Below are 72089 nucleotides of genomic sequence, written 5' to 3'. Positions count from 1 at the left end.
AAGCAGGGGATCAGGGACGTTTGGAGTGGCACAGAAGCTTCACCTGGATCCATGTCCTACTGCTAGGAGAGGGGCAGGCTGCTGTACATTGGAGGGGTGTGCTCACCTAGCAACTCCTTCTTTACTGTGACCCCCAGTTATCCGCATACGTCCCTCCCACTAAGGATTCTACACTGCTGCCTCTCATCCCTTTTCACTGTAGGCTTCCTGGTGTTCTTTAAAAGGCACCACTTTGGGAGAATGTGCTCAGGAAGATCGGCTCCCTCACTTTATTACCCTGTGCTTACATGTCACCTCTTCAAGGACTTCCCTGGCGGCTACCCCCCTTAAATATCATTCCCTCACCTCCCCGCTCTCTCACCCTTTTCCTAGGTTCTGCTGCTGCTTAAAATTTTATCAGTACCCTGTTATTTCCGGTCTCTCCCTACGACTTAAGTCAGGACCTCAAAAGTACGGATCTACAAAGCCAAGATGAGTGATTTAAAGACCCAGTGCTTTTAAATCTTCTCTGAACTCTGATTCTTCCTCACGTGTGTTTCTTCTGTGAACTGTGTTTCTTCCTCAAATTTGTTTCTAGGACTATTCCTCCACTACATCCTTGTAGCAGATGTCTTGCTGTAAATGGGGTCAGAGGGGGCTTAGCAGGAGACTGCTTTTGTTTCTATGTCAAGCTCCATAGCTGCTCCTCGGGTTTAATGTGTCTGCACCTCTGCTAAAGAGCTGCTTTCTCCAGTTACATAATGTTTAGAGGCACATGTCTTCTAAATCCAGTTCTACAGCTACCGACAGAAAAGGGTGGGCAAGGGTTGGCCCGGGAGCTGGCTGCTTGCCTCAACTGAGATTGTCCAAATGGCACTTTCTGATGAGTCATGGAGAGTCTACGGCAGGGTGTTCCCATGACCTCGCTGCGGTTACTGAAGCACCCTGCCCTCTGACCGGGTTTCAGCAGGGCTGGGTCTGTAAAGGCACCGACGAGGCAGCTACTTTGTTTAATCTGAGAGCCCTCAAAAGGCCCATGTGAGCGCAAATTTGATTCATATTTACTTGATCTGAAATTCCTGCATTAGTCGCCTTCTGGAGATACACATCTTCTAAATAAATATTTTTTTCCCCCTCCAGACACCAGAGGTACAAATGAGCTAGCGGACACATCGGCAGGGGTTAGTCACCTGGTCAATATTTCATCACCTCTCTCTAGTCAGGCGGGGCTCAGGTGTCTGACGTGTGAATGAAGAGTGGCAGTTTATTATGAGAATTAAATAAGACCTTGTATGTAGAGCACGTGGCACTTAGACCGTGCTAAAAAAAAATTAGTAGTTTTTATTAAAGAAGAAAAAACAGATGGAATAAATGGCCATTAGATATCTGAGGCAGGCTGAAAACCTCTTTCTGATATTGATCCTCAAATGCTGTGCAGTTGTTATGAGAACCAGAAACATTACTGCCACACACATGCTCCTGCAGTCCCAGAAACCCTTAAAAAGAAGCCCCAGGTCATTTTCTCTTTATCATTTCTGAATCTAAAGCTATTCATACTGAGGTGTCAATGATTAATATCAGATTAGTCCTTGCGATTGAGAGGAGAACAAAAGCACCAGGAGCCCTGCAGGAGGCAGGTGTGCAGCAGTGAAAACGATGCTGGTTTCCTCTCACTTCAGCCTAACACATCTTCCTTTCCCTTTTGACTTAGCCTCAGGCTCTTCACTCACCGAGGGCCTGGTAGATTCTGGATTTCTGATTGCTAACATTTCCTCAGATGCTTTGCCAAATGAAGACTCCAATTTACTTCTTCTTTCAGGAGGCTTTTCAATTTCCTCAGTTCCATTATTGTTTCCCCCCATGCTATTTTCTTAAGTGAAGGCACAGGTAAAATGAGTAAAACCAAATGCTTCAGCAACTTTCAGAGGATTTGCTGGGAAATCAATGGGGGGTCGATTTTTTTCCCTTTGGCCTTTGGACACTTAGGGCAACAACCGTGGTCCATAGGTTCTAACCTTTCTGGAATTGACATCCATGCCCAGTTTGCTCCCCTTACGTAAACTCTGTGACATAAAGAGTTACCAAATGCATGCCTTCCATAAGACTGATTAGAGAAGGAAAAATATATAGGGCACTGAATGGGGTCTCACTTCCTATGATAGACAAGATCCAGCTCCCACTGCAAGGTCACCAGAGCAAACTTGCTTCGTCAAACTTATTGATGCCATAATCTTTAGAATTGTGGTCAGGACAGAAGAGCCTAGGTTTCTTTGACATCAAAGTCTTGTCCCTGGGCAATCAGTCAACCTCTAAGACTTGGTTTCCTCCCTTATAAAATGAATATAATATCTACATTAGCTATTTTACCAATTGTTATTAAAATCAACTAAGATAACATATGGCATTTTATTGAAGAGATGTTATGGACCAAAGTGTGTAGTCTTTGGGTAGGTAATCTCCTACCCAGGTGATTTCCAGACCAGTTAATCTCCTGGGGGCAGTAAGGCATCACAATGAATAAGGCTCAGCTAGAGAGTCAGACACATAAATAATGGCTGCTTATCACAATAAGTACATAATAGAGATACAACAAAAATCCATTTACCCATTAGACTCAGACTGATAAAAGGTTGGTTATCAAAATATAAAAATATACATTTCTTGGTCAATCTTTCAATATTTTGTGTAATTCCTTTGAATATGGCTCCACTGATTAAAGTTCTGACTTCCCCTTTTTCCATAAACCTAAGCCATTCTGTATAACTCCTAGAAATTACAATTTTCTTAAAGTAGAATGAAATTTCAAAGATACTTGGAAAACAGACAAACTCACAGAGACACTTATGGAAGGCTGTCATTTTTTTAATGATTCTTTTCCTTAATCTTTTATTATTGTCTAATTGACATCTCACTCAATAGAGGTTTTTATGATTTGGTTTTCATTTCATTCATATTTTACTGACTTACATGCTATATAAATAAAGTATTAAATGGCATAAAGAAGTATGGGAACAAGTCAACTGCTTCTTGGTAGGATACACCTCCTAGCAGAGGCAGAAGGATGTAGGCACATTGGAGAGAGATTGCTCATCAAGATCTTTGATTAGGCAGTGGACAACTGTCCAGAGGCTGCAGAGGGAGTGGAGAGGATATTGATGAATTCAGCCCGCTGCAAAAGGTTAAGTATGGTTAAGAGACCTTCACCATATGCACAAAATGCTTTGAGAACACAGGGAGCTACTGAATATTTCTACTTGGTTTGAGATAGACGCCACAGAAAACATGTCATTTGTGGTCAGATCTTAAAGGAGCTCCACAAGTTACAGAAAACACGCAAATGAAGGGTTGGAGAAGGGCAGGAGGACTCTCACAGCACAGAAGTAGTATGTGGAAACCAGAGAGGGATGCGCCATGGAAAATATATTTCAGTCACCCTTTCCTGATGCCCACTTGGGAAATGTGGCCAAAAAATAGAGTGCCTGAGAAGTGAGCAGATAGGTGTGATTTTAATCACTAGGTTCAATTTTTCTTTCTCTCATTTTCTTTTTCTTTTTTTCTTTCTTTCTTTCTTTCTTTCTTTCTTTCTTTCTTTCTTTCTTTCTTTCTTTCTTCTTTTCTTCTTTCTTTCTCTAATTCATTTATTTGAAAGAGAGAGAGAGCGAGCGAGTAGGAGTTGCAGAGGGAAAGAATCTTCAAGCAGACTTCCAGCTGAGCACAGAGCCCAATTCAGGGCTTGATCTCATGACCCATGGTATCATGACCTGAGCTGAACCCAAGAGTCAGATGCTCAACTGACTGAGCCACTCAGGTGCCCCTCAGTTTTTCAACGACTGAACTATTCACACTGAATCACCTAACATCTCTGAACATTCAGCTCATTTTCATGTCATCTTGTTAAAAATTTCCTAACAGGTTCATCTACCAAACCTCCTTGCATTGATGAGAAAGGAGGAGGGATATCAAGAAAAACAAGAAAGGTGTATTCCTTGCTTGTAGGACCCAGGGAGCCCCACGCACAGACTGAGGTCAAAAGCCCGTTTGTCCTCAGGCAAGGTACACATGAAAGCTTCCCGCAGTCATCCTGCTGAGAAAGACTGGTTGCAGGAAAGGTGTCATATAACACTTGGACTGTTAGAAGGCTGACCTTTACCCACCAGCCTTCCTTTAGGGATCACTCGTTACCCAAGAGAAATCTTATTCCTTTCTAACACAGGCTCAGATGCCACCTGTCCATAGGCTGCTTCCTCTGTCCCTTAGTCCAATGTCAGTGCTCATGTCTTTGCCCACCACTGGCATATTTCTTGACCCTCCATTAGAGCAGTTATTTCATTCTGTCTTGAGTCAAGAGCTATGTGGTATGTATCTATATCTGCCAAGAGATTGGGAACTTCCTGGACACTGGATTTTTACTTGCAGGACTCTTTATTTCCCCCACAGCTTCTTCTACAATTAATCAGTGGTTTCACAGCAAGTACTTATGTGCTCAACTGCAGAAATCGAGCTATGAAAAGAGGTCTTGTTGCCCAGAGGAGAAAAACCATTGCATTTATGAAACATGCTCCTAGAAATGATTGTAAGAGTTGGAAAGAAGAAAGAATTTGGAGGAGTTCTAGTGTTCGGATACAAGGAGATTAGAGATCTGGAAAATGAAGACTTAGATCAGGGGAACTGGGATAATTTAGCATGAAAACGAAAGGATTTAGGGAAGTTTATGAAAGGCTTTAGTTACGTACATCAAGGGATTAAGCAAAGGAAGATTCCCAGCTCTTTTCTGGTTCTACTGAGGATGAAATTAAGGAGAATATAATATAGTTTGTCCAATATTCCTTCACTTAGTTTTCAACATCAGGATCTTTTCTTTGTCCACAACATTTCTGTGTAACTTTGTAGAAACAAAGGGAGTGATGATACTTTATAGGCCATTAGGATTTCATTAAGCTGATATGTGAGAATACAGAGTGACCAGCACCTGGGCCACTGTCCTCGTGTCTGAAATTGATTTAAACATTAGTCGATGTTGACATTGCTTTTCAGGGATCTCCGAGAGTATTGTTCTCTGGTCTGTGGCAGGGGCCCCTCCCAAACGTGTGCTCTTTGGGTAAACGTAGCTAATGATCATGATTAGACTGGGCCAGGGGTGGTGGTACTCTCTCCGGGTGACACTTTATGGCAGTGCTGGTCTAGATGAGGACAAGAGAAATCCAGCAATGTATTGCACAATTATCCAGGATATGACAAAGAGGGCCTCAGAACCTGCTCCACCGGTCAGAATGAGAAGCCTGGCCAAGCTCTTAGAGATCTAAGAGAATGGAGAAGAAGGTGGGGTCACCATGTATTCACTATTCGGTGGGCCTGCTCTGGTACCCATTGAAATAGATGTTACTTGAAAAATCACTACAACCGTAACGTGAAAGTGATTTTTCACAGGAGCATTAATTCTATCTTAAGGAGCCATAACTGGTAACAAATAGTTTTGCTATTGCAATGGGACTGGTGCTGGGGGGTGCGGGGGACCCAGACTTATTTGTGTGGTTGTTGTCCGCAGGTGTGTGAATTGCATATTTATTTGTTGTCCGAAGACAAAGCCTCCTGGATGCAAAAGGGATAGACCGTCCCCAGAGTTGGCTGAGTGCAGAGAGAAATCCTTGACGTAAGTCCTCCTCCCTCCCCAGGGCAGCTTTGCACCCCATCACTGAGGTGCTGTAGTGGGGGGCGAGGAGAGAGGATTATTTCTTTCACTTCCGCAGTAGCTTGCCCTCACTTTTTCCTTGAATAAGTGACTCTGTGGTGGTGCCAGCATTCATGGTTTTCCACAACCTGAGTTGTGCAGGGAACCACAGCTATTTCCAGTACAATCAGACCCCAGCTGAGTAGCATCCTGCCCTTTTCCTTTTTTCCCAGAACTGCAGGAATGCCAACCGGCCTGGCACCAGGCACGAAGGATGCACCCACGTCTCCTCTTCCCTGGTCCTCCCAGAAGCAAGGTAAGCATGACAGCAGAGGCAGCACGTTGTTGCTCCCCTCCCTGAGGACTCGTCGGAGCACACCAGGTACCACCTGAGTGCTTCACGGATCATTCTGGTTCCTCAGACGGCGATTAAGGTCAACATTATGGCAATTACTCCCGTCTACTGGAAGTAGCCGTATCTTTTTAGAGCTCAATAACTGGAAAACAAATCAAAACAAAACACAACAAGACAATCCTCCCAAACACCCTAGAACTAATTAAAGCAAAGGAAAATTAGCAGTGAGGCCTTCTTGATTCCATTTGCATTTTCAAATTGATGGACGGTGTTCATGAATGTTTTAGGGCTCACTTTAATGCATATTTTATCAACTTTGAATGCATCACATATTTCTCTTTTAGCCATTTAAAAATAGTAAAACTGAAACCGTCTCGCCCATATTTAAAGGGACATTAGCTCTCCCCTCACATCTCCCGTCTAGTCTTGTGAGAGGGGCCATTGTGCAGCGGACAACGGTTCCTTTGCAGAGCGGGGCCTTCGGCACTAAAGACAGCCTCTCTTCAATGGGGTCACTACAGGGGAAAGAGGAAAATGTCAGTGCATCATAGAAGGGACAATCTAATCCTCTTTGCTAGTACATCTGCTCTGGCAGTTTTGCTCTGCGAATCAAAAGACATCCCATTAATTAAAGTTCCTTTTCCTTTCATTTTTATTCAGCTTGTGAAATGTGACCAGTATTCACAAAAAAAAAAAAAAAAAAAAGAAAGAAAGAAAGAAAAAAGTTTCAGGCCACTTTAGTCACAAATATCTACCCAAAGGGTGAGCACTTTGATTTGTTGTCTGGTTTCCGCTTACTGTTCTTCTTCATTTTTTTTTCTTTTTTTCTTTCTTTCTTTTTTTTTTTTTTTTTTTAAGAAGGAGTCCTTCTTTGGCAGAGTGCAATACATTCAGAGGGCTTGACAAAACAAAGCTTTCAGCTCTGAGTCAGCAACAAACTCATCTTTGTTCATGTGGCTCTATTAAGGAAAGAAGGCCAATTTTCTGCAGGTTTCTATGGCGGGCCTCACAAAGGCATCTCTCTGTATGCAAGCTCTCTGGCAGGAACCACCGACTCTGAGATCATCGCTTGCAGTAATGACCAGCTGCGATGGTCGGAGAAAGAAAATCATAAACTAGTTTATATAGTGATTTTATTAAAGAGGCTGAAATATAGATTCATTCACGGGGAGGCACTTAATAAAGGCAGCCCAGTGGCTGTGTTCACATGTACAGCCCAAGGCTTCCTCGCTTTCCTGTATGGCCCAGCACACTTTGGGCACGCACGTCATTTGTCTTGAGGAGGAAGTGAAGCTTATTTGCATTTCCTTGGGTTTCCCAGGAAATTCCCAGAAATTCTTGTCCTTCATTCCATGGTGTTTTCCTGTGTTTGGGATCACATTGAATTATAATCTCACGCTGTGTCTCCAGGTACTGAACGTTTGTTGAACAATAGAGCTAGGACACTGTTAAGCTTTCCAGTTAGCCCACACAGAAGTGGATTAAGACTTCTAGGACATGGGGAAAACATTTAGAATCAACAAAATAGTCTCGTACTCCTGATGCAAGTGTTTAAAAAGACACCAACATATTTGTCATGAAGTTTAGCAAGATGAAGTTGGGGGATACAGAACTGCATAAAGCAACCTGTGCTAGCGCTGCATCCGTAAGAGTGTTCTATGACAGGTGCGTACAAGAAAATTACCAGATTAAACAAATTTGGGTTGGAAATGCTGGTCTTAACAAAAGGAAAATTCTCCTGACTGCAGGACTTTTCAGAATCTTAATATGCTAATGTTCCTCATCATTTTTTTTAAACTTTTTTAAAATTTTTATTTATTTATGACAGTCACACAGATAGAGAGAGAGAGGCAGAGACATAAGCAGAGGGAGAAGCAGGCTCCATGCACCGGGAGCCCGATGTGGGATTCGATCCCGGGTCTCCAGGATCGCGCCCTGGGCCAAAGGTGGGCGCCAAACCGCTGCGCCACCCAGGGATCCCCTCCTCATCATTTTTTTGAGAAAGATTCCTTCTTCCTCCCCTACCCCATGGGAGCATCTGCTTGGATTGGTAACCCAAAGATCTCGCTTCTGGGGAAATGCTGCCCCAAACCAGTGGGATGATTGACAACCAAACACTTCAAAAGCTTAGGCTATGCTGGATAAAGTTTGCAAGAGAAACTTCAGACATTTGTGTTAATACGATACATCAACTATGTATAGTCCGACGTTCCCTGAAACTAGCTGTTCAGAAATCAATCACGGTGTGAGATAAGAGAGCACGATACCCTTTTTCCCCAAGATGCTGACTCTCTTTTTTACAAGTAGAGCCTTAGGAGATCCTTATTGGTTTATAGATGTACTACTGGTTGTATGACTCTCATTTCTGAGGCTTTATGGCATCGAAAAAGAGCCACGATGGAATACCGATGGGACGTGGGGTCTGCTTAAGTACATGGAAACCTGGCAGGTACCATGTTGCTCCTTCTCAACTCGTGGCTACCAATTAGAGATGCCAGAAAACACATTTTTTTCTCACATTTAAGTATGATTTAAATATCTCTGTTGTTATTATAAGAGAACTGCTAGCAAAGACTTTTGCCCATTAATCCTTTTAATTATTTTTAACAAGACACATTTATCTAGTGCTCGCTTTATGCCAGATACATCGTAAGTAAGACATGGTCCCTGCGGTCCTAGAACTCACTGGCTAGAGGAGAGAAAGGAGAAATGCCATGTTTTGTAACTTCTAATCATGCCGTGACTTGTTCATTTTCCCAAAGGGATTTCCATGCATTTTGAACTGAACGGGTGAGTAGAGATTACTGATATTTTGAAAAATTAATGCATTGGAACCTGAAGCTTGCCTGACCCAGGAGGGGTCGTTCTTGTAGCATCAGGCCTGTACTTTGTTGTTGTGAACACCTCCTGTTTACTTGGACTGTACTTTGGGGCAGAAATTGATGATGGATAATGATGGGTCTTTTTTGAATAATCTGCCAGAAGTCCTGGGCAACTGTTTCTGGTTTTTAGTCACGGATGAGTCACTGTTCAGGGGAGATACAATCAGTGTGCCAATTGATGTAAAAAAAAATGAGGATGATTTCTACCTTGGAATCCCTGATACAAGTCTAAACTTATCTCAGGTTGGAAGATAAATCCTCGAGGCACATGCCTCGGTACTTGATAAACTACAGCATAAAGGATCTTTCCGCACTCTCGAAGCAAGTTGGGGCTTGGCTTAAGAGTGTTTTTCTTATGAAAGAGGGAAAGATAATGACTAAACTCTGGAGTAAGACAGTGATAGGGAAGCTGTGGTAAAATGGTTCTAAGTTATAATACTTGCAAACGTTTGACTCTACAGGGTAGATGGTGGCCACCTCAGGAGGAACCTGTACAACCTAACTAAGCAGGGCAAACTTAAAAAGTCAAGGAAATATGTTGGTGTTAATTCAGAACACAATTTAGAAAAAAACTATATAAATATAATTGAGGCCTCTAGTTCCTGACTATGGGTTTTAATGTGTGTTTCTTCACCCTTTTCTATTGTTGTAACAAATAAAGCAGTCATTTGTGTGTTTCCTCCTGTAATTTTCAGTGTCTTTCTGTTACTGTACATTTGTCTCTCTTTTTTGAATCCAGATCTAGTCAATTCAAGTTCATTTATTTATTTATTTATTTAAGAAATATTTATGAAGAAGTCCCTGCTGGCAGCTAAGCACTAAGTATAAATGTTAAAAAAGAAAAGGATGTGTGTGTGTGTGTGTGTGTGTGTGTGTGTGTGATACTTGAAAAACCAGAAACAGCTTCACATCATCCGTCATAGATTATCAGAGGGACCTGGAAAGCAATTTGATATTTCTTTATGTTCAATATTAGTTCAGTTGCCCTATGTTCCTTGGGTTTTAATTTTTTTTAAAATTTATTTATTATAGTCACAGAGAGAGAGAGAGAGGCAGAGACACAGGCAGAGGGAGAAGCAGGCTCCATGCACCGGGAGCCCGATGTGGGATTCGATCCCGGGTCTCCAGGATCGCGCCCTGGGCCAAAGGCAGGCGCCAAACCGCTGAGCCACCTAGGGATCCCTGTTCCTTGGGTTTTAAAGTCCTGTACCAAATATCTAAATTATCTCAACTGTTTATGTGCATGTTCTGGATATTATGCGTATTGGAAATGTCACAAATACTGTAAGTAGTGTCATGAATATAATAAATAGCATTATGACCTCAAATTTTAAATATTATATTTCAAAGTTTGATCTCATATAAAATGTACCCTTTTTAAAATAAAAGATTTATTTATTTTGAGGAGGAGGAGGAGCAGAGGGAGAGTGAGAGAGAGAGTCTCATGGTGGAGCCTGACATGGTGCTTGATCTCAAGACCCTTGAGACCAGGACCTGAGCCAAAACCAAGAGTCAGATGCTTAACCGACTGCCCTACCAGGTGCCTCATAAAATGTATCTTGTGTTAAATTCATAATATAGGAATTACAGCTCCATCAGTTACTGTGGTTTTCAGTGTCTTTCTGAAAATTAAAGACAACAGCCTCTGATTTTTTCTGTTTTTATTTTACATGTATGTATATGTTATGATATATATTTTATATGATGCATCAGGTAGAGACTGTTTTTCCTCTTTAGCTTTTATGGCTTCGGGTCTACCCACACACTACATATTCAGTGATAACAAGAAGTCCATGCAAATGCTCCTTCTCCCTCACTCATCCATCTCTGTATGTCTCTGAGAAACCATCTCTGTTGGTTGTTTGAAAGATTTTAAATGGATCAAAAATAAATATCACTGAGGTTCCTGGGTGGCTCAGTTGGTTAAGATCTGACTCTTGATTTTGGCTCAGGTCATGATCTCAGGATCCTGGGACCCCATCTTGGGTCAGGTTCCCTGTTCAGTGGGGAGTCTGCTGATCTCCTTCTCTTTCTGGCCCTTCCCCAGGTAGCACACACACACACTCTGTCTAAGTAAAAATGAATAAATCTTAAAAAAATAAACATCACTATAAAAATGTGAAATTCTTTGTATTATTGCCAATGAATACACTTAGAAACCAACCATAGTTCACCTCTTAATTGCTGAAAGAGAAAACACTTTTAAAAAGTTAAAGACCATGGCAACTCATTCTTTCTGCTTCGCTAAAATTGGTGTCTTGAGCAAGTCACAGTTCGCTTGTATTTTGTGTGAGTGTGTGTGTGCGCGTGTGGTGGAAAGCCGAGTACTTGTCATGAAGAGTATGAGCAGCTGGGTTTACGGCAGTAAATAAAAAGATAAACTCCCTGGCTTTAGGGAACTTAATTCTAGTGGAGGGAAGACCAACAACAAATAGTTATCTGATAAAAGGCCAGGCAGTGTTATGTTAAAAAAAAAAATGCTGTGAAGAGAGTTAAAGTAGTGTAAGGGCGTAGAGGACAATGGGGAAGAGGTATTTGATGTGGTGAAGGAGGATGGCCTCTCGAAGGAGGCTGTATTTCTGGAGAGATTTAAATAAGGTCTGAGACCAATGTTTTTAGTTTTTAGGGAAGAGCGTTTCAGACACAAGCACCTATGAGTGCAAAGACTCCGTTGATTGAGTAACAGGAGGGCCGCTCACAGGAGCAGGGTGAGGAGGAAGAGAGTAGGCGGAGGAGGGGCACTAACTACGTGCAGCTCTCACTTAACATATGTGGGACCAAGGGCCAAAGCACATGGAGGCCCATGTATGACATGCCTGAATATTTAAAGGTTATAAATCAAGCCATCCTCATAAATAAAACATGTTCTAACTTCCTTTTTTTTTTTTTAACCTTTATAACACCCAGGAGGCCAGGTTTAAATAAAAAGTTCTTGGATTCATTATTCCAGGTTGATGAATAAGGAATTGGCCCCGGTCCTCGGTCTGCCCCTTTCTCTCTCCCTTGTCAGCTCTATTCTGTATCTTGAGACGTTGTACATATACACGGACATCCCAGACCATTGCTTCTAAGGTCCACTCTCACTCCTGCAAACAGCTGCCTCTCAACTCCCTCTTAGGTCTGCATCTTGGATCACAGGCAAGAATAGATTGAGGACTTGGAAGCAGGCTTATAGATGCCTGGGCAGGGAATTCTGGGCCTCTGGGAAGCCACAGCATATTCTATAAGTGGGCCATGGAATCCAGTTGTGCACATTCCACTGACTTTTAGACTCCTCATCTGGTGGTGGGTGGGTGGAGGCAATGGGTGGTACAGTTAGAGAGAAGCCAGGATGGCCCTCCTAAAGCACACACTCCAGGCTGGTTCTAAGGATGGTCCAGTAGGCTTTGTTGGCCTTGGTAAGGATTTGGCTTTTAACAGAGATGGGAAAACACTGAAGCGTTTTACTTTGCATATTCAAAGTCTCACTCTGGCTGCTGTGGGGAGAGTACCCTGGAGTAGGACGAGAATGGAGGAGGGATGAAGATGCTATTGCAGAGTTTTTAATTTTTTTAATAATAAATTTATTTTTTATTGGTGTTCAATTTACCAACATACAGAATAACACCCAGTGCTCATCCCGTCAAGTGCCGCCCTCAGTGCCCGCCACCCAGTCACCCCCACCCCCTGCCCTCCTCCCCTTCCACCACCCCCAGTTCGTTTCCCAGAGTTATGAGTCTTTATGTTCTGTCTCCCTTTCTGATATTTCCTACCCATTTCTTCTCCCTTCCCTTCTATTTCCTTTCACTATTATTTATATTCCACAAATGAATGAGATTTTAGACAAGAGATGGCGATCTCTCTAGGTTCCTGTGAACACCCATTAGTAACTGATAAACAAAGTGCCCTCCAGGTCTTCAAAGCTCTTGGAGGCGAGAGAAAAAAATCCTTCTGTGGGAGGAGAATTAAAGTGAGAAATGAAAACTTCTAAACTATACAGTTTACCATTACATTAGTGTGTCTTATTATTCAGCTGTCCTCACTAACATTTTACTGTTTCACAGTTTTTATCAACATGACTTTATTATTTCAGGAAACTCTTGCCCAAGAAATATAAATTGCAAATAGCTTTATTCTTTGTTCCAAAAGCTACCAAAGACCCCAAATTAAATGAATATCAGGTTGCTCAACTTTTCATTGATAGCATCAAATAATTCTTACTTGTCAAGACTCTTTGCAACTCTCCTCTAGAAAACCTCACCTTTTGCATGTTCACCAATTCTAACCAATTATATCATGATCCTTCCACAATGTCAATGAAGTTCTTTGTATTGAAAGACTGTCTTAAACTAGTCTCAAAGTCTTGTGTATCTCCCAACCATGAAAACACTGCCAAAGTAGGGTTCTCCTTTATCTCGTGGGGAATAAATTCAGCTTTGTCTCATCAAGAGATTATTTTGGTGATGTTAATAACAAGCCACTCTTTGACAGTTTTGGAGACCCACTGAGATCTGATCAAGACACTTCTGCAACCCAACTCTCAATCTGGAAATAGAGCAATCCTCTGGGACCTCCTGAGCGTTCACCTTGGGGTATTGCATTGGGCCCAGCTTCCTGTTTCTCTTTTTCTTTTCTTTTTTTCCCCCTTTAGCTCCTCAAATGGTAGCTTGACTTTGTCTTTTAGGAATAAGACAAATACCTTCCCACTCCTGATAAGCCTTTAAAGGAACTCTCTGATCATCTAATCAGACTTGTAGACCTCCTATTCTTTCTGGAACTCTGCCTTATTACTACAACATTGTAATATATAAGAAATATGGGTGTGGTCATTTCTCTATATTTGATCATTTGTTATATATATTTGGTCTTCACCCACACTTCCTGGCTCACAAAAACGCAAACTCTTGGAATTTCCTGAGATATAAGAGCAATGGGAGCATCTTTTGTTATATTTGGTCTCTTGCTCTCAGTTCCTGAAAATATTTCAGGGCCATAAAGGTGAAATGGGTACCTTGTTATTCATAACAAGACCTTTTCCACTGCAACTGGTTTATGCTTGTGAGGTGACTTTCTAAAGCACCTATGGATGGAGGTTGATTGCTCTGGGGACCAACCATGAATAAAGATGTGGCTAACGTACATATAGAACCAACCAAGTTGACGGAAGCCTCCATTAGTTTGTGGCTGTTGCCCTTAAACATCATAGGTAGGTGTTTGCCACTGAATCAAGAGGGACTATATGGTGAGCTATTGATTCTGATGATTTTAAGTTGAATCAGAACACCAGGCCAACTCTAGCCCCTCTCCCCTTCCAGGAATCAGGGGTAGGACTGAAAGTTCTAAGCATCTCTTCGTGGTTGAGGTATAATTGACATAGATAGAACTGTACATATTTAATGTATACAGTTTGATGAGTTTTGAGAAAGTATAAAGCAGTGAAACATCACCATAATCTATGCCATAAACCTATCTCTTCCAGAAGTTTCTTGCTCCATTTATTTTTGTGATGGGAATACTATACGAGGTCTACTTTCTTAGCAAATTTTTAAGAATATATACATCACTGTTACCTGTAGGCATGATGCTGTACAGAAAATCTCTAGGTCTTATTCATCTCACATAACCGAAACTTTGTGCCTTTAAACAACATTCCCTCCACCCAGCCCCTAGTAGCTACCATTCTATGAGTTTGACTATATTAGATTCCTATTATCAGTGGGATCTTGTAGTATTAGTGTCAGAACTGAACTGAAATGTAGAATATCCAGATGGTGTCAGAAAATTTCCTGGTGTGGGGAAAGAAGGCCAACACATCAGAATTCGTGATGAGAATCAGATTCCTTGTCTCAGTCAGTTTAAGCTTCTATAACAAAAATAACATAGACTGGGTGGTTTAACAACAGAAGTTTATTTCTCACATTTTGGGGAGCTAGAAAGTCTGAGACTGGGGTGCAAGCATCGCCCGTTCCAGGGAGGGCTCTCCTCATGGTCGCATACCGCTGCTTCTATTCTTATCCTCACATAGTGGAAAGCAGAGAGCCTTTCCTAACACTGTTCATTGAAGACTCTATTCTTTCCCTATTGTGTATTCTTGACACTCTTATTGGAGATCGGTTGACTGTATATGCATGAGTTTATTTCTGCTCTCTGTTTTACCGTATGGCCCAGTAGATTTTTAATATGTTCTGGTCATTGCTTATTCTCAGGATTTTTGAAGCATTTTCTAACTGGAGAGCTAGAAACAGTATAAAAATATTACCTAATTTTGTGTTCCTGACCGAGGAATTTCTTATCTCTCTCTCTCTCTAGTGACAAAAGTACCTATTTTACTGTAACTGCTGTTAAAAAGCTTTGCAAAATCCCACCACTTAGAAACTTTACTGCTCATATTGCCCACAAGCTCTAGAAAGGAAGAAAGAACATGTAAAACTCAATTGGAAAAATTCTCAGAGATTCTCAAACTTCTAAGGCTTAAGATATTGCCATTGAAATCAACTCCCTCTGGGATTCATTGGCTCTCCCATATCAATTAATAATGGTTCACTTACACATCTAGAAACATCACTTGCAATTCTGGGCTCCATTTACTAAAAATAGACATCGTTCGATATTGCAGGGGACTCAGCAAATACATGCAGTATTTTTATCAAGAGGTTTGAGCAGCCTTTCTTATATTCCTTCTAGACAATCATTGAAGGATCTAAAAACCTGAGACCAGTTCTTTTAGAAAGAGCCCATTAGGTACTGTTCACAACTAGAAAAACAATAAACTTCTAAGTGATTGATCCTTGGATTCATGTCTCTCGAATAAAGAGGTGAAAACTATCTCTAAATCACTAGAAATGGCCCTTAGCAGAGATCTCAAGATGAAGATTTTTTGATATCTCCAGAGGCAGACAATCATCAGAAGGAGATAATTTCAACTCAAGATCTTTAGGCCAAGTAAATGACTAAATGATACGTAGGCAGCTTTTGCCCAAGAGTCACAGAATAAATAGATTAAAATGTTTTAATGTGCATTATTTTGTTCTTTATTTTTCTGGACATTTTATTTCCCTTGTTGCTTATATAAGGCTAGCTTCAAGTTATTATAAGAACCTTATTCCTAATTTTATTTATTTATTTATTTTTTTATTCCTAATTGTAATGCCTGCCACCTTGTCACTCCATTGTATGAGTCCCATGCATGGTTATAATTTGCTAATAAACTTATGCATATGACTAAAGCAAAGAAAACACACTTTTCCATTTGGAGCCACACAGCTCCCTTTGGTACCAGTTCCTTGTAATAGATCCATTGGTTTCCAGGGTCACTGTACTTGACTGTTAGCTAACATTGTAGATAGAAAACCCCACAACAGATCAGACAGTGAGAAATCTGAAACTCCACATCACATTGTACTTAGAAAAGAAAGTTCCTGTCTCCACTGAAACATTCAGTGATCTTTTGTGGAGCCTCGGTTTTGAAATTGAACTTACACAAAAATAGAACTGAGACACGGGCTAGAGTACAAATGGTATATACATGGGAAGGCCAACTAACTTTCAAAAAACTTTCAAAGAAAGACATACTATTTTTCTTTTGCTTTAGGTCTACTTAAGGATCTCAATGCCACGAACTCATTGCTTAGTACTCAACTATGCTTGACAAGTAGTGCCAAATTTTACAACACTGACAATCCATTGGGGTCGATCTAAAAACAGATCATTGATTGGCTCTCAATCACTGGTACTGGATTTGTGCACAAAGGACTACTCATTTCTAACTGCCACTGGACAGAAACTTGCTATATTGGTAATCCAGTTCCTTTCTTTAGGGTAGCCTCTGCATCACTCAGGGACCGTTTTGGCCCATCAGTTTTCCCTTTCACCATGAAAAATGTCACCATGTGCTTTAAAATGGGCCTAGGAATAGGAAGATTCCAACACGCCATACAAACCAGCTAAATTGGAGAATGCCACCAAGAGAAGTGCCACTTAGGATGTTAGTTAAATTGGACAGATGCTGGTTCAGAATAGAGCCTCTATAGATAGAATACTGGCTTCTTGAGAGGGAATATGTGATGTTTTAGGGGAAGTATGTTGTATTTATATTCTTAAAGGACTCTTTGGTATCTTTAATATCATTAAAAAGATTTGGGAAGGAACAAACCACAGAATTGTCAGTTTAGCTAATAAACCTCTATCTGTTATGTGGGTTTTTTGGTTCAGAGATGAGATCTATCCTCTGTCTGATTTGGGCATCTTGTCTCCTGGCTAACAAGTGAATTATAAACTCTAATCATAATTATTCCCCTGACACATAATGTTCAGATGTGTGATCACTAGATGTTTGAATATTACTGAGCAGCCACTGTGCCATCGAATAACCCAACAATTGATCTTCCAATAAAAAGAAAACTGACACCTGTGCAGGCTGAAACAACCATCCTTGGAAACATGATACTGGATACCTTGGAGTATCATGGTAACTCAAATATTGATGAGAATTTGGACTGAACATATCCCGAGATGTTATTGAACCCTCTCATAGTCCAGGCTGAAGAACAATCACAGTGGGACGGTGAGAACTGAAACCATGTATATGCATATTGAATATAGTCTACATAAACATGACTTTATTGTTCTTCATCAACATGAATTTACTATTCCACTGTCTAGGAAAATAAAAGACGCAGATAATTTTATTTATTTTATTATTTTATTTATTTTTTAGATGCAGATAATTTTATAGTTTGTTCAGGAAGCTTTTTTTTTAATAAATTTTATTTTTATTTATTTATTTATTTACGATAGTCATACAGAGAGAGAGAGAGGCAGAGACACAGGCAGAGGGAGAAGCAGGCTCCATGCACCGGGAGCCCGACGTGGGACTCGATCCCGGGTCTCCAGGATCGCGCCCTGGGCCAAAGGCAGGCGCTAAACTGCTGCGCCACCCAGGGATCCCCTGTTCAGGGAGCTTTTGAAAAAAATATTTAAATAAACATCAAATTGTTCAACTGTTTAATAGATAGCACCAAACAACTGTGAAATTCCCTAAACTCCTTGCTTCAAAATTCTCAAAATCCTGCTGCATCCACCAGTACTAAATTCTAATGATCCACACCAATCCTAGTCAAGCCTTTGCCTTGAATATCCATCTTAAGCCAAGCTCCTGATCCTCACAAACACCCTGATTTTTCTGTTCTCCTTTCTGAGATACTATTAAAACTCTCTCAGGATTGTCCTCTCCCTAATGAATAAGAAGCCCTCAGCTTTATGGCATCCACACGAGATTATATAGATATAAATATAGATATTCTTTTTATTTTTAGCCATATTAGTAGGCTTGATGTTATCTGATTTTTATTTTTATTTTTTTGTTTTTTAAAACTATTTATTTGAGAGAGAGAGAATGAGCAGGGAGAGAGGTAGATGGAGAAGGAGAGGTAGACTTCCCTGCTGAGCAGGGAGCCCGACGTGGGACTCCATCCCAGGACCCCAGGATCATGACCGGAGCAGAAGGCAGACGTTTGACTGACTGACCACCCAGGTACCCCTCCGATTTTTTTTTTAATTTGCACTTCTCTGATGACTATTGAAGTTGAGACCCTTTTCATATGCTTATGAAAATCTGCATCGGTACTAACTAAAGGAGAGAAAATAAAAAAAATTGATAATAAAGTAAAATGAATAATGATATGGGTATTAAAAACAAAGAATAGCAACAAGTGAATGCTGTGATTAACTAAAAGCTACATTGACGATACACTAATAATAGTGTGAAATTCTACTGGAGAAATTTAGGAAGCTTAACAATATGAGGGGATGTGCCCAGTAGGACTTTACAACATTGTCAAGCATAGCACAGCAGCCAGGCTTCTTAACAGAATGCTGCATTGTAGCCTTTAGAAAAATTTTCTAAGAAAGTAATGGTTTGTGAATGGAACGTATTAACAAACTTTAATAGCTCACTTAATAAGTTTCTAAATAGTGAGGAGGCCCTTCATATCAGTCCTTGGGTCATACCTGGAGGATCAGTGATCTAAGGCTTCATTCCCAAAAGGACAACTACTGGGATATTTTCTCAAAGGGCAGATTTATTAATGTGCTTTCCATATCTGTGTATTAATAAAGTAGAATCTCAAAATGCTCACCTTGGAAAAAATGTTCTAGGTTATCTGATAGCAATATTTGTTTACAAGGTGTTAGCTATTTGTATCCTATATATCCTAGTGGGAATGACACAGTTTTATATTTAGGGAACTTATGTAAAAAGTGGTACAAAGAAAATAGAAATAGCAAGCACATTTTAAGTTATGGGTAAATTTCTACTATTAACAGACACTGATAAGGGATTGATCGACTCTAAAACATACTGGAAAGTACCTGGCAAGGTGAGCATTATTCTCTTGGGAGGCTAGTTTTTCCAGCAAATTTAGCTGCTAAACGATTAGCAATATAGTTATATAAGAGAAAATTTTCTTCTACCCAAACAGTTTCCATAACAGTGCTGGAGGCTCTACAGCTTGGCCTCCAAGAGAGACAGCTTGATATTATTTTGAATTTTCTTTAGAATTGTTAAAATTGAGGCAAACCAACTTTTTTTCTTAAAAATAAAGAGCAGCTCAACAATCTTTACATAAACCATAAAAAAATGTCCAGTAGTTTCTTAATGAGCTTCAATAGAATTGTCTAACATGAACTGCCAAAGACACTTTTATTCAGAAACTAGAAATAGACCCATGGGGCCAAATTCCAGTCTGAGGCTCTGCCCCAGCTAGTGTTCCTAAAAGCCTGATCTGAAATATCAAAGCAAAATTTATTTTCATTATCCTTATGAGATAATCCCCAGTGGCAACCTAGTGTTACTATTTGTAGCTCCCTGAGGACTCAAGATCTCCCAGTGAATAGTGTGCTTAAGTATGCTAGTTAAAGCCAGAAAATATACTTTTAGTATAAGCCATTTTGTAAATGTATAGATCTACGAGAAAGGCAATATAGAATTTTTTGTGAAACTGGAGTATTTTATAAAAGGCACCGTGATCCTCTAGAGTATGCGGGGAAGTTTTGCTTTAGTATCTGAAATATCTTTAGGAAAGATATTTCCCTTCGGCTTCAGCAAATGTCTTGGCTCAGCTGCTGTACTACAGGTGCTCCTGGAAGCTGGAAAACCTAAGAACTTAGTGTCCTCCACTCGCCTAGTCCTGAGTCTATGTGGCCCTGAATACCATGCTGGTGGTGGACAAGGAGAAGTTCAAGAAAACAAACAAGGCAAAAAAAAAAAAAGTTGAAATGCTTGGATGTTAGTCTGGAACATGCAGACTGAATCTGGGGGAGCAACACCAAAGGCTGCATCGTTGTCATGCCGACCTCCTCTGCACAGTCGGGGAGAAGAGGGAATGGTGACAGCCTTGTAGGGACATGAATCGTCCCTGGATACCATGTTCTGCAGCATAAAAATTGGCTTGTTTAATAAAAATGATGGTCCCATTAAAGGAAACTCAGAAAAGGCCAGAAGCTTAGTAAAGGCCAAAGCTAGGATAGAAAAAGCCGTCTGGAAGAGTATTAAGGTTCTGTCTGTTCATTTGTTTGTTTCAAATGTGCAGAAGTAAATTTCCCATATGCAGCTTATGAACTAAAGCTTCAGCGAGCCTCGTCCGGGGGGCTGAGTGTTTCTGAGCGTTACTGTGAGTTTCAGGTCAAGGGAAGAAGCCAGGTTGCCAACAAGGAGCATTTCTCTTTTGGTATCTGGTAAATGGCCCAAGAGATCTCCAAAGAAAAGGACACGGATCTACATTAATTTTTGGTCATTTATTTTCTTATTCTACCTAAGTGTCCACCTTTTTTTCCTTATTAATACAATATGTCTTTGTCTTCCCTCAGTCAAACCTTGAGCCAACCACACTCCCCAGACTGCCTGGGGAGGTATAGGTAAAGGAACATATGGGGCAGATGAGAAGGAAAGAAAGACCTGTGGGAGGTGGAGAGGACTCCGTCACATGGTGAAGAGGATGAGAAAGGCCACCATCAAGCAAAAGGGTCCCATAGCCTCTGGGAGGGCAAGACCTAGAATGGAGTAGGAGAAGAGCTATTGCTTCAGAGAGGGTTCCTGGAATACCCAACAATCAGGCTATCAGGCTCCTAGATGCAGTCCCAGTTCCAGCCCCAGAGCCAGCCACCCCAGAGTGGCAGCCCCAGTCCCAGTGAACGTGGCTGCTGGGTCAACGTCCCTAGAAGTGGCGCTGGTTCGGAAGCTGCGGCTAGGAGTGAGGTCAGGGGTGTGGGGCTGCCAAGCTGCTGAGGCTCTGATCCGTCAGTGTCTCCGGTGGTTTTAGCACCACTGCAGACGGTGACCTGGCTGGGCAGCTGGGAGGGGATCCTGACCAAGAAGGGGTGGAGACAAGCTTTGCACAGGTGCACATTTTCAGGGGATGAGAATGGCAGGAGAGCTGTTCCCATTGCGGAGAAGACAGAGCTAAATGTCCACTTTTGTACTTCATACTCTCTTTGCATTCAGCATTTTTTTTAAAAAAGATTGATTTATTTGTTTTAGAAAGAGAATAGGAGCAGGAGGGGCAGAGGAAAAGGGAGAAAGAATCTCAAGCAGACCCCGCACTTCGCGTGGAGCCCAACATGTGGCTCCATTTCATGACCCCAAGTTCATAACCCCGAGATCATAACCTCAATTGAAACCAAGAGTCAGCTGCCTAACCGACTGAGCCACCCGGGCGGCCCTGCATTTCTGTACTTCTCTGTGGAGGGTCTCCCAGTATCGTACAAGCTTCAGACCCAACAAAATCTGGATTGGCCCTTATTTTGTAGTTTGTTCACAATTTCAAATAGGCAGCTGGACTCTCTTGACACTTTAGAAATACATATCCTGCAAACAGATGGTCAGAACAACGATAGTGTTTTGCTGTTTGTGTCAGAATGATTGCCTTGGAAAGACCCACCTCAGAGACAAGGTCAGGAGCAGAGCAGAGGTTTTCCGTCCTGAGACTGCCTTCTAACAGCGCTGATCGTACAAATACTGTTACTCGCTTTCCTAACACAAAACTGTTAAGGGGTGAAAAAGCCTGTTCATCATATATATTATGTAAGAGAAATGAGAAACTGCACTCACAGGCAGCTGCGCACGTCCAGGTCATTGACACTTGCATGTTTGGCTGAAGCTTTGGGGTCAACGTGGAGCCCATAGGTTTATTGCTGCTAGAGAACTGCATGGTAAAACTTAAAAAGGGAGGGACATAAGGGCAACCAACAGATCTGTACCAAGAAACTATAAAGAAGAGAGTCTAGAAACTTAACAGGGTAATTAAAATGTAACAAAATCACAGAGGAATTGTGATAATTTTACTTTAAGAACACTTGTAGTACCCGAAGGATTTCCTTCCATGAAAATTAGTTGGAATCTTAATTAGTTTAATTATGTAAACAGTTCAACTGTAAAAAATAAATATGGCATTCTTGCTTTCAGCTTAAAATATCTTTTTGTTTCAGAAGTTAAAATTACTCTTATCGGTTTCTAGAGAATTTTATAATATGGAAATGGAAAGTGGATAAGGCTTTGGTTTGCCTTTGAAGATAGACATTTGTTATTCAGATCACTGATATTATTGTAAGGATTTTGTTGGGATTTTCATTTAGCACAATATTATTAAGTATGGAGAGTAATTTTTAATGTTCCTAAAAGCAAGAATTTCATGTCCTCATATATTTTGTCAACATTTTTTTGAAAGCTTAAAATGTATTTCTTCTGACAGAGGATACAATAAAATAACAGACAAAAAACTCCCTTCCTTAAGGAGCTCACTCATTCATGTATTCTGCACCTAGTAAGTACTCAATGAATATTTGTTGAATTAGGAATTATTTTAACTCATAAATAATGCCTTCTAGAAATAAAAGGCATATATTTAAATGACCAAATGATAACTAAACTTCAAAAATGACTAGTGCCTGCTGGTGAATGGGAAAATAACTTTTAAGAGGAGCTTTTCAAATTATTGAGCATATTTTTATAGGAGGAGGGTTTTTAAAAATATGTCTTTTTATTCCTAGCTGCTGGCATAGTCACTGCCATATAGCAGATACTAAATAAATGTTTGTTGATCTCACGAATAAAGGAAGCATTTTAAGCATTAGTCCACTCATCTGAAATTACGCATAGTTTGTTTACATTTAGGTTGACAACTTATTTGAATAATGATATGGGATTGTCAGCAACATATAGACTGCTAGACATGAGACCCTCAGGGAAAATAAAAATAGGCTAGATGAGAAGTAGAGGAAATGTTATAGTCTCAGGAATGACAATGCTATGGTAATTATATGGCCAAAGATAGTAAGTATGGCTAGTAATAAGCATGGGCCAGTAAAAAGGACAAAGGAGGGAATTTGAGGTTGTGAGAAAAATACAAGGGGGATGATTAAGATATATGGGGGAGTGAGTATTTACTTGATGAAGCTAAAGCAATAGTATGTTGAAGAGTAATGAGGTATTTGTCTAGAAAACATGGGGATTGTGGACTCCATTGATGCAGGGCCTTAGAGGCCATACTCAAGAATTTAAATGAGATCTCATAGGTAAGAGGAAGAGAGTCTAAGAGACTGGCACGATAACAGAAGTGATAAAAGAGATAATGCTGGCAGCTGTGTGCAGCCCGAATGGCAAGCTCAGGAGCAGAGACTTAGCACATAATTGGGGACCTCACAGCAATTCCAGTGATGAGATGAAGGTCTGCTCTGGGGAAAGGACATGCAGAAAGGGTGGGGCCAGGACAACATTTGATTGACTGGGGGCAGATCAGGGTGCTAGTAAATGGGTAGGGGCATTCGGCCGGGTTTCATGCTTACTGACATTTCAGATGTCACAGGTTCCCTAAGACATGCTCTCTGACACAGAAGATGGGAAAGGACGAAATGCGAAGACATAAGTTGTACATTTTGGGAATCACCAACATAAGTGTGATAGCGGAAAACTGCTAGAATTGGTAAGATAGAGAATCTACAGAAAGAGAAGAACAAAATATTAAACTAAGCTTTGCCCTTGCAGAATGGGTTAACAAGAGAGGAGGAGATGGGAGAGAGTGAAACTGTAGCTGGGGAAATAGGAGTATCACATTTTCAAAGGCGAAGGAAGATTTCAGGGAAATAGGGACCCAGTGGGTCAACTATAGTCAAGGAAACCAAAAGCAAAGTTGGAAATGTGAAAGCTCAGGGGAAAATCCATTCATCTGGAGGCAGAGGAGGGGGAAGAAATTTTTTTCTTTTTTTTTTTAAATAAGCTTTTTGATATTTCACTGAAATATAGGAGAATGGACATTGTCTTATTCATGCTTTCAAAGAGATTAATACAAATCTTAACATGGGGGATTATAGACGAGATCAGGCACGTTCAGGGTGGTATGGCCGTAGACAATGTGGGGGATTATAGAGTGATGAACAGACTTGGTTCTTAGAATACTGCTGCTGAAAACTGTATTTCAAAATAAATCAGATGATTATGATCTTTGGATGCTGGAGATAAGCCATTCAACCCAACTTCCATCTGGAAGAATTAACTATACTCTTACCTTTAGGGGGATGAGTCATTGTGAAAGAGTTGGACTCTTCTTAGTGACTTGAAACAGAGGCTGGTGGATATGTTTTCTGTTGCCTTGCTTAGTTTTCAAAGGGCTGGAAGTGAAAAAGAATAAAGAATTTAATCTTGTGGAAAACACAAAAATAGCTCATTTTTACGCTCACTCAAAATACATAGGAGAGGGATGTGAAAACAAGTCAAAAGTTGAAGTTGACACTTACACTCTTGGCTCTGTGACTTTGACATTCACAGAGGAGGTAAACCAGAAATAAACTTCAGATTGGCTTTTTTTTTTAAATAGGCGTCTATATGCATTTGATGACAAACAGTAAATTATGTTTAAATACATTTTTGTAATGCTTAGCAAAACATGAGTACTACACTGAAGATTTATGGCCAATTTTCTTACCCAAGCTTATTGGTAATGTAAATCTAACAAGGCTGAAAGTTATTTGCGGTTAACTCTTCATGGTACTATTGTCAAATATATATTTGATGGTGCTCAGTGTTTATGTAGGTAACTGGTTTATTAAATATTTCAACCTAGTGAAATATAAGCGTAAAATGATTTTATTTTTTCTCCAAAGGCTATTTTCAACCATGCCCTGTCAAATCACTCTTTCTAGTCCTCTTAAAATTAACTTAGATTGTTTCCGTAACTTTTCATCCATTCCAAGATATTAAAAAATCTTTTCTATTCTGAAATGACATAAGTTCAACTTCATGGCAAATTAACACAGTTCCTTTCTGTATGTCTTGCGGTTAGAAGTCTAAGGAAACTGCACTGCAGAGGGTGTGTAAGTCCTGTTCTTTTATTTCTTCTCCCTTCCTAATTCTTCCCATCCCTTTCTGGGTTTACTTTTCTCCTCCTACACTGGAAACTGGAAAGGGAAATATGAGAAAGGCCAAATGTTTACGCCTTCATTCCAAGACTGGCTCTCTTACCTGAAATGCAAATATGAGCTTTTTAAGAGTTCTACCCAGGTAGAACTTTTTCTAGAACTTTTTTCTTAACCAAGTAGGCCCTGAAGGCAGATTCCCCAAACCTGATGCAGTCTCCACTTTTTCCTTTTCACTTGGCTTATGGTAGCTGATGGAATGGAATCACCACCTATTCCCTTTGCCCTTCAGGCAAGAGATGGCAATAGCTCGCCACTCACTGTGGCTAGCTTTCCGTCACCTGTTGGCTTCTCTTCGTCCTGTCACACCCCTTGTACGTCGTCCTTCTATTAAACTCTAACTTATTAGAGTGTGCCATGTGTGTTCCATCATGGCTCTGACTGAAGCAAATAATAGACACAATTTCAACAACTCTGTACTATAAGTATTTTAAGGCAAAAATATGATTTACCCACATCATCTTAGGAAATTTGCATATCTGAATATTACTAGAGAGAAGGAGAACTTGAATAGGATAACCTGAATATTTTAGTTATTTATCTACTTTAGAGAGAGAGAGCGCAAGCAGGGGGAGGAGGCAAAGGGGGGAAGGAGAGGGAGGGGTAAAGAAACTCCAGCAGATTCCGCACTTAGCACGGAGCCCGACATGGGACTGGATCTCATGACCCTGAGATTATGACCTGAGCCCAAACCAAGAGTTGGACACTTAACCTTTGAACCACCCAGCAGCCCCTTGAATTGGATAACTTGGATTAAAATCCCAGCTCTAACATATATTACATATAACATATAACATATATAAGCTCATTTGTAAAGTGAGCACATACATGCCAACTTCACGAAACTGGCATGAAGATTCAGTGGGATAAAGGAATCTCCCACATAGATTATATTCAATAAATATTCGTGCAACGTCTCCATGATGCCGGCACTAAATTACTAAATTCTTTTTTTTTTATTTATATTCTACTAAATTCTGTCTAAGCCATAAAGTGCTCTATAAGTCAAGTTAATTTAATTCTTAATCGGATACAGAACCAATGACTTGTAGCCATGAAAACACTCCTCTTGGTATAGGCTGAGCAGACCCTATGAGGAAGCCCGGAGCGGAGGAGGGGCAGCTAGCTCTTCTTAGTGTCCTTCATTTGATCCCTTACTGTAAAACATCACATCATTATAGATACCTGGTATATACTCTTTTGTGATGAAATTTAGTAGCAGAATATGTTTTTAAAAATTAAAATTACTGGGAACTTATTTTTATATACGAGAGCAAAAGAAGTAAAGAAAAAGTATCAACACAATCCAATATAGACTATTTTTAATAAGTGAAAATATAGCAATTATATTAGTCCCCGTAACTTAACATTCTTTAAAGTAAATTTAAAGTGGTAATTTTTTTTTAAGATTTTATTCATTTACTCATGAGAGACACAGAGAGAGAGAGAGAGAGAGAGAGGCAAAGACCCAGGCAGATGGAGAAGCAGGCTCCCTACGGGGAGCCTGATGTGGGACTGGATCCTTGACACTGGGGTCACACCCTGAGCCAAAGGCAGATACTCCACCGCTGAGCCACCCAGATGCCCCCTCAAATGGTAAATTTATAATTAACATTTGAATAAATATTCAAGAAACTTTGGTTAAGGAAAGAATATTGTACTGCACGTCAGAAGGCTTGAGATTTAGATCTGTTTCTGCCATTAACTGGCTGTTGGCCTTTAGTAATTTAATTCTCTGAGGTCTTATTTCTACTTCTTTGGTTCAGTTAACATATTTTTATGACATATTAACTTATAAACAATATGTTAATGCTCCCAAATTTGTTAATTCAATACAAGTGAAAAAATATGCTAAATTCAGTGCTACTGTTGGGGAGAGAATGGGATAAAGAAGAGCTAGTCCTGTCCTCAATGAGTTGGAAGGAGTAAAATGTCAGTGCCAGTAAGAATTAAATCACTTCTGTAACTGAGATTAATAAAGTACTTAATGAAACTGCCAGAAGGAGCATTTTTTTTCCCTACTTGAGGAAGGAAATGACATTGTAGAGTAGATAGCTTTTATAGATCAGTAATTCTAGCTAAAAATTGTCTTTCAGAAAAACTTTGCATTAAAAAAAAATGTTTCCTCAAAACTATTTCCACTCTTCTTTTTGTGGGGATGAAAAGAACATATTAACTTGAAAAATTTTGATGTGTGGTAAAAGTATTTGTTTTTCTTTTAATAGATTTTGATCTAATGTTTGGGAAGTCCATTAGTTCATTAAAATAATGCTTTAGAGTTAACACCAAAGTGGAGGCTTCTGCTTTTCCAATTCAATATTACATCAAGGATCCTGGCTCTGCGCTTCAAACGGGGGAAAACACAGTTTGTGCGTAGCTGCCTGAGGTCCCCTACTTGATGAGCTTCCTGATACACTTGGACCTGCAATAATAATAATTTTTTTTAATGCTCAAATGTTACTGTGCCACTATGATACGTCTCTAAATATAAATTATAACTATTGGTATCAGGAGTCTTATATTTAAATATATGGTGAAAAGTCAATATTTGGAAAATTTTAGATTCCGAAGGGAAGATGATCCCTTTTTTAATTGAAGTATAATTAAAATACAATATTCTGTTATCAATCAATATGTGTACAACATATTGATTTGACAATTCTGTACATTACTCAGGGCTCGCCATAAGTGTAGTCGCCATCTGTCACCATACAACATTATTACAGTATTATTGACTATATTCCCTATACTGCACTTTTCATCTCTGTGAACTTAATTTATTTTATCACTGGAAGTTTGTATCTCTTAATTCTCTTTGTTTTTCCCATCCCCTCACCCAGATTATTCTTTAACTATAGAATTCTTTAGGTCCCCACTTACAGGGTCAAGTATATGATGTGATTGCATGATACATGTATTTTATAAATTAATCTCTTGCAGTTGCAGTTCAACTTTGTTATGTTAATACCAGTGTTTTTTTTTTAAATCATGGATATATTTATTCTATATTTAGAATTATATTATAATTGTACCAGAATAGCTACTTACTTAAAGAAACATGTGAAGTACCCCTGTATAAAGTGAGAAATAATATCTAATTTAATTTTGAATCAGTGCATACTTTATGCATTACTTTTTGCTTAAAACAAAGGCACACTGACATGGTCATTAAATTTTAGGGTCTTGAAAAGGCCTGATAAGAGTTTTCTCCTTTGGTATATATGACAGCTGGGCCAACGTGGTGGTGGTGGTGGTAGTGGTGTGGTGTGTATTTTGGAGGTGAACTACTAGTTCAGGGCATTCCCTCTCCCTCCCTCTGGGAAAGAACAAGCAGGTACAGCCAGTTTATCTTGTCGCCCCCTCCTGCCCTCCGAAATAAGAGGAGTGCAATTCTCTTGAGTGGAGCTGTCATTGAGAAAGACTAACTGCATTCTCGCTGGGAGTGTGGCATGGGAGAAAGCCTGGTCAAGAGGAAAGAAATGATCCAGGGAACTAGATCGTAGAAAAGAGTGAGTCCTTTTGCACTAAGAATGTGAAAGTTACCTGAGCATTTCAAAGTGTTAAAGATGGGATTATAATTAGCATAATTGCGAATCACATACTGGATTCCTTAATGTTTTCAAAATAAGCCGCTCATGATTAGGGTTTGTGCTTAGGCCATGCTGTCCTAACTCACATGGATCATGGCAATGAATTATAAATATACATGGAAGGTGTAGTCCCTTATAATAAAGGAAGAAAAGTCCTTCAAGATGCATGACATACAGTAGGCACTCAATACGTGTTAGCAATTATTATGCAGGGCCACCTCAGGAGCCACTGGGTCCAGGGCCACCTCAGGAGCCACTGGGTCCAGGGCCACCTCCGGAGGGACTGGATGATGTTCACCTACATTGGTGAGAGTGATCTTCTTTACTCAGTCTTTGGATTCTAGTGCTAATTTCTTTGGAAACACCCTCTCAGACACACCCAAAAATACTGTTTCTCAACTATTCGGCCATCCTTTAGCCTAGTCAAGGAGACACATAAATTAACAATCACAACAGCACATTCCCATTTTCCGTTTAATGAAAGTGCATTTGTACCTCTGGTAGTTTTTCTTACGAATCTGTCTTGAAACCTTGTCAGAGTTCTTCACAGGGAGAGTTCTGTGATGTTGCAGGTATATTTTGATAAGCATCTTGGGGTGTTGATAGGAGACCTGTCAGGGGCAGTTTTGAGAATGGTCTTTTCCCAGAGTTCTGCCCCAACGTCAGTAACCCTCTTCTGTTAGTTTCTCTAGTCACGTCAGCTACATCTTCTTCCTTTTGTGAGCCTCCCTCCACACCTCTCTTGGCATCTGACTCTACTTATGAAGTGAAATTTGGCTTTCTTTCAGTGTCTTTAAATTTTACTTTCATTACCAAACTTGATGAAGGTTTGTTCTTGGATCCTGTTCCCTTTAGAAAACCTGGAAGTATTCTAAAGTTTAAATAATTCTCCTGATACATGTGGATATAATATATTCATCTTGATGTGAACATCTACATATACAGATGGTTCCTAACTTACAATGTCTCCATGATTTTTTGACTTTATGATGGCGCAAAAGTAATATGCATTCAGTAGAAGCCATACTTCAGGTTTTGAATTTTGATCTTTTCCCTAGCTAGCAATGCGCAGTAGAATATTTTCTCATGATGCCGGTCAGTGGCAGCCGGTCAGTCACACGACCACGAGGACCACGGGGGTAAATTGTGATCCACTTATATAATTTATGAATTCTGTGCCCACGCAACTGTTCTGGTTTTCACTTTTAATAGAGTATCCAATAGATTACAGGAAATACTCCACACTCTGTTATACAATAGGTTTTGTGTTAGATGGTTTGGCCCAAGTACAGGCTAATGTAGGCTTGTCTAACTGTAACCCCATCATAAATCAAGGAAGATTTGTGTATAAAATCATATACAGCCACACACGATTCATATATACTCGCTTGGCCTTATAGGCATGGATAAGATAAGTAAATTTAAGAATACTCTGTAAGATTAAGACATCACTCTGAACACTCCTGAGAGAACCCCTTGATGAAAGGCACTGGGACTTGGCAACCCATGGGGAGAATGACATGTCATCAAAATAACAATACCCGTCTAAAAAACATGCTTTTTGTTCCAGTTCTCTTTCCTTACCACACTTTTTTGTATAAAGGTTAGTAGCTGGGCAGCCCCCAGTGGCCCAGTGGTTTAGCGTCGCCTTCAGCCCAGGGTGTGGTCCTGGAGTCCCACATCGGGCTCCCTGCATGGAGCCTGCTTCTCCCTCTGCCTGTGTCTCTGCCTCTCAATCTCTCTCTCTCTCTCTCTCTCTCTCTCTCTCTGTCATGAATAAACAAATAAAATCTTTAAAAAAAAAGGTTAGTAGCTTACATTAAAGTTGATTCTATTGATTAACTGTGAGAGAGTGAAACAGATCAATCAAGATTTTCTTCCCCACTGAGAGTGACATGAGATGGCATCACAGGGGACACTTCAAAGACGCATGTGGTTGATGAATTAATGAAGAAACAGTAATTACTACTTCAATCAAAATACGGCTGTTTATTGTCCAGCCCATTCATGCAAATCCTGACACTGTGACTACCAATTACCATCAACTGCAAAGGAATAACAAAGTTTTGTTAGTATTAGCATCTTTCAATCAGCGGGATGTATTACAAATAATAACATTAAAAACATCACTTCAGGAATTCAAAATTCCCCTTTCCTCTGGTCCTCTGCAGCCTCCAGAGGGACCATTCTGGGGAGGACAGGAGGCACGAAGTGTAGAGGAGACGTGAATGTGGAAGTAAGAAGTTGACAAAACACTTCATTCTTCCTGTGCGCAGACTTACCCAAGAATGTGCAAAAACCATTACTCTTGGGAGGAATTAGGCGCTCTCAGGGCTTCTGTCAAGAAAGTATATCCCCAGCTCAATTTTCAAGGCTTCACCCCCCATAGCAGGATCGTAAAGAGCTATGGGGCACCCCAATAGGAGATTACAGCCTCGATACCAAGGTCTTTCCTGCTGGTGTTCCTCTGATCATTCCTCTTCCTGTAACACGGTGTCTACTAAATGGCACACTCATGGTCTCTTCAGGTGTGCACTGAGCTTACTAAAAACCAGAGAGTTTAGGTTACTAATCAGACTGATTTATGACATTAATTGCTCATTGTCTAGTCATGTGTGTCTCAAGAGTGCTCCCGTTGCATCCGATGGCCCCTGGAAATATTTCTGGGTACTTCCACTCAGTCCTGCTCATTATGACTTGCCTGTTCTTCATTTCAGTCCTTTGCTATGCATACACTTGTCATGGCCCTGCAAATCCTGGGACAGGGATTTGGACTTCAGTGCCTCTTTACTTAAGAGCAGACGTCAACAGAATCCAATGCATACTCTACAGACTCCAGTCTGGGCAAGACTCTGGGTTCTACTCACACGGTTAGTCTAACTAACCCAGATTCTCATTATATTTTCTTTATTTGGCTCAGATACATTACTATGGACAGGAATTGCCTTCTTTTTTTTAATTTAAATTCAATTTGCCAACATATAGTCTAACACCCAGTGCTCACCACATCCCATGCCCTCCTCAGTCCCCGTCACCCAGTTACCCCCATCCCCCCTCCCCCCTCCCCTTCTGCAACCCTTTGTGTGTTTCCCAGAGTTTGGAGTCTCTGATGGTTCGTCTCCCTCTCTGATTTTCCCCACTCAGTTCCCCTCCTTTCCTAAAACCCCTTTCACTATTTCTTATATTCTTATATTTCGCTATTTCTTCCCCGTATGAGTGAGACCATGTGATGATTGTCCTTCTCTGATTGACTTACTTCACTCCATAATACCCTGCAGAGGAACCTCCTTCCATACTCAACTTTTTAAATTCTCTTTTCTGTTCCCAGAGATCATTGCACATTCACATTCATTTCTAGATTAACCTTTCTTTCTTTTCTGACCTCAGATCCTGGAGAAGCAGGATCTTATATAGAGTTCAATTATATTGAGTTACGGATTCAAATACCATTTTCCTACTACTAGGGCTCATATGATAGTAAGTTTTATCATAAAGCCTTAAGATGAGGAATGATGCAGGAGATGAAGCTGAAAACTTTCTACTTGTAGGACCCTGTCTTGCCTCTAGATGACCTAATTTGACCTTGGCTACTATCCCTTTTCTTCCATCTATTCTTGGCTCTGACACTCAGGCAACCTCTTGAGGTCCTGGTTTCTAGGCCACAAATAATAGCTTGCTTTGTATTGGTCCTTTTACCCCACAGCTAAAATATTTGGTAAGATTCAGAATAATTTGGGTTCAGATCTACTTTGTGCTTTTTACTAGCTCAGGCAATATGGGTAACCTAACTCTTATGAACTTTAATTCTCTCATATGTAAAATAAGGGTGGCAAGGGGTAAGTTTCAGGGTTTTAAGGGCATTAGCAGAAACTCAATAAACAGTAGACGTTGATGTAATTATAATCATATTTATTATAATACTCTGCATCTCCATTTACTACCTCCAATTTTTAAGCAGGCTCCATACCCAGCATGGAGCCCAGCTCAGGGCTTGAACTCAGAAGCCTGAGATCAAGACCTGAAATGAGATCAAGTCAGTTGCTAAACCAATTGGGTCACTCAGGTGCCCCCTTCTCCCAATTATTACCTCCAGAAACCGCGTTCAATTCTTTCTGGCTCTCTACACTTTCCTCCACTCACCATTTGTTCCTTACTAATCTCCAGCAGCGTTAAGTCATAACGAATAGTTTTGGGTTCCCATTTCAGAAATTCTGTCCTCAAATACCCTGACTATTCTGTGAGAGCAGATCACTCACAGTAATCTTCTAGTTTGGAGTGACTTTGTGTCCCATTTCCTGGTACAGTCCTCGCAAATACCTTTTGTCTTCGCATATCATTAGCACACCTCTTTTGAGTTCCTGTACTCAATTTTCAAAGTGTGGACTGGGGGCTTCCAGATATATTCAAGCAATGCTTTGACACCAGTTGTATGTTCTATAATTCAACTCAGTTATGATACTACCTGTCCAGAGGTAGCGTCAGATTCCACAGGCTGAAGGCTTAGTCCTTTAAGACTGTCCCACCCCTTAGACATCAGTCACAAATGCAGGTTGTCACTTGTGCTTCTGACCCACTGGCTATAAATCAGAGGTTCTCACAATCCCCTCCTCAGATTCAATTAATTTGCCAGAGCAGCCCACAGAATTCAGAGAAACATTTTACTTAGTAGATCACCAGTTTATTAGAAAAGCATGCAATTCAGGAGCAGCCAGATAGAAGAGATGCACAGTGTAAGGCATGTGGGAAAGTGCCCAAGCTTCCATACCCTCTCTGAGTACACCACTTGCCCCACATGTCTACACCTTCACCAACCCAGAAGCTCTTTAGACTCCATCTTTTTGGGTTTTTATGGAAGCTTTATATTACACAGGCATGATTGATTTACTCATTGGCCATTGGTGATTGATTCAATGCCCAGCCTCCCTCTCCTCTTTCCAGAAGTTGAGAAGTGGGAGAGAAAGTTCCAACATTCTAATTACATGGTTGGCACCACTGGCAACTGGCCATCATCCTTAGGTGCTTTCCCAAAGTCACCTCATTAACACAACAAAGGACATTTGACCCCTCCTCATCAAAGGAAATTCTAGGCCGTGGTTCTAAGCTCTATATAGGTCTTAATTTTTCCCTGACTTAAACCTGCTATTTTGATAAACACATCCTGTTCTCTCTTTAGTTTCTGCTTATTTGTGTGACTTATATAACCGTCCTTGAATCTTGCCTTGTAAGATGTGGGTTCTAGTCCTATGTCTTCACATTCCCTATCCATGAGACCTAAGGAGACAATACCTTAAGCTTCAATTTCTGCATCTCTTTAAAATAGAGTGATGGTAACGTTACTTTGTTTCTCATAGGGTGGTTATGAAGCTAAAGCTACATATGTGTGAAAGAATTGGGTAACTGATAAAACACAGTACAAATATAAAGAATATCCTGGTGGACCAGTTCTTGGACTCCTACTACACGAGGCAGTGCTACACGCAAGGGGAACACTTAATGTTTGTTGCTACGTGATTCTATTACTAAGATGTGCAATAAGAAGTGAAAGTGAAGCCTAGGTATACACTCCTAGTTGTTATATTTTAGGAAAATTCAGCCTCTTCCATTCTAGAAAAAATATCTCCTTTCATATATTTCATATATTTTTTAATTCTCTTTAAATTCAGTTAATTAACATACAATGTATTGTTGGCTTCAGAGGTAGAGGTCAGTGACATTAGTCTTACGTAACACCCAGTGCTCACTGCATCACATGCCCTCTGTAAGGAACTATTTTTGTTGGTGGAATCATGAGCAATGAAGAAAAAAGACTGGAATTTGTTAAAAGGGAAAAGCTGAGAATGAAAGAGGATCTGGACTTGGTGATGCTCTGATCCTCTCTGGTTGCCTTGTTTAACTGCATGTTGCTGGATGATGACAGGCTGATGGGGTTTCACACTTGATGAGAATCAGGTCAAGGATCACAATCTCATGCGAGTGTGTGTAGTTCTATCTCCTCACTTCTCTCCTGGGGCTTAAATATTAAGTTATGACGAGGCCATGGTATTTCCGGACCGCATTAAACCTCTATCTCTTCATTCCAGTTCCCTTGGCTGACAACCCAGGGCACAACTCCTGCTTCCGTGAGTGCCTAATACAAGAGTTGAAGCTCCCGGAGCCTTCTTTGAAAAATGCCATGCCTAATGTTCTACTACAGATGTTTGCCTTGAGTCAAATATGGAACTTATGTAAAATTATATGTGGGTTGGTGGTGAGTATTGCTTTTATGAGATAAGGAATCATTTCACATTATTCTCATTTTGCTTTAATGCTTGGGGTCATTTAAACTGAGCAATAACACTTGACTCTGAAGAAACAGTGGTAGAAATGCAAATAAATGCCCCCAAAATAGAATATTTTGACCTCCAGGAAATTCATCTAAGAGTAGAAAATTATATTCAGAATCAAACATTTCCTCAAGCAATTGTATTATCATAATGTCTTATATAACTTCAAACTTACTTTTACTTTGAAATGGACTGCACAGTAGTATTTCTTAAATATACATTTAGTGTAGCACATGATTTAGAAATTTTTTAATTTTTTAAACAGCAAGAGTCTGTTGAACAATTGGCAATGGAAACCAATGGTAAGTTTTTTTAACCACAGTAACACCAATTACTTTAAGAAATTCAGTGAAAAGAGGTGCCTGGGTAGGTCAGCCAGTTAAGCATCTGACTCTTGATTTTAGCTCAGGTCGTGATCGTAGGGTTGTGGGATCAAGCTCCAGTTAGGCTCTGTACTCAGTGTAGTCTGCTTGTCCCTCTACCTCAGCTCCTCTCCCACCACTCGCTATGTCCCTCTCTCTTTTTCTAAAATAAATAAATAAATAATTTTAAAAAAAGAAAATTCAGTGAAAAAAATCGATAAAATATGATGTGATTTTTCTGCATCTATATTATTCTCTTTTCCCTTGGATCCTTGTGTTGTTCCTTACTATTTGTAGGACATTGGGAAAATTATTAGTTTCTCACATCTTAGTTTCCTCATCTGTTGAATGGGCTGGTTTTAAAGATCAAATAATTTAATTCATGTGCACAGCACATAATCATTTCATGTGTCAGCCATTATGACTATTTAAGATAAGCACATAAGTGTCATTCTTTGATATGATACTTGTATTTTTTAAGACTTAAATGTCAGTGCAAATGATTCTTTTTTTATAATCATTTGAATGTTTTACGTTTGCCAAATAAAATCTACTTTTTTATTGGAAAATGTATTTCCTATTGCCTTTAAACTACTTGGGTGTTAAAAGTGTAACTAATCCATGTTTTCTGAATGCCCCCTAGGAGTCAAGTACTTTCTAAGGCTCTCAAAGATTTAAACATAAAAAAACACCATCACTTCCCTTAAATTACTTAGGATTTATTGGCAAGGAGAATAATATTAATAAGCAAGTTTAATCTAAAGCAGAGTGGGAAAAATGCTTTCAGAGAAACATAGATCAAACCGCTCAAGGAGGCAGACAAGGTATGAATTATAGTATTAGAACAAGGAAGAGCTTCAGATATTAGTAGAATTTTGGTTCAGGAGAACATCTTAGGCAGAGGAATAATGAAAGCAAAAGCATTGATTGACACCTGAATGTACGGAGCACGTGCAGGGAAAAACATCAGGCACTGACACTGAAGGATGGCAAGGAACGGGGTGTCAACGTTGGGAGGCTGGAGCATTTCTCAAGCCTGGTCACGTCCAGATCCAAAAGGATGAGGGCAGGAGTAATATGCTCATGGCAGCGGTGGGGGTGGAGCGGTGGGGGCAGTAAGGGAAGCTTTGTAGAGAGGGAAGCTTCCTGCTTCATGGCTAAGGGAATATGAAGGCAGAGGAGAGAGATGAAGATGACCCTGATTCTCCAGCCCTATTTCCCTGGAGTAATGATGAAGCCATCACAAAGAAAGGTCAGTGCAGGTTGGTGCAGCAGATGATACCACGTCAGCTTTAGCACGTTAAGTTTAAAAGGCACCGGTAGGATTTTCTGGTGAAGGCATCTGAGGGTTGGAAACCTGATGTTTGGAGGAATGGTCAGGCGTCAGTGATTTGGGAGTAATCCACGTAGTAGTGATCGTGACGCTGCAAGAAAAGTGAATGAAAGTCCATCGATAATTCCAACAACCTATATGGTAGCTAAAGTCAATTTAAAAAATTGATTTAATTCATAAAGTAACTCATATGATTATTTTAGTTCCTGCTTAATAATTCATGAGCTCTTATTTTAGTTATATTTTATTTGTAGTCTGTGACTTTTAATTTTTTATTTCTCTTCCCCTGTTTCTTCTCTTCCTCCTTCCATTCCTTCACTCTAAGTTTCTTTCTTTCTTTCTTTCTTTCTTTCTTTCTTTCTTTCTTTCTTTCTTTCTTTCTTTCTTTCTTTCTTTTTTTCTTTCTTTCTTTCTTTCTTCTTTCCTTTTTAAAGATTGTATTTATTTATTTGAGACACAGAGAGTGAGAGAGAACACAAGAGGAGGGGAGGGGCAGAGGGAGAAGCAGACTCTCCTGCTGAGCAGGGAGCCTGATAAGAGGCTCCATCCCAGGACCCTGAGAGCATGATCTGAGCTGAAGGCAGATGCTTAACTGACTGAGATGCTCAGGTACCTCTGTTTGTTCTTTTTGACTCCTTTTGTCCTTCTTCTAATGCAATAAGAAATAAATTCCTTCTTTTTTAAAGATTTTATTTATTTATTCATGAGAGACTCAGAGAGAGGCAGAGACACAGGCAGAGGGAGAAGCAGGATCCCTGCTGGGAACCCAATGCGGGACTTGATTCCAGGACCCCGGGGTCACGCCCTGAGCCAAAGGCAGACGCTCAACCCCTGAGCCACCGAGGCGTCCCACGAAATAAATTTTTAATTTGAGGCCACAAGTCCATGACATCCTGTATAATTCACTATAATGTTTCAAACATCTGATGTCAAAATATGGAAATGTGTTAGTATATTTTTGAAGGTTGCTTCCAAAAGCCTACAATCCAGAACCTCAGTCAAATACAGACGTAGGAGACTTTTCTATTTCTGAATAACCCAAACCTAGCTTTCCTCCTTAGAGATAACAGACAGTCAGCAGACATTAACTGTGTACTATGTTCCGGGTAGTAAGGATATCAGTTGAATAGTACGTGACCCCTTCTCTGAGCAGCTCACAGGGTAATAGGTTTTCTTCCCCGGAGCCCTCCTTACAGGCACGAGGGTTTACCAATCCATTATATGCAAGTGCACTTAATTCCAAGAGTTAAAATAGTCTTTATGACCTGTGGTTTGTTGTCTCTTCATTCTTTCTTTGCCAGATTATTCTTGAAATGGATGGCTACACTTTCTTTATGTTTTAAGCGACCCAGCAAGTATGACCCGATACCACTGAGAGAATCACGAAAACAACCAATAGCTAAACATTTAAAACTCTTGAAAATTTCCTCTTTTGTACCTTTTCATCTTAACCACAGTATTGCTGGAGATTATTCTTTGTGCTTAATATTAGATATTTAGCCCCTCTTTGTTTGATAACCTAAATCTTCTTTTAAAAATCATTTTACTGGTATTTGAGAAAGAAGGAAAATTTTGGATTCTCTGCATTTTGAGATCTTTCCTAGAACTACAGTAAGTGTGCAGGAAATCAGGTTTTAATTTATTCACAAAGGCCAGTGTGACACAGTCAGACTAGACTTTTCCCTCTTTAGCTCTCATGGGTCCTGGAGGCGATGCTGTAGGGCACTGACTGTGACAGCCGGGGACACTGGGTCATGTGCACCCTGAGATTGTTTTCTGTCTGAGTTCCTCCCTTGCAGCTCCCAGGTGAAGAGAGTGCTGCTTCTGGCATTTCCCCTTTACTTGATGTAAAGAAGTATGGGGTCTAAAATGCTGCATTTCATGTAAAACTGTTTGATTAAAAATCTTGGTTGTTTCCTTTCTTTTATTTCCCTTTTAAATCCTTTTGACTTGCGGATAACCATAAAGGAAATGAGCAGAATAAAAGATGATGTGACACTATCATAGTTTGTAACTTTCATTAAAATACATTCAATTTAAGGGTCATAAACTATGCTACAAAATGATATTTGGGAGGAAAATAGCGTTTTTTCACAGCCTGGTGCTGACCTCTGTGGCTGACGGTCATTTTAGCAGAGTCACTGTATTGTCTGTCTACCTATCTCACCTGGAAAGATTTCAGTCTTTCTGGTCCCCTCCAACAGAACCAGATTTGGTTGGTTATGAAATTTGAGAATGGACCCATGGATGCTGGCTAGATTATAATGGACTTTTCATTTTTTTCTAGCTTGCTGCATGCCTCTCTCCAGGACTAACTGGTAAAATATTATTCTCTGGTCATTTTGAGCTTGAATTTAATTGTACATTGATGTGATCCATATTAAGAACTAATTTTAAGTTGAAAATCAAGGTGGTATGTATGAAAGAGAGTAGAATTTAAACCCAGGAGACCTAGTTTCTAATTCCATCTACCCTGTTTGCTGTCTGTATAACCATGGACACATCTTTTAAACTTCTTGAATATCAATTATCTTTTGAAAATAAGGATTCAATTGGTCTCCTACTTTCCACATAAAATTTTTGGATGGATCAAAAGATAATGTATGTAAATATGTTTAGTATAGAAATTATTATTAATAATTAGGAGATTATTGGAAATAATTGTTATTAATAATTAGTTAAAAGAATCCTTTAGACTATATGTAGAATGGAGCTTATATTTCATTGTACTTTAAAGAAAATGGTAAGAAGGAAGAAAATTATTTTATTTATTTATTTATTTTTTTAAAAAGATTTTTATTTATTTATTCATGAGAGACACAGAGAGAGAGAGAGAGGCAGAGACACAGGCAGAGGGAGAAGCAGGCTCCATGCAGGGAGCCCAATGTGGGACTTGATCCCTGGTCTCCAGGATCATGCCCTGGGCTGAAGGCAGCACTAAACCACTGAGCCACCCAGGCTGCCTGAAGAAAATTAAATACGATGACAAAATTATGGAAGAAAGATTTGGTGATAAAAATAACATTTTGGAGAACTTTGCTATATTATTTATTTATTTATATATAACACCACTAAATCACTAAATCTAAATAAGTTTCTGAACATAAATAAGCCTGCTTGCGCATATTCCTATTTATCACTTTTTAGTACAAGAATTGAAACAAGAGTAGAAGAAAGTTGGATTCAGAACATTAAAAACTTGTTCATTTACTTTGTTGTTTGTGGTTTAACTTATGCTGTTGTCCATTATGTTCATTGTGCCCTAAGTTATTACCAGAAAGATTCAAGAGAGCAAACTAAAGCTAATTTTAAAAATGCTTTGATTTGGGCTGAAAAATAACAGTGAATCAAAGGTAAATAATGTAAAAAAATATTCTAAAGATCTCTCTTTCATTGTTTGTAAAAATGATTAGCTCTTCTAAACACTCCATTAACTCGGGACGTCATGACTTTGGTGCCTGGAATACTGTTTGAGAATGGTGTAGAGTATTTATTTAGTTGTACTGTGCTCAGAATTATTTAATCAGCATCCCTGGACGTGGTGGTAAGAATACCAGTATTTTTTGCAAATGTCAGGATTTCCTTCTTTTCCAAGGCTGAATAATATTCCATTGTATGTACAACCCACTCTTAAAAACCCATTCATCTGGGGTTTCCCGGGTGGCTCAGTGGTTTAGCGCCTGCCTTCAGCCCAGGGTGTGATCCTGGGTTGCCAGGATCAAGTCCCACATCAGGCTCCCTGCATGGAGCCTGCTTCTCCCACGGCCTCTACCTCTCTCCCTGTATGTGTCTCTCAAGAATTCATAAATAAAATAAATAAAATCTTTAAAAAAAACCATTCATCTGAAGATGGGCACATATGGTGTGGCTGCACAACATAGTGTCTGTAGTTAACAATATTTTGTTAGATGCTTAAAAATTTTTTAAGAGGGTAAATCTTGTATTAAACATTCTTACCACAAACAAATAAAATCTAGAACTAGGAAACTTTTGGAAGTGACTGATATGTCTATTATTGTGCCTATGATTGATGGTGGTGGTAGTTTCAGGGATGTATACCTATGTCCAAGCTCATCAAATTACATACATTAAATATGTCCATTGTGTCCATTATACTCCCAACAAAGCTCCCCCCCCCCCAAGAATGCTAACATATGAAAATTAAACAAATATGCTGGGGACTCCTGGGTGGCTCAGTGGTTGAACATCTAACCTTCCACTCAAGTCGTGATCCCGGGGTCCTAGGATCAAGTCCTGCATCAGGCTCCCTCTGGGGAGCCTGCCTCTTCCTCTACTTGTGTCTCCGTCTCTCTCTGTCTGTGTCTCTCATGAATGGATGAATAAAAGCTTAAAAGAAAAAATAAACAAATATGCTGAATGGAGTCTTTGGCATATTAAAATTTGTTCTGCATTGACACAATCATCGCTTTGGTCTAAAACCTATGTAAGTGGGATCCCTGGGTGGCTCAGCGGTTTAGCACCTGCCTCTGGCCCAGGGTGTGATCCTAGAGTCCCGGGATCAAGTCCCACATCAGGTTCCCTACATGGAGCTTGCTTCTCCCTCTGCCTGTGTCTCTGCCTCTCTCTCTCTCTCTGTCTCTCATGAATCAATAAATAAATTCTTTAAAATAAATAAATAAATAAATAAATAAATAAATAAATAAATAAATAAAACCTATGTAAGTATGTGTACATGTGCTTCATTTTTATTCCCAGGTTCATGCAGCCTAGAAAGGCACTAAAGAGTAGTGTGGGGACTATTTATAAATAATTTAATGTCTCTAAGATACGTATTGCATTTAAAGCTTCATCATTTAAAGAAAAAGTTCATCATTTTAACTTGAATTTAAAATCAAGTGAATTAGCAGTAACATAAAAGGTGTGTTATAAATTAATTTTTATTATGTTAACTATTAAATATGTTAATGCTTAAATATGTTAACTATTTGGATTTGAGCGTACCTGATAATGGGGCAAGTTCACATAGATCACAATTTATCTTTAACAGAAGTGTAGAAAAATCTTGTACTTGGTCATATTCCGTTAAGAATATCCCAGGATAAAGAGTCTTCATGCTTCCAGGTAGGCTGCTCTCATTCCCTAAGGTAAATGTGTTACATCTTTGAAGCTTGACGTGGCCCTCTGACTGATGTCACTCCCCTCTCTTGCATTCATAGTTTTGTTCCCCGGGGCCCTGGTCAGTAGCAGCCTGCACATTGTGCTTCATGTCGGTCTGCTTGCAGGAGAACCCAGCCTGTACCTGTGTCCTGCTAGCATTCCTTGGGCCACCCCAGAGGCCTTTTTTTAGGCAGCTCCTGACCATCTGGGTGTGTCTCTGCCTGAAGGTGCTCTCTGGCTGTGGAAGCATGGTCAGCTCTTTTAGGTTCAGATAGAAAACCTGGGAGTTAATAGCCAGGAGCAGCTCCCAACCTAACGAGGATGGAAATGGAAGGAAACTGGTGGTCAAATATTCCAGCCTTCTCACATCTTGGAGAGAAAATTGTGTGGTAGGCACCCCCGTCTCTCCGGGGGGGGGGGGGGGTGTCCTCAAGGACATTTACCTACAGTTACCTACAACAGTAACATGTTCATATGACCAGTTATGAGCACTCTCTCTTTCATATCTTAACCTCCTAACTCGTTCACTGACTGCCTGGGCTTCTTACTCCCATTGTGAATTCCAGGCTCTGCTTTGGGGAATCCAAACTAAGACAAGATCTGAGACTTTGTAGTTCATTTTTCACGCCACTTGGTTTGTACACATTTATTTTGGTTTTGGTTATTTTCTCTCTCTCTCACCTTCCTTTTTTTGTTGTTGAAAGTTTAAATAATTTAAGTCATAAATAATATAAAACCCTGAAAAAATAATAGCATAGGACTCCACATACAGACTATGAAAATAGCACTCTGGGGCTGTAGGAGGACTGTTTTAATAATCCTCTCGCATCTGGTCCCAGTTCATATGTAGAGAATGTTTTGAAATTAGTTGCACTTCAAGAAAATCCACTGTGTCAACTATACTCAAATTTTAAAGACATTGTTTTTAAGATTTATTTATTTTAGACAGAGAGAAAGAGAGTGCGAGCAAGAGGAGAGGCAGTGGGCAAAGGAGAGAGTCTTAAGCAGACTCCTTGCTGAGTGGGGAGCCCAATGTGACTTGATGTCACGGCCCTGAGACCAGGACCTGAGCTAAAACCAAGAATTGGAGGCTTAACAGACTGCACCACCTAGGCTCCCCTAAAAAAAAGTTTTTGAAGAAAACCCATTGTAGAAGGGTCCATTTAGAACTGTCTAATCAAGAGGTGTGAGGGTGGCTCAGTTAGTTAAGCCTCTGACTCTTGATTTTGGCTCAGGTCATGATCTCAGGGTCGTGGGATCAAGCCCTGCCTCGGGCTCCACACTGGGCATGGGGCCTGCTTAGGATTCTCTCTCTCCCTTTCCCTCTGCCCCTCCCTGCCCCACTTATACACACACACTCTCTCTAAACATAAACTAATTTAAAAAATGAAAATAAAACTGTCTAATCAGGATACCAAAAACCAAGCACCCACTTCCTTTGCTGATTGCAATGAAATGTGTTCTTATTGTGAATATTTTTATAACTTTTGTTAGAAAGGGAGCTAAGATGTATAAAGGTAATAAGTTTTCATTTTATGTGCTATTACCCGTTTTCCTTGAATCATTTTTTAAAAGATTTTATTCATTTATTTATAAAGATTTGATTTGTTTGTTCATGAGAGACACAGAGAGAGAGAGAGGCAGAGACACAGGCAGAGGGAGAAGCAGGCTCCCTGGGGTGGTACCCAGGTGTCCCTCCCTCTATCATCGTAATTTAAATGACATCAAAAAAGTCTTGATTGTGTGAGTTAAAAGCAATATAATTTGGGAGTACTTGGGTGGCTCAGTTGGTTAGCAGATGACTCTTGGTTTTGGCTCAGGTCATGATCTTGGGGTCTTGGGATCAAGTCCCACATTGGGCTCTGTGCTCAGCAGGGAATCTGCTTGAGGATTCTCTCTCTCCCTCTCCCTCTACCCTCTCTCCTTCTCTAAAATAAATAAATAAATTTTGAAAAATAAAAAAAGAAATACAATTTGGCAACAAGCCATTGAATTTAATAAGAAAAGGCATAACTATTCAATTAAAATATTTAAATTTTTTAAATCATGCATTTATTTCAAGGTGATGGAAATGCATTAAAAATTTTACTATCATATAAGGTATCATAACTGAGTTATTGATTCTAAAGGGGGTTTAGGAAAGAAGGGAGAAGCTGTTGGTTATCTTCCTGGTCTTCTACAACCTCTGGTTTTGTTGATTTTAAATTTAAGTTAAGTTCACATAACATAAAATTAGCCATTTTAAATGTACATCCAGTGGCATTTAGTACACTTACAATGGTGTGCACATCATCACCTATGTCTAGGTCCGAAATGTTCCCATCTCCTCCTAAGAAAGCCATACCATTAAGCAGTCACTCCCTGTGGCCCCCTTTCCCAGACCCTGGTAACTGCCAGGCTGCTTTCTGTCTAGGCGTTTACCAATTCTGGATATTTCATATGAGTAGAATCACACAATACGTGATCTTGCGTGTCTGGCTTCTTTCACGTAGCAAAATGTTTTTGAGGTTCCACTATGTTGTAGCAGGTATCAACACTTCATTCTTGCAATTTTGCTATTGGACGTGTACGCCACAATTCACGCATTCATTCGTCTGTTGGTGGCATTTAGGTTGTTCCTACCTTCACGCTATTGCGATGAGGGCTGCAATGAACATAGGTGTGTAAGTATTTGCGTATGGTTTCAATTCCGTGGGGATAGGTCTAGAAGGGCAATGTCTGGGTCACAGACATTGGGGTAATTGGGGTAATTTTATGTTTAGCCTTTTGAGGAACTGCCAGCTTTCCACAGCAGCAGTATCATTTTATGTTCCTACTAGAAATGTATGAAGGTGCTAAGTTCTCCATATGCTCCCCACCCCTGTTCTTTTCTTTTTTCTTTTTGTTAATTTATAGCATCTTAGTGCATATAAAGTAGTATCTCATCGTGGTTTTGGTTTGCATTTCCCTAATGACTAATGATGTTGAAGATCTTTCTATGTGCTTTGTTGGTCACTATATACATTTGGAGAGATTCTCAATTCTCCTGCCTATTTTTAAATTGGGTTATTTATCTTTTTGTTGTTTCATTGTAAGAGTTCTTTATATTTCTGGACACTAGATATATAAAGAGCTTTATATATTCTGGACATTATCAGATATATGGTCTGAAAATGTTTTCTCCCGTTTGATATGTTGTCTTTTCACTTTTTTGATTATGTCCTTTGATGCACAAAAGTCTTTAATTTTGGTCAAGTTCAGTTTATTATTTTTTTCTTTTGTTGCTTGTGCTTTTGGTTTCATATATAAGAATCTAGTGTCAAATCCTAAAGATTTGGGTCCTAAAGATTTACCTCTATGTTTTCCTCTAAGAGTTTCCTATTAGTAGTTCTTGTGTTTAGGTTACTAATGCATTTTGAGTTAATGTTTATGTTTTTCAGCTTTATTGAGGTTTAACTAACAAAAATTGTATACATTTAAGATGTTCAACTTAATGTTCTGATAACACATACACACTGTGAAATGATTGCCACAACCCGGGTAACAAACATATCCATCAGTTCACATAGGCACTATTTTCTTCCTTTTTAAAAGGTTTAAAAGACCTATTTTTTAAGAGCATTTTTAAGTTTTAAATAAAGCAAAATTAAGATGAAGATATAGGGATTTCCTATGTATGCCCTATTCCCACACATGCATAATCTCCTCATTATCAACAATTTCTTTTTTTCTTTTTTTTAATTTTTATTTATTTATGAGAGAGAGAGAGAGAGAGAGAGAGAGAGAGAGGCAGAGACATAGGCAAAGGGAGAAGCAGGCTCCATGCAGGGAGCCCGACGTGGGATTCGATCCCGGGTCTCCAGGATCGCACCCTGGGCCAAAGGCAGGCGCTAAACCGCTGCGCCACCCAGGGATCCCCTATCAACAATTTCTACATCAAAGCAGTGCATTTGTTGTAATTGATGAACCTACACTGACACATAATAGTTACCCGAAGCCTGTGGCTTACATTAGGGTTCACTCTTGGTGTTGTATGCTCTATGGGTTTGAACAAATGTATAATGACATGTATCTCTCATTATAGTATCATACAGAGTTTTTTCAGTGCCCTAAAAAAAAAAAATCTATGCTCTACTTACATGTTTCTACCTCCCCTCAAAACCCTGACATCTACTGATTTTTTACTCTCTCTATAGTTTTGCCTTTTCCAGAATGCTGTATAGTTGGAATCATACAGTGTATAGCCTTTTTGGATTGGCTTCTTTCACTTAATAACATGCATTTAAGGTTCTTCTCTGTCTTTTCCTGGCTTAATAGTTCATGATATATGTACATTGATATATGTATACATTGTGAAATAATCACTACAATCAGGCTAATTAACATATTCATTACCTCACACAGTTACTATTTCCTTCCTTTCTTCCTGCCTTTCTGCCTTCCTGCCTTCCTTCCTTTCTGTTGTGAGAATGCTTTGGATCTACCCTCTTAGCAAGTTTCAAGTATATAATACTGTATCATTAACTATAATCACCATGTTGTACATTAAATCTCATAACTTACTCACTTTGCATAACTGAAATGTCCAACTTCATTCCTTTGCATATGGCTATTCAATTGTCTCAGCACCATTTATTGAAGAGATTATTCATTCCCCATTGAATGATCTTGCGCCCTTCTCAAAAATCAGTTGGCCGTAAATGTACAGGTTTGTCATGCCAAGAAGCATGGGCTGACTCTTGCTCTTGGAATTGCAGGCTATAGAGGAAGGGTATCACATCTGACTAGCTCAGGGACTTCTGGATACTTTCTAGCTTAGTAGAGGCCAAAGTGGTGGCCTCATCAAAAAGGAAGGGTGTTCCTTCTCCGTCAGCTTCAGAGGCAGGATCAAGGCCTTGTACTGGCCTAATTCTGTATGCTGATCGGAATTTTCTCAAAGCTGTCTCAGAAACAGAGATTTTGATGGATGGTGTTTTTCCAAAGCTCCAGGGCCATCCATAAAGGAAGAAATGTTGTCAAGTGAGACTGTAGGTCTCACTGGAATTTTTTCAGTTGATTCCATCTCTTTACTCTTTATAGGTCTATTCAGATTTTCTGTTTCTTCTTATGTCAGTTTTGGTAATTTATCTATTTCTAGGAACTCTTCTATTTCATCTAGGTTATCTATTTTGTTGGTGAGCTGTTGTTCATAGCATTCTCTTATAATCCTTTTTATTTTTGTAGGATTGTAGTAATGTCTTCACTTTCACTTCTGATTTTGGTTATTTGCATGTTCTCTCTTTTCTCTTAGTCTAGCTAAGGATGGGTCAGTTTTGTTAATCTTTTCAAAGAGCCAACTTTTGATTTTGTCAATTCTGTCTATTGTTCTGTTTGCTATTTCATTTATCTCTGTACAAATCTTTGTTTTTTCCTTTCTTCTGCTAGTTTGGGGTTTAATTAACTCTTCTTTTTCTAGTTCCTTATTGTGTAAGGTTATGTTGTTGGTGTGAGATATTTCTTCCTTTTTTCCCCCAAAGATTTATTTATTTATTTGAGAGAGAGAGAGAGGGAGAGAGAGAGACAGCAGGGGGAGGGACAGAGAGAGAGGGAGAGAGAAATTTTAGCAGATACCTTGCTCAGAGCAGACATGGGGTTGGATTTCATGACTCTGAGATCAGGACCTGATGCGAAACCAAGAGTCAGATGCTCGATTGATTGTGCCACAGTGGGGTCCCTGTTTCTCCTTTTTAAATGTTCAGCTAATGTTTTCCTCTGAGCACTGCTTTTACTGCCACCATAAGTTTCAGAATGCTACATTTTCAATTGTGGGGGAAGGCAGGAAGAAAGAGTATGAATTCATCTTGGGATATTTTAAGTTGAGGTACCTGGGAGACATTAAAGTAGAGGTGCTGAATAGGGAAATGTATTCATACCTAGAATTCAGGAAAAGCGAGGTATGGACTCCAGATACAAATTTGAGACTAATTTGCATATAGTTAGAGGTCATATAGGCTCAGAATTATTAAACCTATATGCATAGCTGAGAGGTAGAAAGTATATACAAGAAGAGAAAAGTCCCTTAATGCCAACATTTGAAAATTGGTTTGGGTAGAAATCAGCAAAAGAAGTTGGAAAAGAGATATCAGAGAACTGAGAGTGATGTTGGGAGCAAAAAAAAAAAAAGTGCATTTCAGGTAAGAAGTAGAACGATGTAACAACAGGTGCACTGGGTTTGGTGATCTGGGGTAAACAGCAATCTCAGAGGTGAGTTAGGTGGAACGATGGGAAATGTGACCAGATTGAATGATTGGAGATTCTGAGGTAGGCATTGGATTGAGAAGTTTAAGTGCAAAGGACAGGAGAGGCATAAGGTGGCAGCTGAATCATAACATAAAGTTGAAGGAAAAGTGTTGTTGTTTTTAATGGAAAAAGTTTAGATGTTGATAGGAAGAAACCATATAAAAGGAGGCAAAGAGGTTCAAGGGGACAAGGGACAGTCAAGATTCTGTCATTCCTGGAAAACTATTAATTATTTATTTCCCTGATGGATTGTTTGAGCCTTCTGTGCATATGTGTTTTAGTTCTTTAGTGACATGACAGGTCATTCTCCTGTTTGGCTTCCCATGCTTTCAATCCCCAAACTCACCCTCTGCTGGACACACATGCTGGAGACGTGCTGGAGGACACTGAGGTATACAGACGCACACACATTCTCTGCCGGTGATCGTACACAACTGATAACTTCATAAGCATTGGCTTTTTGCTTGATAGGCAAAATATTTCAACGCTAGTGACCTGGGAAAGACATTTCTCAGGGATCCTGCCAATAGCTTTCTCTGCTATTATAATAGAAAATGATAAACCACGATCTCATTTTCTCATTAGTATTCAGCAGCAATAGATGAATACTAAATCCTCACTGAATAATTTAGCTCGAAATGTTTACCCTTTGATGTACAAGTACAACATAACTGGAAAACACCATGTCCTGAATCTATTCTCAGAAGCTACTATTTTAGTATATTCGACACTTTAAATGCCAGATTAGACTGAGAAACAAAACACAAAAAGCTTCAAAGGGAGTTTCAAATTCCTCTTGGTGCCTGCAGGTTCCCTACTCCGCCTCCCAGGCCCACCCCATCTCCAGTTTGCAGTTGCTATCGAAAGTCTAACTGAGGATTCCTGAGCTGCTGTTTTTGTTTTTTATCACGGTCTCTGATATTTGCGGTTTTCAAAAAGATTTTATTTCTTTATTTTAGATAGAGAGACGGAAGAGCAGAGGGAGAGAGAGAGAGAGAATCTCAGGGAGACTCTGCACTGAACACGGAGCCTGACATGGGACCCAATCCCACAACCCCGGGATCATGACCTGAGCCAAAACCAGGAGTCAGACACTTAACCAACTGTGCCATGCAGGGGCCCCAAGGAGTTTTTTTTTTTTTTCTAACTCCAGCTACATTTTTGAGATCCTGTAATTGAGCACTAGGATTCACCACCAAGGAGACACTGATAGACATGTTGCGATTAGTAGGAATAGAATGAACAAAAACAGATCCGGCTTTGAATCTTGCCTCTGCCATTTAAAAACTCCAACTTGGACAAAATACTTGCCTGAGCCTCCATGTCCTTGTTTTTAAGGTGAGAAAAGGTTTCTGTACCTTAACTACTTAAGGTAGTTACTATTTATTGTCAAGGTTAAAAATCAGTGGCCTGGTGCACAGTGAGCCCTCAGTGACGAGATGCGTCTGACCAGGCACTGAGCACTGTTCCTTTCACCTTGCTCCCTCCTTGACCTTCATCAGGAAAATTATGTGATTTCAGTTCCCTCTCCTCCCTCCTGGATTTCTCATTTGGGAATTGATGCTCAAAACTGTGATGTGCCGGTGGAAGGTCCTGGACCATTTTTCCTGTTCTTCTGTATAGTGATAAATGGAACATATTATTGAAATAAACTGACTATTATTATAGCAACTTTACTTGGCAGCTGATCTAATTCTATTCTTTCATGTCTTAGAAGGTAACATTTATTAATATTTAACATTTATTTATGTGCCTACCTGGTGGTGTGTGCTGTACAGATAATGCAAACAATGCCCACTTTCTGGGCTTCAGGAACTCGTTCTCTCCGATGATGGACAGCTGGCTCTATTCATGCCCTTGAAGGGTAAACAGTAGAGAACAGTTGTGCGCTGGCAGGGGGTGCCACTGTCTGAGCCCGCGTGCCGTCCAGCCCTGTCCTATATATATGCTCAGTCTGTTTCATGCACACATTTGAGATTCCGAGAGGTCTGCATGGAAGCATTTGGTCAGCCCACGATGCGGTTGATGGCCTGCAGGCTTTCGCCCAGGCTACGGACACAGGGGCAGATGCCGTGTTAAGTTTTCTCCCGCCTGTGATTCCTAAGGGCCATAGCGCTAGGGGGCTGTAAGGGAGGGATCCTGCTTGGGTCCTGGAACCAGGCTGTCCCCAAAAAGCAACTCACGAGGAGGTGGAAAAGGTAGAAGTCAGGGTTGAGGCCTCTTAGGGACTTGGGGGAGACGAGCCTGACTCCTAAGAGCCTGGCTGCAGCCGCAGGCCGAGAGCGAGGGAGAGCTTGTTGCCTAGCAACATGACACCAGCTAATAAAGGGGACTCACAGGCTTTTTATTTTCCTAGACTGCAGGTAATTTTTCCAGGGGGACTTTGGAGAGTGTTTTCCTGTATCTTTTCTTTTTTTTTTTTTTCTGGAGTCTTTCATTTTCTCTGCATGTCAATTAGAGAACAAAATTTAGTGAGTTCTCCCTGTGTGCAGAGTGATCTCTCCTTTGGGGGTTCTGTTCCTTCAACAGTGTGCGTGTAGATACTATATTTAAAACTGAAAGCTCAGGAGTAAGTCAGCGAGCAGCACTTAATGCAAAGTAGCAGTGGCGGCTGCATACATTTCTGAAATAAGAAGGCAGATGGAAGCCAGCGGCTGGGACGGGAGACAGAGTGGTCAATGAAACATCAGCTAAGTCCCAAAAGACTATCGTACCAAAGAGGGGTGGCGTCCTGTACGCAGGAAACATTTCTCAGTCCTCGGTGTCACTACCGTGCAGCTGCCCAAGCCGCCCGACGGCAGGCTGGGAGAGCTGCCGCACGTCCCCCGAGCTGGCCGTGCCCCCCACCCAGGAGCCACCCGAGGGGCGGTCCACAGGCAGCAGGAATCAGCCCGCGGTAGGTGCAGACATCAGGAGAAAGCCCTTGCCTCCTCCCATTCTTAGCAATTTGACAAAGTAATGTTATGTTTGCTGAACCTCATAGGTAACACAATCAGGCTTTATATTTTCGCATCTTTTTGTTTTATAAAAATTCATCTTTATTGTATTTAAGCAAAAGTGTTGGTCCGCTGTTGACCGGAAATGAGAAACAAAGAAAGAAAAAAAAACGGGCCCTTCGACACAGAGAAGTGTCTGAAAAGCACTGCTCTAAATGAGGGGTCAACACGCTTTTTTGGTAAAGGCCTGGCACTAAATCTTTTAGGATCGGTGGGCTGTAGGTCTCTGTCGTAACTAGTAACCAGCTGTTGAAGGGCTCAGACTTAACCGAATCACAGTCTCCGGCAGGGGTGGCAAGGACGCTGGCATCTTTCACAAATGACAGGATTTTCTTCTTTTTGCCAAGTTTTGTCAGGGTCCCTGCAAGGACAAGAACGGAGACGGCACCTCGCTTATACAACAGGCTGCGTTGACTGTTTTAGTGTCGGCCTGCTGATGGACAGTTGCATAAAGGGCAAGAGACAGGATAAGACTTTCCATCACTTAGTGAGGTTGTGGGGGGTGGGAGATCCGTGCTCTGTCCACCTCGGATTTCCCAAACCTAACGTGGCCAGTTGGCCCGATTGGCTTCAGACGCGTCGTCACGTAAAGAAATGTTGTTGCCTTTACAGCACAGGGCTCCGTGGCGAGGAGGGAAGTAGGAGGAAGCCACCTGAGATGTAAGGAGAGGAGCTCTCCCCACCCCATGAGATCGTGGAGGAGAAGAGCATCCTGTGCCACCGAGACGGCCGCGCTCAGAAGGCCGGGGATAGGGCGGCGGGGCCTTCTGCTGACGACGTGCACGTAGAAGGGGACCCTTCGTGGCTGGCAATTACAGAACACAACTTTATCTAGTATGGAAAGAGGGGTGCTTCCCCAGGACTGAAAATGGAAAAATTGGCAGATCTGAGCAAGACGGGTTCCCTCGGGGAGACAGGAACGAGACGGGAAAGGTAGAGCACGGCCGAACCCATTGGGACCCAGTGTCTCAAGGCCACTGGGAGGCTCAGGGCGCGTCTCTGAGAATGAAGCCAAAGCGAGGAGGCGCCGCTGCCCTGGGAGCACCTGCCCTGAAGGAGGACTGTAGTGAGGATGGGCCTCCACCCCGCATCCCAAGCCTGGAGGGCCCGTCCCTTTAGGACACACTCTCTGAACTCTTCCTTATATTTGTAGCAGGGGATGACTCGGAGCCACCTTAGCCATGGAGTCAAGGTGACCTGGGAAGACAGAGCAAGGCGTCCCCATGGAGCCAGGGGGAGGCTGTCAGACTCAGCAGCCTTCTTGAGGCCGGCGGGTAACCTGAATGAATGAATGATGGTGTAGGCCCGAAAGTTTGGGCTCAGTGCTGCAGGCGTGCCGGGTCCCCTAGGCTAACTTGGTCTGAGACAATGAGACCCTCCGTCTGCAGAGATTCTCAAGGTCCTGGAGAATCTTCTAGCACAGCAGCACCGGTTCTCAGGGGTGACACCATGTGGCAGAGAGAAGAAAAAGCAGCCTGGACTGAGGTCTCCAGGGTTCCCCCCACTTCCACGGGAGACTTGCACTGACCTGTCCTTGCCGCGCCTATCACTGTGCGGCCTTTGACACTTCAAGCGACAGAAACACACAGCCCTGCAGAGTGACATGGCTGATGATAAGGCGGACAGGACATTTCGTTATGACTTAGAACATAAAAAAGATGTGATCATCCCGGCCTCCTTCATTTGCGAGAGTTCATGGTTTGTTATGGGAATCGAATGAATAGCAGATTTTTTTTGAAAAGAACAAAATAGAATAATAACAATATTCATAAAGGTATTACAGGCAGGACACATCACAACGATTATCATAGGCTGGCGATTTGCTGTCGGATAAATTCAGTGCCCTTGGCAGCTGTCGTCCTCCTCCTTGCCTCACTCTGTGCCTCTTAAGTTTGTATTTCTGGAGGGCTGTTGTTCTCCCGAAAGATATGTGCCACCCCTAACCTCCCAGGACCTGTGATTGGGACTTTACACGGGAAAAGGGTCTCGGCACCTGCAATCAAGTTAAGATGAGGGCCTTAGAGTAGGACTGAATCCAATAGAACTGATTTTATGAGAAGAGAAGAGACGCAGAGAGAAACACACGTGGGACAGTGTGTGACACTGAAGCAAACATCGGGGCTATGCTGCATAAGCCTAGGAATGCCCGAGCCACCAGGAGCTGGAAAAATCGAGAAAGATCCTCCCCTAGAGAAGTCACAGGAAGCGTGGTCCCACCAATAACTTGATTTCAGACTTCTGGACTCCAGAACTGTGAAAGAATGCATTTCTGTTGTTTTAAACCATCAAGTTTTAGTGCTTTGTTACAGCAGCCTTAGAAAATTAGTACAAAAAGTAAAACATTTTTTAATGTCTAATGAGAATTTTTATAATTTCTAATTTTTTTTAAAGATTTTATTTATTTATTCGTGAGAGAGAGAGAGAGAGGCAGAGACCCAGGCAGAGGGAGAAGCAGGCTCCATGCAGGGACCCCGACGCGGGACTCACTGGGTGATAGTGCCAAGAAGACACAGACAACGTACTGATAGATGTAAAAATATAGACTTTGTCCTGTAGGTGGAAGGTGACCAATGAGCTTACTGGGGGCTGGAATCTCGTTGCAGAAAGTACGTATGGCAGCTCCCGGGAGAGCTGCAGGAGCCCAGCACATGGGACTCTTTTCGAGCCTTTAAGGGGAATAGGAATGGGACATTGTTCAATTCCTGCCTCCTTACGACTCTCCTCTTCTTCCTGCCTCCTGCCTCTTCCCAGTTTTCCCCCTTGTCTTTCCCTTCCTCCTTATCCCAGTAACCTCTAAAAAGATTCCTCCCGCTTTCCAGTGTCTTCAGTGGAGTACTGAAATGCGAAAGCTCATTGAGATGTCTTGCTAGCTGACAGATGGCCGAGTATCTCCTAGAAACCTATGCTGGGACTCTGACCTTGGGGACTGCAGAGTAAGCGGACAGAAAGTCCCCAAGACCCCGTGATTCTCCGGGGCTTCAGCTCAGAAGCTGAATCCCTGGTTGTTTCTCAAGGTTAGTCAATGAATGTACTAGGTGCCTGGTTTCTTTTCCCACAGACGGGCCTAGTGACGCGCCTAGATGCCCTTCAAAGAAAGGGGGCTGAGAAGGTGGTCGGTGCCCACCTTGTTCTTCATGAGAAGGGGACTAGAGGCAGGTCAATGGAAGGAACGTGGAGCGTCCGGGAAAGAAGCATAAAGTAACTCCTGACAAGAACCGGAGCAATTAGAAATGAGAAGAGGAAACGCTTACCGACACCTAACATGTTACTCAACTTCCCTATCTCAACAGCAAAAGTAAAATCACTGTAATGCCTGGATGTTCACCACTCTGTGTCTTTTCGGTGACCAGTTAGGGGAGATTCTGGATCTACAATTAAAATCGTAAAGTGAGTACATTCTCATTCGGAGCCTTGGGTCATAGACCAACCTGCGCCAATTTGGCCACTCGCCACTGGGACGCAGCAGCAGAACCTAACCTCGGAGATGGCGAAGTCTACAAACTTCTGCTTCCACGCCTGCAAAGGGAATGTCAAACCAAAGCAAGTTTCAGAACAAACGTGCCCCGGCGCAAAGATTTATGAGTAAGCGGACACCAAAGCATTAACTATGCTGGCCAGTTCCGGGCCTCAGTCCTTTAATGCATCCTCAGGTAGTTTGCATGAACCGTTTGTTCAAGACAGATGTGATACCATTCTAGAAGGATCTAGCTAGCCTTTCGGTCAGAATTTAGGTCCAGGAACTTGAATGCGATCTGCAGTTTCCTTAAGTGGTGAGACTCGGCACCAAATTGAAATCCTCGCCTCAGGCGTTCGTGGAGTTTACACAAGGAAGTGCTCGTATGACATTTCATGCCAGTTCCTAAAGCTCGGACACATTCAGTTTTCCAGTTAGAAATCATTCCTGGTATCCTTCAGGCCGTTGAGAACCTTCTAGTGAAGACTCGGGAATGAAGTGTTGAAGTCTTTAGAGGCCGCCTCTGGATCTGATGAGAGCTTTTCTGATGCCGACAACCATCCTGGAGGTATGTATGGCTGAGGAGAGGCCTTAGCACGCCCCTAACTTACCCCCCATCCCCGGGGTGTACGTAAAATCAACTTATATATGTATACATCACACTGTTTGAATTATTTTATTTTATTTATTTTTAAAGATCTTATTTATTTGAGAGAAGGGGAGAGAGAGAGAGAGAGAGAGAGAGAGAGAGAGAGAGAGAGAGAGATGGAGGAGCATGAGGGTGGGGAGGGGCAGAGGCACAGGGAGTCCGACATGGGGCTAAGCAACGGCTCCACTTTGGTTTAAGCAAAGCCACAGGCAGTGACTTCGCATATCTGCTTTGAGCCACGTGTGGATTTTATGCTTCGCCTCATGACCACGTCACATCTGGCAGAGCGAGTGACTGCGGGCACGTCTTGTTGCTCACGTAGCACTTCCAGCTCCTGATCTGCTTCTGGTCGACAGCGGAGAAGCACAGTGACCCGCTGATGCCAGGCATGGGGTGTGGGAGGAGAGCCCCTGGGAGAGCGCCGGGCCTCGGCGTCAGCCAACAGCTGCCGGGTTAGTGGGTCAGTGACCGCCCTGCACACCAGGTCTGGAGGGAACTTTTTTTTTTTTTAAGTGATGACCCAAAGGCAGGGGAGACCTCAGACCTCGGGGTAGGCAGGCGGGGCTCTGTCCACACTGGCTGTTCCCAGCGGCCTTGCCCCGGTAAGAGGACACAGATGGCACCCACCTGCCAGGAGGAGCCGAGGGGAGATCTCGAGGGGGCCTGGGCCCCGGGGCCTAGTCGGTGCTGCCCTGGCCCCTCGACCCCCTGGCCCCCAGCCCCGGACGCCCAGGGCAGAGCATGCAGGGGCAGAGCTTTAAAGTCAATTGGCAAAGAAGGTAAAGCGCTTGGGTGGGTCGGGGAGCCGCGGGGGGCGCTTCTGCAGGCCGGGCGGGTGAGCAGGTGCCGCACCCGTTAGATCAGCTCCCCTCCCGCGCGGGTCGTGGGCTTCTCCCCGAAACACCGCACCCTCCTCAGGGGCTTCAGCTTCACTCGAGGGCTTCGAGGGCTTTGCTCTTTCTTTGCCAGAGCATCATGCACTTAGCGCTGTGTCCTGCTGTCTCAGCCTCAGGGAGGGACCTCAGGAAAAGGAGCCTCGTTCCCCCGCTTAGTGTCCCGGCCTGTCCTGCTCGTCCCACCAGCGCTGGTCCAGGGCACAGAGGCTTGTCTGGCCTCCGACACAAGGCCATGGCGCCGAGGCTGGTTTGGGGTCACCTGCAGCTACACACCAGTCACAGAGCCTGGAATATCATACGGTAACACTCCGGGAGAAGGCACGGGGCAGTCTTCTCTAGAAGTCAACATCAAGGCCCCGGGTGGTTTGTTTGAAAGATCTTCTGTGTTTGTTGGTGGGGGGCCAGGCCGGTGGGGCTCCATCAGGGCCCGGGGCGCCCGGCCAGCAGGTGCTCTGGGGGCACGTCTGCCCTCTCGGCTCCCCAGACCCCGGCGCCCTCCGCGCGGCCTCCCTCCTGGCCGGGCCCCAGCACGCGGCCTGCCCGCCCGACCCCTTGACCCCTTCCTCCGAAATCAGTTGTTGGATGATGATAAAGGTGAACCAGTAAGGCGCCACCAGGCAACCCCATTTCTAAGGCGCGGGCTGGGGTGTCTTCTCGGCCGCTCATCTTTCACCAACGTCACGCTCGCCATCTAGGCCTTGGCCCCAGTAATTTCTTCATGAATTTTTAGAATTCTGCTGCTCCGCAAATGCCGTTTTCACGTGGTTGTGGCCTTCGACTCAGAGGGTCATAAATTCCTCCTTTGTAAACAGGACTTTCAATCATCCAAGCATCACCTGTTTAACAAAACTTTTACTCAGCTCCGTGCTTCAGGGCGGATCTGTGTTTAGGGAATGTCTCGTCCTTACCGTGTCTTTCTTTTCTTTGTTATCATTCTTTATTCCCAGTTATTCCACATTGGAGCCCCTCTAATGCAACAAAAGGTACAAGAAAGAGAAAAAAATGGTATCATCTATTAATTTCATCAACTATTTTCTCTGCTAAAACATGTTCTGAGGAGAATCCGCTAGGCCGCTTTGGGGAGACGTGCAGGGGGTGGAGAAAGAATGTGAGAAAAAGATGATCATTCGTAAATGTCTACTACCAGAGACATTTAAATCATTGTAACGAAAGCATTCACTTTTTGGCTTCTTACTTCATATTTCAAAATTTTGAGTCTTGATCTGTATGTTAAAAAGTATCAGATTTATTTGATTTTTTTTAAAATTGGTAGTTACAAACCATTTTCTTTCATTACAACTTAAAATTAACTATTACATAAAGCACACATACCTGCACACATATATATTGTAATCTCTGCCGTCTAAAAACCGATTCAAAAGTAAGTTACCGTATTTCTTTAATTCTAAGATCTCATTTTGGATAAAGAGGTAAAAATACTACCTCATTTAGTGAATGTACTGATTGTAAAGCATATCCCAGTTTTAGAACATTAAATGCATAAAAATGAGCACTTTGAAATCAAAGATATACTATGTGCTTTTTCATAGTACATATGCCGGAAATCAAGCTTGATTATGTGGCCCTTGCTATGCAAGTGTATCCCACAGTTTCTCATTTAAATGCATAGAATGGACACAGTGAATTTCAGCTGGTTTCTAAATATGACTAAAGGAAAAGCATAATTTCTCCCATGAAGAAATGGCAGTACTTCCAGTGACTCTTACCAAAGCTGTGCTGGTTTTCTGTCTACATTTCGGTATTGGGATTTTGTTACCAGTCCATCATTTGACTCTGGTGTATTTTCTTATATCTCTCTTTTTTAATTTATTTTTTATTTTAAAAAAGATTTTATTTATATTCATGAGAGACCCAGAGAGAGAGGCAGAGACACAGGCAGAGGGAGAAGCAGGCTCCTTGTGGGGAGCTCGATGCAGGACTCGATCCCTGGACCCCAGGGTCACACCCTGAGCTGAAGGCAGAGGCTCAACCACTGAACCACCCAGACGTCCCTTCTTGTAGGTCTTATTTTATTCAGAAGTGTGTCAAAGCCCAGACTTCTTCCAGAGTGGAACAGAAGTATTACTTTAGGCTCAGGGGTATAACTTCAGTATCACATTGATCTAAAGGTTGGCTTATTCTCATTCCTGCCATTCATTTAATATAGTGACTACTTAATGGATTAATGTCATCACTATGGTCCAGTGTTTTTGTAGAGCGTGAGTGAGGGATCACCTGCACTCGCTGGCAGAAATGGTAATTCCTGGATCTCACCTTTGACCTGCTATGCTTGAATATTAACAATGGGGCCCTGGAATCCATATCTTTGACAAGAGCTCCAGGAGACTCTTACGTGCTGAAGGTTGAGAATCTCTGCATAGTGCAGCATGGACTTAGGGGCTAGATTGTCTGAGTTTGAACCCCTATTAAGAACAAGGTAAACTGGGATCCCTGGGTGGCGCAGCGGTTTGGCGCCTGCCTTTGGCCCAGCGCGCGATCCTGGAGACCCAGGATCGAATCCCACGTCGGGCTCCCGGTGCATGGAGCCTGCTTCTCCCTCTGCCTGTGTCTCTGCCTCTCTCTCTCTCTGTGTGTGTGTGTGACTATCATAAATTAAAAAGAAAAAAAAGAACAAGGTAAACTAAAAAAACAAAAACAAAACAAAACAAAAAAACCCAACCAACCAAACAAACAAAAGAACAGGGTAAACTCAGACAAGCTACCTATACTAGGCCTCAGTTTCTTCCTTTGAAATATAGGTTAATATCAGTGCCTTCCTCATGGGGATGTTCTGAGAATTAAATGAGCGAATATTTGTAGACACCCAGAACAGTGTTTTTAGCATGTAATAAATACGTCTCTCTAAATATAGAGAGACTATAGAAAAATAATAGATATTCATTAAAAAACACCTGCTGTGTGCTGGCCACCAGCCCCCGTCTACAAGACGCTTGCTTCTGCTGCAGGGATTTTATGTGAGCACACGTGCACTTGGCATGCAACGAAGATTACCTGACCGATCCCCACGGTCCTGAGAGGTGGGTAGTGTTATCCTCCTCCTTTTGCAAATGAATAAACTGAGTCACAGAGACGAAGTAGTCTGGCCAGGTTTGGGCAGCTACTTACGGCTGGCATTAGCTATGAGCACGGACAGCTGGATTCCAGCACGTTCCCACATCACTATCTGCACAAGCGCATGATTCCACTAAAAGAAGTGCTCCCTGACCTGAGTTGACTCTTAGTGGAATGATGATTTATCTGAGGCTCAGAAAACAACTGGACTACAAAAGATTTACTTCTGAGTGGTGTGGGGTGGGGCGGGCTCTTAATCCTCCCTTGAGGGGTAGGCGCAGATGCTATTATAGTCACAGTAAATGAAGAGTCTCAAAGGGCGTATTTTAAATAGATACAAATCTAACTCAGAGTTAAATCTTGTTTAGACTGTTCAGTGAATGATCAAAACCCTAATGGTTCCAAATAGCTATGCTAACCTTCCTCGGTCTATCATCACTGCCCCCTGGTAGCCAAGTCCATCAGCAGGCTTAGGGGGGGCTGGGCTCGACTGCATCTTCTTTTCTACTGAAAGGAGAAAGCTATTTAAGGTGTGGTATCTGTGAATAGAACCTTGTATTTACATGAAATCTCTCTCTACGATGTTGAAAGACTTGCATTCATGCCGACTTTATTTCAGTTTTTTGATGGATGGTTAGAGGTCACGATCAAGAATCAAGACTGAGGATTATTTTCTGGTTACTTATCCAAGTTTTCGGATGACGTTTGTTCACGTGGGGGGTGGGTTTCTTCACAGCCATGGACGAGAAGAGAGTGTGTGCGGTGATTCACCCCTTAGCTTCCGAGGAGAATTCTTTCTTTCACGGCTACATTTGAAATGATTTGGTAAGGAGACGGGAGGAGTGTGTCCTTCCTAAAAATTTGGTGTATGGCAGGTGGAGAGGAAGGTGCTTGAAAACCAAATGGGGCCAGGAGACAAGAACACCAGAATATCCATTTGCTATTCAATATAGGGATTAAAGTATATATTTAGTAATTTTCACATTTCTTTTAATATAAATTGTACTAAATTTAAGAACAGGGGTGTCTGAGTGGCCAGTTAGGTGTCTACCTTCGGCTCGGGTCAAGGTCCCGGGGTCCTGGGATCGAGCCCCACATTGGGCTCCCTGCTCAGCGGAGAGCCTGCTTCTTCCTCTCCCTCTGCAGCTCTCCTTGTTCGTGTTCTCTTTGTCAAATAAATAATGTCTTAAAAAAAAAAAAAGACTTGAATAGTTTGGCTCCCCTGCCCAGTCCTTACTGCTCCATGTTGCTGCTGCTTTCTCAAGAGTGTTGCCTTGTGGACATGTGAACAAAATATCACCAGATTTCCAAAATTTTAAAGAGATTTCAGAAATCTGGATTTTTCTGTGAAATTCTCTGAATTTTAAATTTTCCCCATATTATTTTAAGCAGTAGGTGGGCAATGCCAGATGCAGTTCACTGGTCACCAGTGTATTACTTCTGGCCTGGTCTTCCAGTAGTGTATTCAAGATGAATACTTTTTAAAAAGTGAGCATCAAAAAATAAAAAAAAATAATAAAATAAAAAGTGAGCATCATCTTTACTGCTAACCATGCTCTTCCTCTATAGTCTCTGCTGTTTTATTTTTCAAATAAATGAAAATCCATTCAACTCTTCAATGGCTCCTCAGTGCCCACAGTCAAATCTAAATTCCGTTAGTGAAATTCAAGATCTATTTGCTGCTCCATGCTCCACCTCTACCTTCGTATGTGATGGCCTTTTCACCAGCTTGCTCTTTTTTTTTTTTTAAGATTTTTTATTTATTTATTCATGAGAAACATAGAGAGAGAGAGAGAGGCAGAGACACAGAGGGAGAAGCAGGCTCCACACAGGGAGCCCGATATGGGACTCGATCCCGGGACTCCAGGATCATGCCCTGGGCCAAAGGCATGGTGCTAAACCCCTGAGCCACCCAGGGATCCCCACCAGCTTGCTCTTGCCCTCCTTGTCCTGCAAGGACAACACTCCGCCAGCTGGAGTGTTGCTTGCTGTGTGGGACCTGCCACATGAATGATAGGGTGGTTATACGATTAAGCAGAATAGAGTGCAAGGGGAGGTACATAAATACAAAGCGAGTTTTGTGATTGATATCTACCGACCTACTGACCTTGTCTGACTCACCTCTGATATTTTAAAAATCGATTCAATAAATACATATTGGGCCACTCCTATGTGCCAGTCACTCTGTGAGGCACTGGAACCATGAAAATTGAAAGCAGGGTCCGTCTCTGTCTTCACATTGCTCACTGGCTAGAACAGACGTGCCATCAAACAACTGAAATACAGCATTGAAAGTGCTTTAATGGAGTTTGTTAGGAGATGCCTGTGGAGGGTAGACAAAGAGAGGAACACTCTCCAGAGGAGACACATGAAATAAATGGAAGGATGAGAAGAAGCTTTCCATGGGGCAGAAGGAAAGGAGGCCATTTCAGGCAGAAGAAAGGAATTTCAAGCAGAGGAATCAATACGTTTATATAAGAAAGTCTGGAAATTTCAGAAAATGGTGAGTTGTTTCTTACAATTAAACATTCCTAACAATGTTAAGGTATTACTGTACTCCGTGCTGCAGTTTACATGGAACTTGGCCATGAAATCATTTTCCTGAGTCTTCCTGGGATGAGCTGTGAGCCTCTTAGCTGAGCCCTTACCAACTTAGTAGATAAATAATACTTTTCTAGTCTCCCGGCTACAACAAAATTAAGGGACCATCTCCACATACCCAAGGCCTTGTGTTAGAACAAGAATATATCTTTGTTTACAAGTTCTCTCTTGACCAGTTCCTTGGCTCAAAGTATAAGAATTTCCATGCTACTCTCTCCATGTTCTGCTAGATCAAACCTAAACATTTCCTTTAGAAATTTTAAATAAACTCAATGAAAGTAATAGATTTGAGTTAATTTGTTGGAATTGAGATCCTTTTTTGCTGTCTGGGTTTCTTCTGTTGCAGTATTTAAACTTAAATCATTAAAGTAATAATGATCCCTGGTCACTTAGTCTCTAAGAGCCTCATTGTTATCCTATATGGTTTGCAATTAAGTATGTGAAATACCCCAACACATTAATAACAGTCTCTTTGAGTGAGTTTTGTGCACTGCAGAAAAATAAACATCCTCCCCCCTGTTCTTCTTAAATAAGCAAATGACATTATTGTTGTAAAGTATAAAATTTTTGAAGTGTGAGATTGTGAGATCGTGTTTAATTTAGAAAACAAAAATAAGAACTAGGACTAGCTTTTAGTATCTAAGATTACTTGCAGCAAAAGTCTTGAATTTGCTTAGTTCTCAAGAGATGAGGTTTCACCAGCAAAGTAAATCTCCTTGGAGCACGTTGAGTCAGCTCATGAAGAGGCAGTGAGCCATGCTATTGCCATTCATGGTTTCAACCCCATGAAACTCCTTTTCAGAATTAGATCAAGCCCGAGCGTAGGCAGGGTGAGGCAAAAATGTCCTTGAATGGCAGTTGGGATAATTGTTGATGACATGCTACCTTATCTACACCTTTGCCTCTCTTCACCTCCCTTCTTTTCATCTAGTTTTTTCTTCCTGGATACACTTTAGGCTTGCCAGTACAGCCAGAGCCATTAATTCAATCCAGTGGTCACCTTGAATTAACTCTCCCCTTCTGCGATATTACAAGCTACTGTAGCCAGGGATGCGTCACTGTGCCTGCCCACCTGTCTCTAGGTCTAGCAGAGAGCCTGCCATGCTACATTCAATAATTCAATGAATATTTGTTAAATGTGAATGGGGTGAGGGTGGGGGATATGGTCAAAAGGCAGAGACTTCCAGTTATAAGTTCTGGGGATGTAATGCAAAGCATGGTGACTATAATCAACAATACTGTGTTGTATATTTGAAATTTGCCTGGAGAGTAGATCTTAAAGCATTTCGTCACAAGAAAAAGAATGTGACCATATGAGATGATGGATGTTAACTAAACTTATTGTGGCAATCATCTCACAATATACACACACATCAAATTATTATTTTGTATACCTTAGACTTAAACAGCGTTATATGTCAATTACATCTCAATAATACTGAAAAAATGTGAATAAAAAATTCTTTTTCAAATATTAACAAATATTTGCAGTATTGGCTAGGCCTTGCTTGTACTTTTTATTTTTATTTATTTATTTATTTATTTGTTTGTTTTTTTTGCTTGTACTTTTTAAAAGGAATTGTGGTTAGAAATTTACACATGTCGCTCAGTGCCAAATGTATGTCGTCTTCAAAATGCTCCATAACTGATTTTAACTTCCTTATGGGCCTCGATCTGTAGTGGGATGGGAAATAGAGACAATTTTACCAAATAAAAGAAATTCAGAAAAAAAAAAAAAAGGAATTCAGGTTCTTTTAGTACACTCCCTAGGTAGAGTATAAATACTCTGCGTTGCATACTTGCTTCCGTCTCATCCTTTGGAGATGGCCTCCAGAGAAAGAAGGAAGTCAAGTTTTCGGTGCCTTCTTGCGGTGGGACAGGGCCTCATAATGGCGAGCTGGCTCTTACTAAGCTTCAAGGCATCGCAGATTGTGGTGCTAAAGTCCACGGCGATGAAATGTTGGCAAAGCTCTCAGGTTGTTTAGCCGTTTATCTACTCTACTGCCTCAGCCCACTCTCGGCTTTCAGTGTGTCTCAACTCTCCCCATGGCTTGGATGAAAGTCTCGTTCAGGGCAGTGGTTTCGGGCGTCGCATTATCCAGCCACCATTTTTATTCTGATGTACTTCTCCATTTGGTTTCCCATGAGGCACCCTTCTTCCAGAGCCTGAGCAAGGACACTGGACTGGAGCTTTACCCTATATACCGCTCCGTCCTTCTTTTGTCACACGAATCACTGCTTTTCCATACATACTTGAGGATTTAACCTGACAGTGCATATGGGAGGAGGGGTTTGGAAGTTAGTTACCTGCCAGATTCCCTCTCTTATAACCTAGTCCCTTGCCCTCCTCCTCCAGGGCCAGAAAAGCTTTCTTGTCTTCCCCATTATTATACGTCAGGGATTTTCCCCAGCCTCTTCCTAATGGAGGTGGCATCACGGGAACTTGATTTATAGAAAGAAATAAAAGCACAATGATTTAATATTTTCCAAGTATTATAGTCATTTTACCCAAGAGAAATTTAAGCTCAAAGAGGTTAAAGTAACTTGATTGCAAAGTAGCAGATCCTAGCAGCTTCAAAGCCCAGCTGTAAAGCTGAGTGATAGCATGATGAAACTTGAAGTTTTTGAGTGTTCTAATTCAAAGTTAGCAAGCTTCTTATTTCTCTTTGCAACTTTTATCATCAGATATTGCTTCTTAACAAATTAAAAACGTAATTTGATAGCACTTCTCCAACCTCATATAATGTTCGGCACATGAGACCAGAAGCAATTGCCATAATTAATTAATTTGACAAAACATAGTTTATGTGTGAAAATGAATTAATGATCAGGTGAAATTAAAATCTAAATTAGAGGAGCATATTCTTCACTTTTCACTCGTGGCGGGAGACTCGTTTCTGTTAAGTATTATCCCTGATATAAAATATAATCGCATAACTATGATTAGCAAAATTCCTTCCATTTGACTATAAGGAGAAGCAGAGACACACTCTTTTATTTAAAACCACTAATCTAGAATAACAAACTAGAATCCATATTATTAAAAAGCAATTGACTAGTTTTTAGAAATAGCAATGTAAGGTATAAAATTCATTTTTAAAAACAAATTTAAAGACCTGACTTTCCAATATGTACTACAGATAAGCAACAAGTAGACCGTCCTCCCCGACCCCCCGCCTTAGGTTGCCCCAGCTTGGCGTTAAAAGTAAGGTCCCCCAGACAATAGCAAGACAATGGCTCTGGCTCTGTCCCCGCCCTGTTCAAGGACATGCCGACTCACTCTTTAAATTAATTCTACCCACCCAGTCTCACGTATCTTTCACTAACCAGTCATCTTAATGTCTCTAGGGCACTTGCTACTTTCCTGGTAGTAGGTCCAGTCTAAGCTCGTCCTATCTACCAAGACCCTGCCATTCCTCTGCTGATGCTGCGTATGGGCCATGTGAACCAAGACCTGCTAACGCCTGCTGTTTCAGGGATTTACGCTGGGTCTCATGATGCCTTCCATTATTTCTAAGACTTTATTTATTTGAGAGAGCGAAAGAGAACGGGAGAGGAGAAGGGGAAGGACAAGTATAAGGAGTCCTCTTCTCCCCCCCTGCTTTCTCTCTCTCTCTCAAATAAATAAACAAATATATAAATAAATAAATTTTAAAAATCTTTTTTTAAAAAAAGATTTTATTTATTTATTCATGAGAGACACACAGAGAGAGGCAGAGACACAGGCAGAGGGAGAAGCAGGCTCCCCCCTGAGCAGGGAGCCCAGTGTTGGACTCCATCCCAGGATCCTGGGATCATGACCTGAGCCGAAGGCAGATGTTCAACCACTGAGCTACCCAGGGGTCCCAATAAATAAAATCTTAAAAAAAAAATAGCTTTGGTGAGCACATCTTTGACTCAAATGAAGATCTCTCCAGTCTTTCTTCCTATCTTCTACTTATATTTGCAACTGCCTACTGGATTTGTCTATTAGATATCTCACATCTTCCTTGAATCCTGGATGCCTGAGTTGAACTCATCATTTCCCCTGATCTCCCGTCTAAGTTTCCAGTCTCAATAAATAGGTCTACCTTCTACCTGGTTACCTATCGGCAACCTGGGCCACTTCTATGCCTTCTCTCTCAGAATCTTGCCACTACTCATATCCACTTCCCTACAAACTATTCTTTCCCTAAATATCTTCTAAAGTCATCCACTTATTTTCATTTTCACCATCTTATGTCAGGGTACCGCCTCTTACCTAGATTTCTGTAATAACCTCCTAGTGGTTCTTCTCACATTTTTTTCTTTCCCCTCCTCTCCAATGTACCTCTACATTGTGCACCAAAATAATATATCAGAAAATTAAGTCTGAAAAGCTATTCCGTGTTTAAAACTGATACATTTCTTCTTATTGTTCTTAGTCCCAACCTGGTCTGCCCATAAGGACTTCTCTCCCTTCTTCAAATGTCCATATCCTCTCTCATTTCCAAGCCCTTTCAAATACTGTTCTTTCTGCCTGGAATGAGATTGATAAATATTTGTTGAATGAATGACTAAATGAGTAATTTTTTCCCAGGACAGATTACATTAAAGCCTCATCAACAAGTAGATTCCTTGAGTCTATTTACCTTCAATTGAATAATTTCACTACATTTTAAAATATGTTTAATGTTTTACAAACTAAAAAATAAACTGGCAGTTCAGTATGCACGTTGCAGATCTATTTTGAGGTTTTAGGAGGAGTGTTGAGCTAATCCTATTGTTTGGACTACAGAACGGTCCTCCTCCGTCTGGGAGTATCACCCTCTTTGACTTGAGTGACATCCTGAGGATGTGCCCAATGCCAAAGGCAGGATGACAAATATAGCACAGTGAGGGAATCACTGGACATCTTCCTGTTAGCCAAATCCCTCAAATCAAACTTGGCATACAACGGAGTGACAGATGTCACTGTCAGATTGCTCTAACATCCTTGATATGACCTACCACTAGCTGCTCTAATTTCATTTCAAAAACTCTGAGTGATCTTTACAAGTTTGCATAGTGAAAAAGAGAAAATAATTTTAGGACTCGGCAAGGCCAATGGCATGCAATCCATCTAGAAACGAGCCTAGCAACCCCATCATTCATGAGAGCATCTGGCTGCCATCTACAGGAGCTGGGCACACGCCAACTTTGATCATTACATCCAGCTTGCCCACCTTCCTTCATCACTTCAACTGGATGACACACATTCAATTCTGTTCAAAAGATAGCATCTATAATTGCTGGTAAATTCCACAAGGCAAGTATCTTACTCTAGAAGCTGTGGCACTTTATGGGTAAATGAGGTAAAATAATTGCACAATAAATTTAGAACTGCGGTTTAAAAATGTCAAATTATGAGAAAATAAAATCGCTGATTATATTACCCAGGAAAATTTAAATATGTTAACTGGCATTGCTTTTCTGGTTCATTAAAGGGGAATTTTTTTTTTCACCTAATCTGGCATTTCAATTCGGTTTTATGATACTTAGATATTATAAGATCACACACAGGCACACATACAGAAAAGAGATTTTGTTTGGTATGAGCCGGATCTATAGAGTTTAAAATATAATTTAGATAGCAGATGGAATTAACTACATCAGAGTGTAACAATAACTACAAAATAGTGATGCCCCTTTTTATCTACATTTCCTTAAGCTTTTTATATTTATGACTTGCATAGTTTTGTTAAGCCTGATATTTTATTTGAAATAGTTTGTGTTTCCAAAATTCAGACACTTTAAGAAATATTCTTGGGATCCCCAGGTGGCTCAGCAGTTGAGCGTCTGCCTTCGGCCCAGGGCATGATCCTGGGGTGCCAGGATCGAGTCCTACATCGGGCTCCCTGCATGGAGCCTGCTTCTCCCTCTGCCTGTGTCCCTGCCTCTCTCTCTGTGTGTCTCTCATGAATAAATAAATAAAATCTAAAAATAAAAAAAGAGAAATATTCTTTCATGTTATTCTGAGAGTTTTTGAAAGTGAAAGAATATTTTATGGTTGGCTGCTGTTTCAAAAAAAAAAATCTACCATTCAAGGGAAGGGAGACAGGAATGTATGCTAAACATCACTAACAGCCAGTACCTACATACACTTGACCACGTGCAGGGAAATGTTCGATGTGATTTGCCTTCATTTACCCATTCATGAATTCATATGAATTCAATTTGGTGGGTACTTTGAATATTCCTATTTTACAGATGAAGAAGTTAAGGCACAGATAAGTAATTTTCCCAGGGTCATGTGACTAGCAAGTGGCAGAGCCAGGATTCAAAACCAGAGAGTCTGGCTCTAAACATCATGCTTTTACCTACCATGCGTGACTGCCTGTCACTGAAAACACCACGAGAACCAATTATTCTTCTTGAAAAGCATTAACTATCCTCAGTGAAATGAATTTTGTGTCAGAACATTGAGAATGTCCCTGGAGCAGCATCATTAACTCCAGAAATGAGATCTGTGTGGAGCTGACCTCTGAGACTCTCTCTTCCAATAAACTCCATCTCCAGTCAATCAGAGTAGCACTAACGAATCAGTACAACTCGCCCACATGAACTAATCATGAAACAACATTATCTGCAAAAGTAAACACCTCGTTCACTTGTAGAAAAATCTTGGGCAGGTTGGCAGTTTAGCTGAACAAGCATCTCTTTGGAGCCTACTACGAACAAAGTGTTATGCTAAATGCTAGAGAAAAATAAGTGAAGTCTAGTTTCCCTGTTGAAGGACCTCATAAACTACTGGAAACATAAGGAAAGTACACGATTACCTCTAATGAAAGCTCTACCATGATAAGTATTAAAAGAGGAGTGAAATAAAAATGTCAAGGGAGCACCAGGAGGAAACTTAGGTGGAGGTGGGGGATTGGCTGTTGAGGAACTTGCAGATGACAGTAGAATTTTGGGCTAATGTTCCTGGGATGGGACACCAGGCGGAAGGTATAAAATGACCAAAGTCACAAAGTATAGGGGTGTTGGAAATGAAATTGGAGAGATGTGTTGGTGCTAGATTTTAAGGAGCATCGTGTGTATATATGTGTTACACACAAAACACATATGTGTATCCCCAGTTAATATCTCATTGTGTTTATAGGATTCTGTATCCACACAGAGTTCATTGAGGACGAATCCTTGGGTCTGTTTATTCAGAAAAATATTGTGCTATATGTGGTTAGCTCCTGTCTCCAGAGTAGTGTGGCAAAAAGTTTGAAATCTCTGTTCAGACATGCAATCACTCTGTGACCTCAGGTTCCTCATTTAGAAGAAGGAATAATAGTATCTATCTCATTTGGATCCCAGGAAGGGATCTCTTTCTCTCTCTCTCCCTCTGCCCATCCCCACCCTGTTCTTTCTCTAAAATAAATAAATAAGTTTGGGGATCCCTGGGTGGCTCAGCGGTTTGGCGCCTGCCTTTGGCCCAGGACAGGATCCTGGAGACCCGGGATCGAGTCCCGCGTTGGGCTCCCGGCATGGAGCTTGCTTCTCTGTCTGCCTGTGTCTCTGCCTCTCTCTCTCTCTCTCTCTCTCTCTCTGTCTATTATGAATAAATAAATAAAATCTTTTAAAAATAAATAAATAAATAAGTTTAAAAAATATGTATATTTTAGATGACAAATTTTGGAAGTGGGTTTGAGGGAGAGCTTACAGTTTTCTAATGCTAAGAACTGGCTAGGAACAAGTGTATGTGAACAAGTACAGCAAAGTAGCATGTTCTGTTTTTCATTTATCAAAATGCCCTAAGAGTAAAAAAAGAAAAAAAGATGCTCATATACAGCAGAGTACTAAGCTTAGGTAAACACTGGATAATACTTGTGCTTTTACATTTTATTAAAATATGATCAGGATACAAAGGTAACAAGGCTGTTAAAAGGAGAATTCATAAGGTAAAAGCATATTGTCTCATTTCTATGCTCACTGTTTCTTTCTATGTGTTATATTTAAATGCCCCCCACAGACTCAGCCATTTTGGGAGGAATTTTCTATTTGTTCACTTGAAATGTTTTGTTTTCCTGGTTCATAAACCAGTGTGTAATGGCACCTAATAGCAATAAAATAGTGGTGTTAAAAAGTCCTGTACTAGAGATGGTTTCCTAGGGAAATAGCTATGTGCCTGGATGAGTCTGGCACTCTGCCCTGAATGTCAACAGTATTCAGGTTATGTCAGAGATCCTAGGAGAAAATACGTTCCAGACTCCTAAGGATGACTTGGCTCCCATTACTCTGCATTTCAAACCTGGGTACTGTCAACAGAGGTGCCCCAGCTGTTTCTGCCTACATGAATGAAAGAGAGGAACAGAAGTTCCTGAAGGAGCCAAGAATCAGAACTTGCATAATTTTACATAGCAAATTCAGAAGCTTAAGCTATACACAGGGATGAGCCAGCGGCTCTTATCAGCTCTAGAGCACAGGCACAACATGCTTGGCAATGACTAGAAACAACCAGGCCCCCAAAGAGTCTTTATGGCGCTGGGCCCCTGAAAGGCAGAAAGACCTGGCTCTTGGAAAGGAAGTAATACAGAAAAGAAACGGGAGTGAGATTTGCTTTTGTGCCTGTGGAGCAGATGTAGCATGAACCGTAAAAGAGAAGGGAACTATTATGATCATTAAAAACAGTGATGTGAAACTAGAAATAGACTCTTTTTGGGTTATTTTTTGTATTGCTGTCCACAGTTCTGAAAATCACAAATCTCAGAGAAAGACAGGCAAGTTATAATGCTCTAATGTCTTTTATCATTTGGGATGGATAAATGAGGTACAGATTTATAAGACAGATGTAGCTACCTCAACTAAGACTTCTTTCCTCTCCTCTCAAAATAACCATGAGAATTGATAATAACAGTAAAAGTTCTATTCTTAGTGAAATTAGAAGACAAACTGCAAGATATTTTAAAGTATATTTAAAGCTTCCAACTGAATGTAGGAACTAAACAGATAGATATAGAAAAGCTGAGGAGAGAACCCAGCAGCTGCAGACTTCAGAAAACCCCCAAAAGAATACATTTTCTAAAGGCAATGGCCATGCTTTTATACATGCTCATGCATAAAAACTATGCTCTATACTGGAATAGCAGGTGAGAACAATGTGGTGAGCAGCTTGATACCAGAAGTCCTTCAGGACTGAATTACATTCAGAGAGGGAGGGGAGATCTATTCATGAAAATCACATTTGCAGGAAGAAGTATGTCTTTGTGGCAGCTTAGAAAAAAAGCCCTTAGGCTTTGAAATATAAATATGCTACAATTTTATTTTACCCCAGCAGGTAAGAATCCCTTGTAAATAGCTATCCAACTCATCCAAAGACAAGTCACAATAATAATTTGCAAAGAACTAGTGCAACTCATTTAAAGGTAAGTGAAAAAATGATTAGCACATTATTCATATAAAGATGCTAAAAGGAAAAAAAAAGGGAAATGTCAGAAAATTTAAAAACAGATGGATATTCCAGGGGAAAAAAAGTTGACATGGAGTAAACGAAAAGCTGGACCAAAAATTTCCCCTGGATTAAAGCAAAATAAGCAAAAAAACAAAATTTAGTGAAGGAATTGCTTCTTTTCTTTTCTCTTCTTTTCTTTCTTTCTTTCTTTCTTTCTTTCTTTCTTTCTTTCTTTCTAGCAATTGTTTCTGTGATGTAGGAACACAAAACAAAAAATAGAACTCAGGGAAAAGATGGCAAACGAGCAGAAGAGATGTAATTGTGCTCAGTGAACTTAGGTTAAAAAGGAAAAATATAAAATCAGCAAAGAAATAAAAAGGACATGAGAAAGAATAAGCAAATAGAAACTTTGGAAAATGTAGTAAAAAAACAGAATAGAAATGAGAAAAGTAGAAAAGATGAGATAAAACTGAAGACAAAATTAAATAGAAAAAAAGTTAAAAAAAAGGACAAAGATTATGGAACATACACATAATTAGAGATCCTAAAGAAAACCAAGATAAAATGATAAAATAAATATTTAGAGATATAATTCAAGAAAATGTTTTGAAATTAAAAAAAGATATATATATATATATAAAGAACACATCACATTCCAAGGAAAAGTAATCTAAAAAAGTCAATACTGAAATATAATCTAGGAAATATTGCAGATTACAAGGATCTTTCTG

General features: G+C 40.9%; 1 pseudogene; it reads right to left on the bottom strand.

The window, feature by feature from the left end:
- Positions 1–20840: 20840 nt before the first annotated feature.
- LOC129502823 (uncharacterized) lies at positions 20841–55206 on the bottom strand (annotated as a pseudogene).
- Between the last annotated feature and the right edge of the window lie 16883 nt (positions 55207–72089).

The sequence above is a fragment of the Nyctereutes procyonoides genome, unplaced genomic scaffold (genome assembly GCF_905146905.1).
Source record: "Nyctereutes procyonoides isolate TBG_1078 unplaced genomic scaffold, NYPRO_anot_genome, whole genome shotgun sequence".
In the NCBI taxonomy this organism is placed as follows: Eukaryota; Metazoa; Chordata; class Mammalia; order Carnivora; family Canidae; genus Nyctereutes; species Nyctereutes procyonoides.
This window is presented reverse-complemented; position numbering and strand designations above follow the sequence as displayed.